Source organism: Pelobates fuscus, chromosome 3, assembly GCF_036172605.1.
Source record: "Pelobates fuscus isolate aPelFus1 chromosome 3, aPelFus1.pri, whole genome shotgun sequence".
In the NCBI taxonomy this organism is placed as follows: domain Eukaryota; kingdom Metazoa; phylum Chordata; class Amphibia; order Anura; family Pelobatidae; genus Pelobates; species Pelobates fuscus.
Window position 1 is genome coordinate 41,348,524 of NC_086319.1, and position 72,089 is coordinate 41,420,612.

Genomic DNA, 72,089 nt, shown 5'->3' on the forward strand with positions numbered 1-72,089 from the left:
CCTTACTCATTGAGAAGGCTCTGAGATGGGCCAACCCACTATGGGAGAACGATAACCCGTTAGTATATAACTATAACGCATTTGTAGCTGCTTTTAGAAGAACGTTTGACCCTCCAGGTAGAAAGGTTAATGCAGCCAGATCACTGTTGCGCCTGAGACAGGAGAACCGAACACTTGTGGATTATGCACTAGAGTTCAGGTCTCTGGCGTCAGAAGTCAAGTGGAATGAGCAGGCGTATATGGATGTGTTTTTGAATGGGCTATCAGATGTAATCCTTGACGAGGTTGCTACTAGAGAACTTCCTGACAAGTTAGAGGATTTAATTTCATTAATTTCTCGTATAGATGAACGTTTAAGAGAGAGACAGAACACTCGAGAGAGGAACCGGAGACCTTCCTTTAGGTTAGCCCCCGCATTTCCAAGCCCTGACTCCACGGTCTCTCTGCTTCCTGAACCTATGCAGATAGGCTATACCCGCCTCTCTGAGGAGGAGAGACAGCACAGGAGAAGGGAGGGGTTATGTATGTATTGTGGAGCCAGAGGTCATTTACTCTCGAACTGTTCTAACCGCCCGGGAAACGCTCGCACCTAAGTTTCTCTAGAGGACAGGCCTTGGGTGTTTCTATTTTGTCCTCTACTCCTAATTATAAAGATCACAGGCTTCTGCTACCAGTTTCCTTAACTTGGGAGAAGGAAGTAGTAAAGGCTATGGCATTGATAGATTCCGGAGCTGCTGAGAATTTTATCGACCAAGCCTTTGCCACTAAACACAATTTCCCATCCCAGTTAAGGGAGACACCCTTGGCCGTTGAGGCCATAGATGGTAGACCACTACTGGACCCTGTTATCTTTCGTGAGACCATACCCATTAACTTAAATGTTGGTATCCTACATGTGGAGAATTTATCTCTTATGCTCATTTCGTCCCCTTCTGTTCCCATAGTTCTGGGGTATCCATGGTTGAAGAGACATAACCCTACTATCGATTGGGAATTAGGGGAGATACTCTCATGGGGTCAGAGCTGCCAGGAGAGGTGTTTACGCAAGGTTTCTCCATTGGCTAATATTAACACACCTGGTAGTCCTACTCAGTCCACAGAAAAACAGATACCGTTCCTGTACCAAGACTTAAAGGCAGTATTCGACAAGAAGAATGCTGATTCTTTACCTCCACACAAGTCATTTGATTGTAAAATTAAGCTTCTACCTGGGACTATGCCCCCGAGGGGTAATGTATATCCTTTTTCTGTTCAGGAGAACTCTGTTCTAGAGGAATATATTCGTGAGAATTTAGAGAAAGGATTCATTAGGAGGTCTTCTTCTCCTGCCGGGGCTGGGTTCTTTTTCGTTAAGAAAAAGGATGGCACGCTGAGACCTTGTATTGATTACCGAGGCTTGAATAAAATAACTATCAGAAATGCTTATCCTATCCCATTGATTACCGAGTTGTTTGATCGTCTTAAGGGCTCCAAAATCTTCACCAAGTTAGATCTCAGAGGGGCATATAATTTGGTGAGAATCCAGCATGGACACGAGTGGATGACGGCGTTCAATACCCGGTATGGCCACTATGAATACACAGTTATGCCGTTTGGACTTTGCAATGCTCCTGCAGTATTTCAAGATTTGATCAATGAGGTACTTAGGGAGTTTCAACATGATTGTGTTATTGTCTACCTGGACGACATACTGATACACTCTAGGGAGATTGAGACTCACCATAGACAAGTCAGAAAGGTATTACACAAACTTCTGCAACATGGCCTATACTGTAAATTGGAGAAATGCAGCTTTGACCAGTCTCAGATAGACTTTCTTGGTTACGTGATTTCTGGGGAAACTTGTTTACTTATCTGAACAGGGCATTTAACAGTGCTTCTTTCATTAGCTCATTGCCCTGTCGTGGTTCTAGCTTGTTCTAGTCACTCAGTGCTCGTGTATTCTAGTTATCCCTCTTGGTTTTGACCCGGCTTGTTTGCTCTACTCTGCTTATCTCTGTTACCCTTGATTCGGCTTGTCTCTCGCTTATCTGTCTTCTGTTACCCTCGACCTCGGCTTGTCTTTGACCATTCTCTACTGTACTACTTACGTTAGTCCGGCCATTCTAAGGTCCGGTATACGTATCTGGCTACTGTTTGTACTCTGCGTGTTGGATCCCTGTCCCGATCCTGACAGACAATGACCCAAAACACACAGCGAAGGCAACAAAGGAGTGGCTGAAGAAGAAGCACATTAAGGTCCTACAGTGGCCTAGCCAGTCTCCAGACCTTAGAAACCCCAGGGAGATAAAGGTGCAAGTTGCCAAACGTCAGCCTCGAAATCTTAATGACTGTGTGACAAAATCCCTTCTGAGATGTGTGCAAACCTGGTGGCCAACTACAAGAAATGTCTAAACTCTGTGATTGCCAACAATGGTTTTGCCACCAAGTACTAAGTCGAAGGGGTCAAATACTTATTTCACTCATTGACATGCAAATCAATTTATAACTTTTTTGACATGTGTTTTTCTGGATTTTGTTTTGTTATTCTGTCTCTCAGTGTTGAAATACACCTACCTTTAAAAAGATAGACTGATCATTTATTTGTCAGTGGACAAACGTTCAAAGTCAGCAGGGGATCAAATACCCAAATTTCCCGGTGGGCCGTCGGCACCTGGGGCCGGGGAGACATGTGGGTGTCCTGCAGAGCTTAGATGGCGTCCGCAGGGGAAGCTCTTCTGGCGGTGAGAGATATAATAATAATATAATATAATAATAAAAATAATAATAATAATACACAGTGATTATAATAATATTATTATATATAGTGTGTGTACTGAGACATATAAACTGGGCTTCCAGGGCGAGCAGAGCGGTGAGAGAGATTATAATAATATAATATAATAATATAATTATAATAATATAATATACACAGTGATTATAATAATATTATTATATATAGTGTGTGTACTGAGACATTCAAACTGGTCTTCCTGGGCGAGCAGAGCGGTGAGAGAGATAATAATAATAATAATAATATAATATAATATAATAATATACACAGTGATTATAATAATATTATTATTATATATAGTGTGTGTACTGAGACATTCAAACTGGTCTTCCTGGGCGAGCAGAGCGGTGAGAGAGATAATAATAATATAATATAATAATATAATAATAATAATATAATAATATAATATACACAGTGATTATAATAATATTATTATATATAGTGTGTGTACTGAGACATTCAAACTGGTCTTCCTGGGCGCTATCAGTCTGCCCACCCACCCACACATGTAGCAACAAGTGTCTGTGTCATACTGTGTGTGTGTGTTTCATGGTGTGTGTGTGTCTGTCTGTCTGTGTCATGGTGTGTGTGTTTTTCTGTCTGTGTCAGGGTGTGTGTCTGTGTCATGGTGTGTGTGTCTGTGTCATGTGTGTGTGTGTGTGTGTGTCTGTGTCACGGTGTGTCTGTATCATGGTGTGTGTGTCTGTCTGTGTCACTGTGTGTGTGTGTGTGTCTGTCATGGTGTGTGTGTCTGTCTGTGTCATGGTCTGTGTCATGGTGTGTCTGTCATGGTGTGTGTGTCTGTCATGGTGTGTGTGTGTGTGTGTGTGTGTCAGTCGTGGTGTCTGTGTGTGTTTTTAAAAATAGTGTTTTACTCACCTTTTTTTTTCCAACGTCGTGCTGGTCTCTGCCTCTATGACTGAGATCATCAAGCTTGATTATCTCAGCCAATCCACACTGACACAGGAAGCGCCTCTAGTGACTGTCTGAGTGTCTGTCACTAGAGGTGTCACTAGGAAGCAATGTAAACACTGCCTTTTCTCTGAAAAGTCAGTGTTTACATTCAAAAGCCTGCAGGGACAGGCTATAGACACCAGAACCACTACATTAAGCTGTGTGTGTGTGCGCACCTGCTAGTGAGTGAGCTTGCTTGCATGTGTGTGTGTGCCTGCTAGTGAGTGAGCTTGTGTTTTTATGTCAATGAGCTTATGTATATTAGTGAAATTGTTTGTCTATGAGGCTGTGTATCAATGAGCTTGTGTGTGTCAGTGAGCTTGTCTGTGTCTGCATGTGAGTATGCTTACTGTATAATTAAATGTTTTACTCTGAAAGGACCAATATTTTATATTCGAAAAAGCAATATATATATATATATATATATATATATATATATATATATATATAAACTCAATCATCTGGGGTGGCAAGACATAGGCTTACATATTACATGTGACAATATATGGCGCAATGACTTATGGGGCTGGCATAGATTTTTTTTTTCCAGGGCTGCTTTGTATCCCCAGTCCGGCCCTGCAAATACCCTCACTGTATATAGCTCGATTATTACATATAATTTCCTGGTATACACATTTAGCTCAGTGTTAATTATCACAGCACTAATTCATACTTTTACATAGATTTTTTACATGTGCTAAAATTGGGCATATTTTACAGGGAAATCTTTGAATCATGTTGTTAACTGTGCATTGTCATACCTTGCGCGGCAGCCATGATGTCCCAGCTATCACATTGTTCAGACGCACCTGGACACCTCCATTTTGGATCACTATGGCAACCTCAAGCTTCATTCAGGAATCCTTAAAGGAACACTATAGTCACCTAAATTACTTTAGCTAAATAAAGCAGTTTTAGTGTATAGTTCATTCTCCTGCAATTTCACTGCTAAATTCACTGTCATTTAGGAGTTAAATCACTTTGTTTCTGTTTATGCAGTCCTAGCCACACCTCCCCTGGCTATGATTGACAGAGCCTGTATGAAAAAAAAAACTGGTTTCACTTTCAAACAGATGTAATTTACCTTAACCCCTTAACGCCGTTACGGCGTTCCATGCCGTCGCGCTTTAAATGGGCTTTAAAGCCGTTGCGGCGGCACGGAACGCCGTAACGGTTTAAGCCCCCAGGAGCCAGCAACTACTCACCTCCGCCGCGATCCTCTTCTGGGGGGCTGCCTGACAGCCCAGGCAGCCCCCCTCCGGCAAATGAGGCCCCCGGGGGCCATGTGATCGCTCTCAAAGAGCGATCACATGGCCCCCTATAGCTGGCTATGGATCTGCCAGCTGGGGGACTGTCTAAAATATTAGACAGTCCCCCTGCTGGTAGGAGGTGTAAAAAAAACTAAAATAAACATATTATAAAATAAATTAAATGCATTTTTATATATATAATATATATACATATTATATATATGCAACATCATGCAAAGTGTATTTTAATACTAATATAAGTATATATATTAGTATTAAAATACACTTAGAATGACGTTACATATATATAATATGTATATATATTATATATATAATAGATCTACATATATATTATATATATATGTATAATTAAAATAATAAATAAATAAAATAATAAAATAAATAAATAAAATATTGAAACAAAATTTAATATAAATTATATATCCATATGTAATTTCATTCTAACTGTATTTTGTTATTAATATATATATATTGGTAACAAAATACACTTAGAATGACATTCTATATATATCTATCTATATATAAAATACAAATAACCGCAAATATATATATATAGATAAATACATATAATTACATAAAAGATTACATTAGTATACACGTAGAATTTAAATACATATATATGTATATATATTAAAATTCTACATGTATATTTAAGTAATCTTTTAACATAATTATGTGATTTGATTAATTAAAATTTGATTGACATGCCTGACAACACAGGGAGAAAGTGCAGAGAATTTAATTCGCAAGCACTATATTTGACCCTGTAACTCTCCAAGACACCATAAAACCTGTACATAGGGGGTACTGTTTTACTCGGGAGACTTCGCTGAACTCAAATATTAGTGTTTCAAACTGGTAAATTGTATTACAACAATGATATTTTAAGTAAAAGTGAAGTTTTTTGCATTTTTTACAAACGAACGGCACTTTTATGTACTATATTATTGTTGTAATATGTTTTACTGTTTTAAAACACTAATATTTGTGTTTAGTGAAGTCTCCCGAGAATAACAGTACCCCCAATGTACAGGTTTTATGGTGTTTTGGAAAGTTAGAGAGTCACATATAAGGCTTGCATTTCATTTTTTTCACATTGAAATTTGCCAGATTAGTTATGTTGCCTTTGAGAGCGTATGGTAGCCCAGGAATGAGAATTACCCCCATGATGGCATACCATTTGCAAAAGTAGACAACCCGAGGTATTGCAAGTGGGGTATGTCCAGTCTTTCTTAGTAGCCACTTAGTCACAAACACTGGCCAAATATTAGTTTTTTGCTTTTTTCACACAAAAACAAATATGAACGCTAATTTTGGCCAGTGTTTGTGACTAAGTGGCTACTAAAAAAGACTAAACATACCCCACTTTCAATACCTTGGCTTGTCTACTTTTTCAAATGGTATGCCATTATGGGGGTAATTCTCTTTCCTGGGCTACCACACCGTCTCAAAGGTAACATTACTAATCTGGCAAATTTCAATTTGAAAATGGAACGTTCTATATTTGTCCCTGTAACTTTCCAAAACACCATAAAACCTGTTAATGGGGGGTACTGTTGTACTCGTGAGACATCGCTGATTACAAATATGTGCATTTTTTTGCAGTAAATCCTAACATTATTATGACATGCACAGCTAAAATGGCAGACGGAAATACAAATTTAAAAAAAAATCTTATTTTCTCACATTTTTTTTATTTTATTCATAATAAGTTATGTTCTATATATGAATAGTTAATGATAGATTAAAGCCCTGTTTCTCCTGAACAAAATGATATATAATAAGTGTGGGTGCATATAGTTTGAAAGAGGGGAACTACGGGTGAACAGTCATATAGCGCAAATTCCAGTTTTTGTTTACGTTTTGTTTTGATCAGAACGTGCACTATTGACTCCGTCCTGAAGGGGTTAAATAATTGTATCTCAATCTCTAAATTGAACTTTAATCACATACAGGAGGCTCTTAATTAAACAGAACCTGCAATAAAGAAAGCCTAAATAGGGCTCTCTTTACAGGAAGTGTTTATGGAAGGCTGTGCAAGTCACATGCAGGGAGGTGTGACTAGGGTTCATAAACAAAGGAATTTAACCCCTAAATGGCAGAGGATTGAGCAGTGAGGCTGCAGGGGCATGTTCTATACACCAAAACTGCTTCATTAAGCTAAAGTTGTTCAGGTGACTAGTGTGTCCCTTTAAGAATTACTAATTAAACCCTGTAGGTTTAGTTTTTTTTACAAAAAAAAGAGTGACAGGTAATCATTGTGGGACACTCCACCTACCTTTCACAGGTTACACTCCTATGTGTGCATTGGTGCAGGATGATGATGAGGTCCAATAATATTTTGGTTGTCCCTATATAGACTCCCATCTTTCTGAGGATCATTGCTCTGTAGTGGTTTATTGCAGCCAGGGAATGCATTCTGAACAGTCGTATTCTCGTTTCTGACCTGGCTCCGTATTAACTATTATATTTCCTTGGCCCCTGCTTGTTATGTCATATTCTAAGTACCTCTGGCATTCTTGACCATGACTTTCAACTGACACGGTACTGTTGCCTATCTAGAGTCCATGTGAAGCCCAGCCACTCCCTCTGTCTGTTTACTTCATTTTGACTACTGTTTTTTCAGATTCCATGTGAAGGGGTTACCCTATCCTTGCTAGATTGGATTCTCTCCAGTTGTCCTGACAGAATCCAAGAGGCGGGTGTTCTCCCTAACAGTTTCAGTGACCACTGTCCAGTGTACTGCATACGCAAAATAAAGCCAACTAAATCCCCTCCCAAGATTATAATCAACAGGTCTTTTAAAAAACTGAATCTTGAATCCTTTTTAAGTGATCTCAAGGAACATACCATGGCACAGATTAGGTCTACCAGATCTAGACTCTGCAATTGCATTTTTTCAGTCCGAGCTCTTGCGTGTTTGGAATTTGCATGCCCCTCTGTGTAAAGTGACACTAAGAGGGACACACCTGCCCTGGGTTACAGCTGACCTCATTCAAATGAACCAGTTTAGAGATTCACTGTGATCAAAGTTCAAGTGTACTGGCTCCATGAACAATCCCTGTTCTTACCGACAATTACGAAATGCATGCACAAAACAAACAAAAATGGCAACGACCCAATACTTCTGTGAAAATTTGAACAACAACCTATCAAACGCAAGAAACTTCCAGAAAATCATAAATAGCATACAAACCCCCACAATCCACTCCCAACTCTCCACTGTCAAAATGGACAACCAAACACTGCAACACCACCTAGATGTTTTAAAGGCCTTTAATAATTATTTTGTTGGATGTGCTACCAATCTGGTTGCTAAGATAACAAATGATACTCATCTTTTTAGATGGCGAATAAAGATCATGCCCAGCCAAATCTTCAAAATCGTCATATAGAGAAATTCAATTTTAGACCTGAGCCTGTTAGTAAACATCTTAAAATTGTAAAAATGAAAAACCAGTGTGGACCAGATCAAATTTAAGCACTGTTGCTGAATCTCAATGCGTCAGCAATTGCTAAACCTGTCACTACCCTTATCAATAAATCCTTGGTGTCAGGATACATACTCAAACTTTGGAAGACTTGCTCTCGTCCAAATCACTCAACTTCCTCTGCCCTCTTAAAAGTTTGCAATGACATTCAAATTGACATGGAACAATGAGACTTAACTGGAGCTATTTTCCTTTGACACAGTGGCCCATGGCATTCTTTTGCAAAAACTCAGGCATTGGTGATCGTCCGCTAACCTGGTTTCAATCGTATGTTTCAGACCGATTGCAATAGGTATCCATTTCTGATAGCGCTTCCCTCCCTCTTCCAATCACATGTGGGGTTCCCCAAGGCTCCATACTCGGCCCCCTGCAATTCACATTATATCACAAATGATCTGCCTAACGTCTGCAAATCCTCAACTGTACACATGTATGCAGACGACACTGTCTATGCTAGTAAACCCAAGCTACCACAATTCACAGAGGAAGAAAAGTGGATAGTGGATAACAAACTCTTCCTAAACACTGACAAAACTGTTATAATGATCTTTGGAACTGTACCTAAATTACTTAAACTACAAAATCAACAACTGTATCAGAACAAATTCAAATAGCACGCAGACAGCAGTTTGCTCTTTTAAATTTTTAGGTATGTTGCTAGACCCCAATCTATCCTTTGGCCTTCACATTGAAAAAAATCTCTTAAAAACTTTACCCAAAAATAGGTGCCCTGTACAGAAACAAATCCTGCCTAAGCCCCACAGTCAGGAAACAGATGCTAATGCCGGTTGACTATGGGGATGTAGTGTATGCACCCGCACCGCAAACCAGCCTTAATAAACTTAATACATTATATAATTCGTTCTTCCACATTGTACTAGACTGTAATTACTTTACCCACCACTGTGACATGTTAAAAGAGCTAAACTGGCTATCGATGGAATCCTGACGCACTCTTCATCTTTCCAACCTTGTGCATAAGAGCATTTCTGGGAAGCTCCCACCCTACCTGAGTAGAATTCTCTCCCCCGTTGTTCCCACCTCCTATAACCTCCGATCCAGTACTACAAAAATAAAGTGTCTCGATCCTCCTTTTCCTACAGAGCACCACAATTATGTTATAACCTCAGGGACACAGTCAAATCTTCATTCAACCTAAAATCTTTCAAGAGATCTATGGCAATATACCTCAGCACAGAATGCACCTGTCATGGTTGAATATATTTATTACTTGTTATGTATTGAATTTATATATGTGTGTGTATATATATATGTCCGTCCCTATAGGCCAACCTAATACTGGAACGGTGGCCCCTGATGCGTTCACACAATTGTGTCTCGGTTTTTCCCACATAGGGACAAACCGCCTATAGGGACAGACATTCCGACAAACCCGTGGCCAAACATTTTTTGGACAAAGGACACCCTCTATCTTCCCTCAAGTTTGTGGGCATAGACCACATTCTCCCCCCCCCCCCCCTAAGAGGGGTGGAAATAGAGGCAAAATGTTGCTTCAGAAAGAAGCATTTTGGATATACCAGTTAGACACGGTGGCCCCTAGGGGTTTGAATGAAAACATCCCTTATTATTCATTTATTTAGCCCTCCTATCTGAGCGGGGACTGAAACGTTGGTCACAGATTTTAACATGATTGAATAAAACTTTTGGATTTTAAACAAGACCGGTGAGCAGCTATTATTTGGCATTCTTTGTATCTTTGGAGTCCAGGCTTTGGCACCCGGCATATGAGGAACAATTAAGTGTGAGTGCTTGGGATCTTTTCTATTTATATATATATATATATATATATATATATATATTATATATTATTTGGCATTCTTTATATATATATATATAGTTTATATATTGTATTTTTGTAATATTGAATCCTATTGTAACAATGCAATGTTTTGTGGACCCAGGACATACTTGAAAAAAGAAATCTCAATCGATCCATCCTGGTAAAATATTTTATAAAGAAATAAATATCCTGACACACAGTCATGGAATACAACACCAGGCCTCCAGTCTATGGCTGTTTAAACTTCACAGAGTAGTTTGCTAAAGTAAGAATTTTTGGGAATTCAAAGTGAATTTCTAATTTCCAATAAATCTTCAAGTAAGCTATGCTTCCAGTTTGGCTACTTTGGACATACATTTGAAATTTATTTTAAATTCGTTCTGAATTCTCATTTTAGTGAATAATCCTGTTAAAGCTTCGTGCATGAATTTGCATAATAGGTCGTACTGGGATAGATGAAACTGAAAAAAAAAGAAAGAAAATGAAATTGCATCACGTCTGATTGCTATTCTTTACATCTAAAAATATAGTTAAACAGGGAAAATAAATCTAACTTTTGGAATATGTGAATGCATCAATGTGTAACAAATAATCAAAAATAACACTGTCTCTTTTTTATTTTGTATTTATTTTTTTTTGTGCCACAGTCGTCAAACTTCTTTTTTTTTGTGCAAGGAAGTCTGGTTACTCTAGAAGAGAGAGGAAAAAATTCTCTGGATAAACAATCCCTGCTGCCTTTTTGGCACATGTGGAGCCCACCCCTTCTGAAAGAAATCAGATCTCCAGACAAACTAGGTACAAGGAAAAATATAGAGAGAAGCAGCTGTTAAAACATTCGGGCTGGCTTCACCGCTGCAAGTAATGTTACGAGCTTATGGTTTAATCCTTTGAATGCCAGAGCATTGAGTAATGCTTTGGAGTTTAATGTTTTTCTCTTGTCTAGCACTCAAAGAGTTGATTTAGACATCAGGAGAGTTCTGATCTTCCAATTCATTGTACAAGTCTTGTCTCTACTATCATTCCTTTCTTCAGCTCATTCTCTGCATTCTTTGTAGAGAGCTTAAGGATTTATTGTATAATTTCTTTAGCAAATGTTGAGTAGGAAGTCACATCATCGGCTCAGTTTCTAAAGCTGAACATTTGTTATGCATAGGTAAGGTCACATGAGTTTTTAATTTTCAGTCTCAGAAATCCATAAAAAGGTAATTTTTAAATTATACTGTAATTGGATTTTTTTTTAGCAGCAATTGTGGAAAATTGAGCTAATTTTTTTGTGTAAATCTTGAAAAAAAAAACAAGGCAGTCAGAGTGGTAAAATCGAATAATACATATGTTTACTGCAAAGTTGGTGGCCTTTTCTTCATGTTACATAACTGAAAAATATTATTCCTGACTATTCATTAATGTGTGAATTTTTGAGAATTCAATTTTTTTTTTATTTTTTTGGGGGGTTGCTTGTAAAGTGTGAAAGATGGCAGCATGATCATGGGCTCCGAGGCCTCAACACAGCACAAGAATGGCACGAAATGAGGCAAATAACCCTCTAGATTGATGGCAAGGACATAGAATAAAAATGCACAAGCAAAACTCAGTACCAATATAACAGGTGATTCAAGAAGGCAGCATTGAACGATATTGGAAGATGGCATACAAGTGGTCATTGGGACCGTTCCATTCACCTTCCCTCTGACTCCACAGCCAGGCGACAGCCAAGCGATCCTGTCTCTGCCTCTGTGGCAGGCAAGCAGGCAGAGGTCAATGTAAGGGTTTTTGGGTTCATAGGCGAAAATGCTTTTTTCCACCAATCCCCCCCCCCCCCCCCAAAATAACATCTTCACCTACCTTTTGTTTTTCTTATCCCCTCTTTTAGATGTCTTACCACCTCTAGTGTATCTTAACTCATATTTTGTCATCATTGTGTGTCTTAAAACTCTCTTGTGTATTTCTTACAACCCCTTTGTATCACTCTTACATCCTCCCACATTTTGTGTCTTACTCCTCCCAGCTCCTTTGTGTGACTCCTTCTCTCCCACAACCCTCTGTGTCTTTTGCTTTTCCCAGCTCCTTTGTGTGTGTCTCTTTAACTCCCAGCCCATCTGTCTCCCCCCCCCAGCTCCTCTGTGTGTCTCTTTTTCCCCTTCTCAAGCCCCACTGTGTGTTTCTTTCACATACAGTCCCTCTCCCCTCCCAGTCCCTTAGTGGTCCCCTCCATTCCCTGTCCCTTAGTATTTCTCTCAGTCAGCACCTCCTGTCAGTCTGTCCGGGACAGGAAACAGAACTACTGTACTGCACTCTGCCACGCTACAGTCAGTGGTGTAGACACTCTGACAGTCACACACACTCAATGACAAAAAACACAGACATCACTGACAGACACAGACTCACTGATCTGGCACACACTCATTCATTGACATACACACACACACCCTGACAGACATACACACTGACAGACACTCATTGACAGTCAAACACAGACTCAATGACAAACATACTCTCACTGATTTGACAGACACGCACAAACACACACTGACAGACACACACACACACTGACAGATACACTCATACTCTGACAGACACACACACTTATACACTCAAATGCACACACACACACACACACTCACATACACACTCACTCACAGACACACACACACACACACTCACTAATTATTAATATTTATATAATTAAAAAAAAATTCACCCTGGCTTGGATCTGTCCCTGGGGTCCAGTGGGGCTGCTGGGAGGCGTGTGGCTGTCTTTGAATCTGAGGCAGCGAGGGAGCTCTGATCTCCCTGATCTTCTTCCTCATGCCTTGCGGGCCGTCTACTGATGCCGGGAGAATGTGACTTCACATTCCGGCTCCCGTGGCATCAGCAAAAGGAGCCCGTAAGCTAGATTGAGCAGGGCCCTCATCTACCTATTGTTCCTATGTCACTGTGTAATTGTCTCATTTACTGTAAATTGACCCTCCTTTCATAATATTGTAAAGCACTGCGGAATTAGTTGGCGCTATATAAATACCAATAATAATAATAAAAATAGTAATAATAACTTACCTTTGGATGTCCAAAGGCAGAAACAAAAACTGTCTGAAGCTGAAGACAGGTCAAAATGGAATATTATTTGCATCAGGGGGAAATTGGAAAATTATTTTAAAGAATTTACAGTGAGTTTCTTGCCACACCTCACAACTGATACCTTTCTAGTGGATCACATTCACTGACTACCCAAAGGGAATATGGCCCACCTGAAAGTACCAAAAGACACCATAACACATGTATACTTTTTTCACCCACAAAACCCAACTACTACAAGCCATACATTCAAGACGGCAAATATTGGGTACATTTGAGGATACCCAGCTACCCTGATACATTTGAGGATATCCAGCTACCCTTATCTATATATATATAGATATATATATACCATGCAACACAGACAAGATTTGATGACAGTTACAGCTGCATTTCAAGAACATAACATTATTTATCGCTAGGTCTTCCCCACCCGCCTTATAGTTTCAACACATGGCACAACCAAAATGTTAAGTAACCTGGAAAAGGGGTAAAGGCATATGAGAACATAAAATAGAACATGAGTAAAAGTGGGGGCCCGGGAATTCTCAACCCCCACCAAACAGCATCAATGCACAAAGTCATATTCCCAACTTGAGAATCTGAGTGCAGATTACTATTACTGTTTTTCCTTTTCTTTGATTAAATTTTTTTTGTTGATTGTTGTGCATTAAGCTAACTAGGGAGCAGAACACTATAGCGTTAGGAATAGATGTTTGTAATCATAATGCTGTAGTATTTCTTGAAACCATAACATTTTCTACAAGCAAAATGAAATATCACCAAATGGGGAGCTTTCAGCTGAAGGATTTTATAGTGTGTAGTGGAGCTTTCTGCATCTAAATCGACACCAAGACAATGTACTGTAATAATATGCATATGTTGGCATTCTTACTGTTGTTTCCTGGTTGTCCATGACATGCCCAGCATTAGTCCAACTTCCACAGTATAAACATGCAATTAAAATCAGTCACTGCATTGCCAAAAACATTTCCAGTTCCAATGATATGGAAATGTCCATCCTCTATGGATGTTACTGGTAGCTTTGTTCCATGTTACCAAGAGTAGTTATCTCTCCACCTCATCACTTATCGAAAACACAGAAAGAACTCTGTGGAGGAACTTGGAGGCTAACCTCATGCCTAGGGACTACAGGCCCCTGTGAGTGAAATACTAACACTCTAACTCAGATTAATTACTATTTTTAGTTCAGAAAATACTGCATATTACTTGCCTGGACCTCAGTATCTGTATGTACTCATAAATATGTTTTTTAGACAAAGTGATATACGTGACTTCATTATAGTCGGAATGTGTTTATTGTAAAAGTTCTCTCAAGACTTGACCTTCAGAGTGTTCTGATTTGTTGGCTTACTAGTCAACCAATCAGAACACTGTTACTCATACTGCAAAGCGTGGGTAATTTAATCTGTCCGCTCCCATTACTTTTTTAAAAGTCTCCCACCCAAGGGTGCAGAATTGGACTATGTTTTCCCCATTATTTCACAAGCCCCATCCACAAAGGCTAGGGCCTTTTCTAGGTAATGGGCCGTATTTAATTAATGATTCTTCATTTGTAGAGAACACATTCCGACTGCATTTGGCTTTATTAAACATAAGAATTGCCAATGTCATCATCTTCAATGGATTATGTCTATCTGCAGGTGTTTGGTGAATAACCCCCTAAGTGTCTATTAGTGTTTGTGAAAAAATGGGGTAAGTGCTTGCTACTTGCTCAGATTAATTCTACTGTTGGGGACAAAGACATCTGGAGTGATTTTGGATATGTACAAAGGGATGAAGAGGGTAACAGGACTGCTTTTGGAACTTAAGTCAAGAACCAATCCTCCTGCTTTTATTACACATGCTGAAATGTCTTTATAAGTATAAAGGTGTTTTAGTTAATAAAAAAAACTTTAGATATTATTTATATTATATATGAGTATAGCCTAGTGAGAGCATCAAGTGACCACATATTGCTTTGTTTCATCTACTGCATGTTATTAGCAGGGGATGTTAAAGTAGTGAGCTCCAAAGAAAAGGTATTGCCAGTATTAATAATGTTAAATATATTATTGTGTCCGTAAAAAATAATATTAGACTGCAGTTGCTGGAAAGGTGATCATCTTGACTATTCAAACTTATGTGCAAGCAATTATGCTTTGACAGATGAAGCTTTTATTAAATTTGTGTTTCTCTCTACAGCTTTATACATTAAATCACAATCTTACTTTTCATATAAAAGAGTGACTACTTCTGAAGGTCATGATTTAGCTTCTTATTATAACTGCAGAGTCTTCCACACTTAAGAAACATCGATCATGTACATTGAATTCTGAGGATTTGATGGCACTACTTTGTCAAGCCCGAGACCAGATATCTTAATGAGGCAATAACTCCAAAGTCAATTTTTAAACCTTAAAAGTAAAAATACTAAAATGATTTGCTGGTGCCCAGGCTGCAAACAAAGGTAACTTAATTTGGAAAGTCTTGGTAAAGCTACCAACCAATTCCTTAACTTTATTTTTCAGTAAAACTATTTTGTGCGATTTTATAATTTTGTATAATTCAAGTCTTCAATATTGAGTATGTAGTATTTGTACCCCAAATTATAACAAAGCTGATTCTAATTGATGGGGACAATTAATCTAAAAATAAAAATTAAATGTATTGCTACACCTCCTAGACTGTAAGAAGTAAACATTTAAGCAGGGTCTTCTTCAACTCATCAACATTATTTTTGACTGTCAGTGTTGAACGTTATACATGTATAATTGTAAAGGAAACTGTTGATGCTGATAATAATAATAATAATAATAATAATAATAATAATAATAATAATAATAATAATAATAATAATAACTGTAACTGTATATGAGATGAAATATGATTCCAGTTTATTAAGAATACACATGCAGTTACTATAATGTCATATTATAATTGTTAATAATAATAATAATAATAATAACAATAATAATAATATCAAAGTATTTAACCAAGAACTTAACTTTAACCAAGGTACATTTAGTTTCCAAGTATGTCCTGAATAAGGCTGAATTGATATCCCAGATGCCTGTAGGTACTGAATTTCAGACACCCCTATGTAAAGTGAATTTAATGCATCATTAATTGGATATTCTAAGCATGAAACTGATTTAGGATTATATCAACAGATGATATGTACATGTATAAATATGTGTTTCATTATGGGAATGAACAAGGCATGTAGATGTTTGTATTTTGTATGGGTGTAGTGTGGGAATGAGTGTTTACGTGAACTTGTCATGATAGACATAAGTCTGCAGTTTTCTAACCATATTTCTTGACTCACTTTACACAATTAAATGTATCTTACCTTAACCCCTTAAGGACACATGGCATGTGGGACATGTCATGATTCCCTTTTATTCCAGAAGTTTGGTCCTTACGGGGTTAAAGGAACACTATAGCGTTAGGAATACAAACCTGACTTCCCAATGCTATAGTGCCCCTGTCCCTAGCTCTTTATAGGGTTCCTCCCCCCCGACCCCCCCTGTTTTTGCTAAAAATGTATTAAAAGGGATTTACTCACCTTTTTCTAGTACCAAGGCTCTCTTGGTGCTGCTTGCATCTGTGAAGCAGCCCTTTAATATAAATGAGTGCTTGAGGTTAGGTGTCTAAGTATAGAGTGGTTTAGGGTTAGAGAAGAATCACAATTGAAGTAAGATTTCATTAAGGAAAAGTGAGTACATAGGGTTAGGGGATTTAGAATTACACAGGGGTTAATGTAAGAGTTCAGTTCAAAAAAGTACCCAGTACATGTAAAAAAAAAATGTGTCTTCAGATCCTTTTCCAATAGGCAAATGATTACTTTGAGTAATGGCAAACCATGAGACCTTAATGTTGGGGTGTAGGTGTTATTAATACCCAATTTGATAATACTCATTTTATCAAGCTTGGGATAATGAAAGGTTGGATTGACCATGCCATAAATGGAAATTGCCATAGAAAATGTAATTCGAGAATATTTTAATATATATGATATAAGAAGTAATAGGAGAAGAAAGTTGGTTTTCTGGCAATGGTAAATTACCAGTAGAAAGTCAAGTGCTCTGCATGTATATGGTGATTCTATGGTATCAAGATAATTAGTTAATAGCTAGTGAAATAGTGGCAGTATTAAAATAGTGGAATAGTATTAATAATATAGATATATTGGAATGTGTTGGAGAGACAGTTTTACATAATAGTTGTATCTTAAAATAGAAAGTGAGAGCGAAGAGGGTTCTGACCCAAAGTTACTGGCCACACACACACGGAGGGCTACAAGGCACAAACAAAGACACACACCTGTAGCACGCAGTGCCTACCATACTATCCCGAATGGGAAGATCCTGGACCTCAACGGATTCCAGGTTCGTGGCAAAAGGGTACCGGCTCTCCCACAACCCCGGGGCTGGAGGGGCATCTCACCTTCACAATGCTATACTTCTCCCTAAAGTGGACTGAGCCCAAATATGAGACATGACCCCCATAGGTGAGTTGGATGATTGTTCGGCCTACTAATTCGGGGGGCCTACATGGTTACTCACACCTCAAGACCACCAAGAACTACACTGGAATCATTTACCAAGCTCTGCGGAAGATGGCGCCAGATCAGGCGGTACACGTACACAGCATGCCTGCTGATCACACCACATTCTGTGTTTTCTACATGTCTATCCCTCCTATAGCAATTTACATGCCTTTAGTACTGAAGTTCCTAGACATCTTATGGTTAAACATCTACTCAGCATCTGTGAAGCCTAATTATCTGTAGTCTATGTTTGCTAGGTCAATGTCTGCATGTATCTGTAAATACCATTCTGTGTGAGAAAGGGAATATGTGACATGCTTCGTAAATAGTGATCAAATGGTAAATCGAGATTTTCCCCACATGCTACACCTCTATAACTCTATAACCTCTATAACTAATGTAAATTTGCATTTACCCACAGATCTACGCTTCACCTAACGATACCTAAGAGTTTCTCTCCTCATGAATACCTCACTAATATTACCTAAAGTTACTTTATCTTAACATAAAATTGTGCAAAGTATCTACATGCCATGCCTATGTACCACTATGTATGACTATATATGTTTGTTGATGCTGTTGTGCCACCACAAACTTACTTGTAACTACCCTCACTGCAAAAAAAAACAAAAAAACTATTTTTAAAAAAATTATACTAGATTAATTAAAATTACACAAATAAAAATAAACTCTCTATAAAATAAAGATGATTCTATTTGATTGGTATGTACTTACACGTATGTGGTTTGCTGTTTGGAAATTGGCAAAAAGTGGCAGCATTCATCAGTTTATTTTTATTATCACACCATGCTACCTGTGTTACTTTTTTTTGGTGGTTTTCTACCATATTTATTACTTTATTTCCCAGACACCTCAGCATTGCACCCTCAATTCTGTTTATACATTGTAGGAATTAGTGAATGATGTCCCTTACCAAAATACACAACTTTCAAATATAGCATACTTTGCTTCTGGCCAAGCATATAAAGTAAATCTGTCTAGATACAGAAGTATCAAAATAATGTACATATAAAGCAGAAAATTATTTCACCCAATGTGATTATTTTATCTCACTGATTATTTGTAATGGATTATCGATTATTTAAACATGTGATAATTTATGTGATTCGCAAGAGTAGAAACAATTGCCATGTTTTGCCTTGTGAGGGAATTCCAAAAAATGTGGAAGCAATTGCTCTTGTAAAAGAATATCCATCATCCACGTGTACAAAGTAATATTCTATGTCCACAACAGGAAATCAACTGGAAAATCTGGAAGAAGTTTTCACAGAAACAAAAGTACAAATTTTCAGAATCAATTCCAGAATTCCAGTTTTCAATAATACCTTTTGCAACAGTCATATATAAACTAGAGGTATTGTGCTAAATAAAACTGATGGCTTTGAATAGAATTGTATGTGCAATTTTATTTCATTTTATATCTTTAAAAATATAGAAACGTTTTATCTTAAATTTAAAATAGAAAAATAAATTCACTAGGTTGGCAATCAGATATAGCATCATCCATATTAATGCATCTCTCTTAATATTAATTTCGGTAAATGTAACAATACTACTATTACAATACTTGTATTCACAAAGTAGCGTACAGGTAATTGTTGATTAGTGGATCGAATGTATAGGCAAACATAGCCTGACATATAGGAAACTAAAATGCCACCAATTAAAATGTTGAACTTGAAGGGGGGGTGGAGCCTGGCAAGCGAGCTGGCAAGACGTGTCTTGCATGAGCTCCTGCTGTTGGAACTCACTCTAAGGAGCCCTATACACTGGGGACTCCTGCACGCAACTTTTGATACCTGACCTGAAGCCTTGGGACGCCGGGAGCCGTGGCAGCAGGTCGCGGCCTACAAGAGATGGTGTGGAGGAAAGGCAGTCGCTTTCCTCCCGCTGCTCCAAGACACGTACAAACACAACTCACCCAGCCCCGCCTTTGGACCAGTTGGGAATATCCCGGACCCTGTTGATCTGCGCTGCCACAGCTTTGAGTCTCTCCCAGGCTGGATGGGAGAAGAGGTCACCAAGATGGTGGACACATCAGGCCCTGCTACACGTGGCCTAAACACGGATCCGGCAGACTCACCAGGCTCTCACCACAAAGCCATGAACACTCTTGAAGCTGTCTTCAAAAAGTTTTGGTCAAGACTGCTGGAACGCACAAGGCCAGCAATGGCTGAACGTTTCTCGCCTAATGGAGAGCAAAAACGCTGCAAGGGGAGGCCTGGGAAGCCTCTCAAGAGCTAAAAGTGGTCTCAAGTGTCTGCAACCTACATACGCTGCCCACCTGGGGTGAGAGCTAAAAGGACTCCATCCCGACAGTACCAGCCACACAAACGGAGTGCAACAAGACGCAAATGAAAAAAAACGCACATGCAGTGCCAACCGTGCTATCCCAACTGGGAAGACGCTGAACTGCAAAGGTTTCCAGGTTCATGGCAAGAGGGTACCGGCTCTCACACAGCTCCGGGGCTGGAGATGCACCTCGCCCCCACATAGCTGCACCGCTCCCCAAATTGGCCAGGGCCCAAAGCTTGGACATGACCCCCATAGGGGTGTTGGATGAATGTGCAGTTTCAAGCCTAGATCGGCCTGCTTAGTAACCTGCACCCTAAGCCCCTCAACAACTACACCAGACTCATCTACCAAGTCCTGCAGATTGGCGCCAGATTGGGCAGTAGAGCCGCAAAGTTTGATCACTGATCTTTACACATAGTGTTTTACCTTAGTGTCTCCCCCTTCTTAACACCATTATACCTGTAAATATTGAGTTATGCATTTATATTGTTTTTTGAATTTACCCCCCTCCACTTTAGTTCTTGTCCAACACTGTAGGAGGTTTCAAACTCCCACTCACCCCTTCCATTTCTTCTCTCCCTCATTTTTATTTTGTTTTTCACAAACTGTGTTTGTTTACTAGCCACCTCCTCCTCAGAGGCATAACAAACTTAATCTAGAGCATGGGGAGAGAGAATTCATGTGCCATCTGAAGGTGCCAACATAACTGAACTCTAGTCTGCCAGTAAGAATATTGTCACCAGCTTTGGGGTTAAAGTTCAATGGTCAACTGTTGCCTTTTTTTAGCATGACTTATGCAGTATTTACAAATATCTATCTTTTTGTTTTTTTGTTAAGATGGTTACCATATTTTTCTATAACCAGCTTAACTTCTTAAAGTTAAGTGGGTTATGAAAAATATATGTTACTAAAGTTGTGACCAAAGCCATTCCAGATTTTTGAATTGAAGTCATGTATTTATCAGGATTAGGATTAGGATTTGGGAAAGGTGTCAAGTATTTAACTTGGCATGATAGGCAGTCAAGTAAATAACTCTGAAAATTTACAAATGTAAACTATACATGTAAACTATACAAATGTAAACAGAAACAGATTGAAAAGAAATTACCTAATAATTAATCCAGTAAAGTTTATACATATCAAATTAAAATGACGTGTCCTGTTTTTGTTTCTTTGTTACAATTAATATTTTAGCTATGCCTTTTTGTTCTTTCATTAAGAAATGGGATAATTATATTACTGGCCCTTCAGTTTAACAACAATTGCATGGAAGTTATGCAAATAAGGAAAAAGTATACACAGGCTTAAAAATACTGTCTGGGTTATTTACTAAACTGAAATTTTAAACTGGAAAAAATTATCTGTCAGCTATGCTTTCAGTTCTCCAAATCAGGCCTTACATTTAAATGTAATTTGAATTATCACTTTAGTATATAAACCTCTAATTTTTCACTAAACACCGGCTTTTGTCTGTATGGACAAAGTCCGGTGAAAATAACTGAGTTCCGTTCGGAATGGCAATTCTTGTATTTGCTAAAAAACAGTTTTGGTCAGAAATCTGTTGGACCAAGCAAATATGCAACAATCGCATTCAGTGACTAGGTTAAGATCAGTGCATTGAAAACCAAATCTAGTCTTCCCACTCCAGCCCCTCCCATTAGCGTCCCGAGTGGAGCTATAAGTGATTATACCCTCCCCAATTAGTAGCAAGATCCACCTCCCGTATGTCCCCTCCCTGCCAGGTGGCTACAGGTCCCCAATTCTCTAGTCACTCACTTCAAAATAAATTAGCCCTATCTACCTCCCTCACTCTAACAATAGCGAGGAGGGGCATTAAAACTAATATCTGTGATAACAAAAATTGTACTTACAATCAGAAGTATTCTTTATTCTAAATATTTTTATCTTTAACACCCCCACCTCCCCACTATTTCACAGGTGGCAATTTACAATGACTGCCAAGTCATTCGTTTTGAATATTTATTAAATATGCCCCCAACTGCAATAAAGTATCATGACGGTCTTATTGGCCCCTATAAGATTATTTATTTTTGCTATAATGCAGTGACTGGCCAGCAAGCGTTGGACAGCATCCACATAAACAATGCTTGCATTGCTAAGGGTTTTTAACTATTAGGCAAATAATTCAGATTTCAAACATTTGGGTCTGAATTTCAGCCATTTGGCAGCATTCGGGTTGGCTGAAATTTGGACATAATTCATGCATGTTTGAAGAACAATGCCCATATTTTGCAGTCCAAATTGCCCTATATGGATGGTTTTGCCCCATTTATCAAAATTCTCAAAATTTTCCAAATCAGCTATTGTCTCTTGGCTCTTTTAACCTATATGTTGCAACTTTGTTTTTAATTCATTGCAATTAAGTATTTTGTGAATAAAATCATATGTTAAAATCATTTTTCTGTTAGTAAATGTTTCTTTTAATTATATTGTAGCTGATGTTTTTTGTAAACATAAAGTACAATATGAACACATATATCTAATTATACAATTAGAAATGCAAATTGAGCTTATTTAAGCTTTGTTAAGTTAACGTCACTTGGTTCAAATATACAAAAGTAATCAATTAGTCAAAAGTTTTAAAACCTTATTTTTAAAGTGGATAGATAGTGATCCAAAGGAAAGTTTGAAAGATATCATAATCCAGGGTTGGGTCTTGGACAGGAGAAACAGGAAGATGCCTGAAGGTGTTCTAGCACAGAACATCTGTTGGCAGGTACTAACATGCATGTATCAGACAGTCATATATGCTCTGCAGGAACAAATTTCTGAGGTGTTAGGATATGATGTCATATCTTGGTGCCCTCTGTCACATTGCATATATAAAGTCCCAAACTGCAAAAAAGCACCAAGTAATATTATTATTAGCATTTGTCTAACACCAACGTGTTCTGCAGTGCTTTGCAATTACATAGTGAGGATATACCACAGCAAGTACTTGACAGACAAAATGATGTTGACGGATGCCAGAAGTGAAGAAGGCCGTGCCTTATGAGTTTACATTCTGGGAGATAAACATATTGTGTATGTATATGTGTCAAGTCATGACACGACATGTAAATGGTCTCCCAAACAGCCAGAAGAGAGGCTCTGTCATACAGTTTAAAGAGGACATGTGAAAAAAGCCAGGATGACATAGGTATGAATTGGTATGGCTACAAGGAAGTATGTAATCTGAGCATAACCCATACTTTCAGTGTGGGCGGGATTATGGGAATCCAGGGATCCTCAGCCAGTGTTAAATTTCTCTAAAATGATTTAACACTGAATGTAGGGCTGTTTCCAGAGGACTCCAGGCACTAGGATCAATTCAATGAGCTGAAAGGGTTATAATGCCTAATGTGTCCCTTCAAGTCTTTGGGGGAACATTTGGGGGAAGTTAGTATTGTCTATGTCTGTCTTTGTATTCATTTGCCCATTGGATTTCAGTGAATTTGGTATAAAAGTTGTATCACTTCATCTTTTCACCTCAAACAACCAAATAAATTGTTTCATTTTAACCAATTGAAGACAATCACGGACCTGTGCCATTAAACAATTTCATTGTGGATGGGGAATGTTCCACTTACCTAGTGACAGTAGGACAACTGATGATAAATATGTGTGGCATTCCATTTTGTCACAGCATCTTCTTTAAAGGACCACTATAGGCACCCAGATCACTTCAGCTCAATGAAGTGGTCTGGATACCAGGTGCCCCTGGTTTTAACCTTGCAGCTGACAACATAACAGTTTCAGAGAAACTGCTATGTTTTCATTGAGGGTTAATACAGCCTCTAGTGGCTGTCTACCTGACAGCCACTAGAGGCCACTTCCGTGGTTCTCAGTGTGAAAATCACACACTGACGCTGACGTCCATAGGAAAGCATTGAGTAATGCTTTCCTATGGGCGGTTTGAATGCGCATTCAGAGCTAACGTCGGCAGGGGGAGGAGAGGTCACCAGTTCTGAGGGAGCCCAGCGCTGGATTAAGATATGTGGCCTGAAGGGGTTTTAAGCCCTTCAGCCCAGTGGGAGGAGGGTCCTGAGGGAGGGGGGGGGAACCTAATAACCCGTTAGTGGCAGGAAAACAAGTTTGTTTTCCTGGCACAATAGGACTCCTTTAAAGGAACATTATAGTGTATTCCTGACACTATTTTCCTGAAGTGGCTGTTTAGGTTACTGCCCCCAGCCGGTAGCAGTAAAAGGGTAGTTTTACTCACCTTTTCTCCTTTGCTGCACAATTCGCACTGCAGCTGACTCTGCCTCCATGGCTGAGATCATCAATCTTGATGATCTCAGCCAATCTAATGCACCAAGCAGCCTTTTCTCATAGAAAATCAATGTATCTCTATGAGGAACTTTCTGCATTTTGATGCAGATTGTGGAGATGCTGAACGTAGGTCCTGCGCACTGTGCAGCACTGACTGAGGATGCACCTCTAGAGGCCAGCTGAGTGACTGCCACTAGGGGTGTTACCTGGCAGCAATATAAACACTGGCAGCAAGCTATAGACACCATATTCCCTACATTAAGCTGTAGTGGTTCTGTTGACCATAGTGTCCTTTAACTAGATGTGATCAAGTCAAAGCATATCAGTGGTTCTTTGGGGGTTAAAAGACCTTAATTTATGATACAATTTATGCTTTTGAAACTATTAATAAATATAAATGTTTTCACATTAGAGATACTTTGCTGAGTAGATTGAAAATAAGTGGTTGTTTATACCAGTGCATTCTTGCTTTTTAATTAACATGTTTTAATAACCCGGGAATGTTCCTCAGCAAGCTAAAATTAATTTGTCGATATAATTAGATTATTTCCCTATGATCATTTACTATTCAACTGCAGATAACATTTCTAAAATTGAATTTCCTTAGAATGCACACATAAATGTCGCTTTGTAATTCTGCTAAGGATCATTTGGGAATTAACACAATTGCAGAAGATAAGACGTCACTTGAAATTGACCTCACAGAATTTATGGTAATTATTTCCATAAGCATTATGTTATTCATTTTACTTAAGAAATGCACTCTCCATACAGAACTATCTAAATGGAGAAATGCAGAATATTTGATCCAGCTGTAAATAACTATTTTTTATATGTATTTTGTCTGTGGAGCATTGCCTAGACCAGGCACAGGCGACCTTCGGCACTCCAGATGTTTTGGACTATACCTCCCATGATGCTTTGCCAGCATTATGGGTGTAAGAGCATTATGGGGGATATAGTCCACAACATCTGGAGTGCCGAAGGTTGCCTATCCCTAGCCTAGACTAAATTTTGACCTCTAAAAATTGGCAGTGTACATATTCTATAACAAGGGTAGACATATCTGTCTCTCCACATGTATGAAGTTTGCTGTATGTTTTTGACACATTTGTGTGTCAGAAGGCACAACCTATATCAGGAGTCCTCAAACTGTGGCCCTACAGATGTTGCTGAACTACAACTTCCATGATTCTTTGAATTAAATATATAGCCAGAGAATCATGGGAGTTGTAGTTCAGCAACATATGGAGGGCACAGCTTGAGGACCCCTGACTTATATGATTGTGGGCATGTTTGTGCTGTCCCTCTGAACACTTGTCATTTGCCTCTTATTCACTTCTTTAACCCCATTAAAAAATTATAAAGTGCTGCAGAAAATGCTCTATATAAATATTAGTGATAATAATTATAATAATAAGTGGCTAGACTCACTATCAACATTACATTAAATTAAAGAGACATAATAGGATTCCCTCTTAAATGGATACTATAGGCATCAAATCAACCTTAGCTTAATGTAACAGTTTCTCTGCTCAATTCTCTACCATTTAGGATTTAAATCACTTTGGTTTCTGTTTATGCAGCCCCAGCCAAGTCCCCATGCTTTAATTTTCAATCAGAAGTTAACTTGCTTTAGAAGTTTCCATCTCCTTGCTCCTGCATTGCCTATGCATATATTAGCAGGAGATAAGAAATTGTGGATTAAACAGACTGTGCAATACAGGAACCTAGAATATCTGTGTTCATTTTTTTAGGAAGTGTTTAGGAAGGCTTTGCAAGTCACATTCAGGGAGATGTGACGAGGACTGTATAAGCAAAGTGATTTAATTCTTAAATGATAGAGAATTGAGTAGTGAGACTACAGAGGGGCACAAGCTATACACCAAAACTCCTCTATTAAACTAAAGTTGTTTTGGTGCATATAGTGTCCCTTTAAGGAACTACATTAAGTACCATAACATCTACTGCCCAGTGTGTTGGTTATATTTCAAAGAGGCAATGTGTGTATTTGTTTTTTTTTTAAATGTTTGAAGATGGTTTGGCAAAACCTTTGGCTTTTCTTGGTATCCACAGCCTTCCCACACTTAGGCTGCATTGATAATACAAAATTTATATTTCCACACTACCCCAGAAAAATCTGTCCAACCTGGACACTGATGATTGACTCAATCAAGAGAGATGGTAAGTAACTTGTTTAGAGGAGGTTCTATAGTTTGCGAGACGTTAGGCCAAACCCAAATAATAAGCATTGTCTGATGCACTCACAGTAATAGCAAGGCTCTACTCTTGAAGGGACATGAGGCGAAATCTAAGCAAGTCTGAGGCATTTGGCGGTCACCTAATTGGCCACTTCTGAGCTCAATCATTGTTCTTATAGAAACATAGAATGTGACGGCAGATAAGAACCATTCGGCCCATCTAGTCTGCCCAATTTTCTAAATACTTTCATTAGTCTCTGGCCTTATCTTAAGTCTAGGATAGCCTTATGCCTATCCCACGCATGCTTCAACTCCCTCACTGTGTTAACCTCTACCACTTCAGCTGGAAGGCTATTCCATGCATCCACTATCATCTCAGTAAAGTAATACTTCCTGATATTATTTTTAAAACCTTTGCCCCTCTAATTAAATTTTTTTTTACCCATCCTCTTACATGTGAAAAATTTTTTAACCTATGCAGGCCCCATTGGATTATAAGTCCAATACCTTAATCACTCGGCCATCACAGCTCTTCTCACTTTCATGGATGGGGATGTAGGGCCCACCACAGTTGTATTTACTTCAATTACAAATAAAACCAGTCAGACGTTACATTTTGAGGACAGTTTCCTGACACAGTACAGAAATCTGATACGTTGGATGGACTATAAATATTATTGATTAGTTCACAATTTATTGCACTTATTATGGAATTTTCTCACACGGATCACATGACAAAATGTACTAACTAGTGTTTTTATTTATAGTAGTTATGGTCCTTTCCTGAAAACGTTACCAAAGTGGATAAGATAATGGTAGGCCACATCTTGATAGCAGCCACTACGGTAGTCTGATGTAGCTCCTGCTATTAAAGAGGGAGGTATTATCATCGGCCGTAAAGAATAATTGTTACGAGTTGCACTTCAGATCGCCATCAAACACAGCAGAATAATTAATTTACCACTGGAACATATGGGAGGATAATGTCAAATTAAAATACTCTTCATGATGACATTTTTGCTGGATTGTAGTTTATGTGCCTCTCCTTTTACTCTTGATCTGTTCGTATGCGCGATGTCTACTATTTATCGCCGGTGCATTTTAAGTGCTTTTACACTTTATTTGACACTATGTAGTGCTTTCCATAATGCATATATTATCAATGTTACAATGCATGGATGTTTTTTTCCCCCCTGTTTCTTTTTGTTTGATGTATTTGTATTCTTATTTTCGATTCTATATATTTTATGTTTTTACGATTATTATTATTATTATTGATAAAAATGTAAATCTTTCAGTATAAACCATTTGACAAACATTTGGAACCTCTTATGTCCTTTCAGTTTATTCTGCTATATCTAAAAAATAAGTGACAAATCTGAGCATTCCGTGAGATTTAGCAATGTCCACTTACTTACGTGGAAGTAGGAACTATCAGTAATTGCTTTCATTGTTTGGGATATAGTATTCCCCATTTCTTTTAATTGTATTTTGTTTACTCGTGGTGGTAGAGGCACACTGAAAGCAACAGTGTTTTTATCTTTTTTATTTGCTTTGCTGTTTGATTACTTCTAGTAAAGGATCACAATACGTGTTGTTATGTAGATTGACAGAGGTAACGTTAACAAAGGTTGATGCCACATGTTGCTCACTGCTCTCCTGTGTAAAGAATTTAACTTTATCTATTCTCCTTTTTGGCAGTGAAAGGCTTTAAGTGAATTGTGCACAGTAGGGGTGAGTAAGGCTCTCCAACTAAACAACACTACCTAGGCTTTGAAAGATTTTTTTCAACACTTTTCATTCAAATGCATGACCTTGCCGGGTCACGCAGCTTAGTGCATACCAGTGTGTGAGCTTGAATGCAGCCCATTGTAACAAATTAGCATAGCTATGTACATGCAATCTGTTCGCTGTTGTTGCCTTATCATTTTGACCCCTTTGTAAAGCCAGTACATGACCTATGTGAGTCCCATAGCTCCAATATGTTCTGCACTAGATAAACCCAATAAGTTCTCTACTGACACATTTGTCGGACTTGAACAGGGTGCAGTGAAAGGACCAAATCTCCACAATCAGAGAGGTCACTAAATGGCTATAGCTAGAACCAATAAAAACATAATCTAACATATTCATGATAACAAGGTACATCTGCAAGTTTGCTGCTGATTGTTGACAATAAAATACTTATGAAACATACAATAACAATTGCACTGTCATACTGAGAACAAGGGATATATCATTTTTTCAAAGCAATACCTTCTTTTAGGGATAAGACAAAAATATATATATAAAAAAAAATCCTAAAATCACACCAAAGTAAATGCGAACTTTATAATAAATCACTTACTCTTGTTTCTGTAACTCTCACAGTGTTTGGAATCTCACCTCCATGGAAATCCAGGATAATTGTAAGGCTTTGAGGAGTAATTGCTTTTGTTTACCTTTTGTTTTTAACTCAGTTGCTCTTTGACCTATTGCCCAAGTCACATGCAACATGTGGAATACTAATTATATGTGCTAGCATAGCAAAAGTTTACATTTGTCATGGAAATTGAAATTATTTATATATATATATATATATATATATATATATATATATATAAATATATATACATACATATATATATATATCATCGTCATCCTCAATTTATTTGAATATATAGAATATATAATGACTAAGGAGTACAGAAGTGAATTCCTGATTCATTGTATCTTTCTATCATCCTCTGTTAGAAACCGTGCTCCATTTTCAATGGGTTTTTAATAATATAGTCCAAATATTTGTCATAAACTGCGTACCAAGGGTACAAGGGCTTTTAATTGCCAAATCCAAGGAAGACAATAGAAGCAGATATTTATTTTGCCTTTCTAATGACTACTCATGGGCTTATTCACTAAATGGCACAAATTATAAAGAATTGACAACAGGGTTGCAAATTTTAACTGAGCTGCAAACGTTGTTGAGTTCCAGAACTTTTCGTGAGCATCCAAAGGAAAGACGAATCTCTACTTCCATTAGTTATAAAAGATCTTTAGTTAGAACATTAGTATTTAGGTACTAACTCTTAAAGCTAATCACCCCCCCGCCAGTGCTATATAATACTCAGTTAGAGATACATTTGTGTTCTCTCAGGAGAAACTACTTGTTCTTTTATAACATTAATTCCATGCTGAGAAGGGAGGAGGCTTGATGGATGGAGAAAATTTAAATCTCTCTCAATTCTTAATACTTTCAAACGTACAAATCCAATTTTTTAATATACCGTACCTTGAAATCTAAAAGCTTATTACATTCAGCTGATTCCAACGTAAAGAAAATATTTTTTTGTCTCATTGTACATATGTCACGTTATTTTATTATCAGTTAGATTTTAAGCTGGTGTGACAGGATCATCTTTATGTTTAGTTCCTGTTTGTACAAACTTGCTTTGTTAATAAATGCATGTACAGTGTGATATGCATCGCTGCAGAACATTTTCCTGCTTAACTTATAAGGGTAAGTTAACATAAGTTTAAATGGAAAACATTGAAAAAAAAAATCCTTGTTACAAATGTCATAGTTAAATGTCGCCTTTATTATTTGTAAACATTATTCACTCAGGCAACATTGTTATAGCAACAACATGTTTCTCCGGCAGATAAAATAAATATACACTGCAATTCTTGAAAATATGCAGAATTTTTAGCCATCCAGTGACGGATCTGACTAGCACTGGCTGACTAAATAATACTATACAGCAAGGTCCCATCAATGGATGGGTAAATAATCTCTATATTGCATGGTCCAATCACTGGATGGATAAATAATCTTTATATTGCATGGTCTACCAATGGATGGATAGATAATCTCTATATTGCATGGTGTATCACTGGATGGCTAAATAATCTGTATATTGCATAGTCCCATCACTGGCTGGCCATATAATTTGTATATTGCATAGTCCCATTACTGGATGGATGAATAATCTGTATATTGCATAGTCTATCACTGGATGGACAAATAATCTGTATATTGCATGGCCTATCACTGGCTAGATAAATAATCTATGTATTGTATGGTCCCATCACTGGATGGATAAATAATCTGCATATTACATGGTCCATCACTGGATGGATAAACAATCTATGTATTGCATGGTCACATCAATGGCTGGCTAAATAATCTGTATATTGCATGGTCTATCACTGGATGGATAAATAATCTGCATATTACATGGTCCCATCACTGGATGGATAAATAATCTTTATATGCATGGTCAATTTTTGGCTAGATTTAAAAAATCTGTGTATTGCATGGTATATCACTAGCTGGATAAATAATCTGTAAATTGCATGGCATATCACTGGCTGGAAAAATAATCTGCATTTTGCATGGTCTATCACTGGATGGATAAATAATTCTGTATATTGCATGGTCCCATCACTGGCTGGCCAAATCATTTGTACATTGCATGGTCCCATTACTTGCTGGCTAAATAATGTGTACATTGCATGGTCCCATTAATTGCTGGCTAAATAATGTGTACATTGCAATGTCTACTACTGGATGGATAAATAATTGTTTATACAGTTGGGATCCATGGAAGATTAAGTAACTCTGCAAACTGGTGGGTCTATCGCTGGATGACCACATTGACAGCATATTCACATTCAGGAGTTGTGGAGTAAATTAATTTTCTCTTCGAATTGAGGTCTTTTTGTTGAACGTCTCAACACACAATATTGGGCGAGTGTGCAATGGTTTGTGTTTTTGTTTGCTAACGTTTTCCATCACACGGGACAGTGTTTATACAGAGGATTTTACCTAAAGGTTGAAATTACATAATGCCACGAGTGCACCATTACTGCCATTTGATAACGAAAAACGTAGCAGACTTTATTTTCTTTATTTGTGTGGATTGTGGTGAAATGACAGCCAAATTGCAAAAACAAGATCATCTCAGACAAACTGGAAAGATAGTTTTTCAATAATTTGAAACATTAATAACCATTCTATACTCTCTACTTTCCCTTATCTTAAATTTGAGCTTGTATATACCCATCTCACAATCCTTCTCAATTCCAGCTCTATTCTCGACCTTTTAACTGTTCATAATGTCAGTTTATAGATATGATTAGACTTGTTGATTTGCTTTGGGATCAATTGCAACTCATCCAAATTTGGGCCATTTGGGTGATTTCCAAACTTTGAGATGAAAGTTACTTGAATCACAAACTAAACGATATGTACAGCAGCCAAGCATGTTTGTTTTGATTGGGAATTTGAAATTCTATTTGTGGCGACAAAAAAAGGAGATGATTGTTGGTAAAAAAAATTATTGATTACGATGAGACAGTCACTAAATGTTTAATATATGAATAGAATGTGAGCAACTATTTCTCACTTGATCTCTGAACCAAATGGGGCAAAATGCTCCTATCAGTGTACTACAATATATACACATGATATTATATATATGCTTCAGTGCAATGACTGGCCATTTTTGCACCTTTTTGGTTTCTCTGATTCAGTTTCTGAATTGTTTTTTCTGTACAGAGATTTTGCCGAGCCAAATTGACAAATGGCTGAAATTCAGATGTCCTGAAAAATATTCCATCTTCAGGAAAAATGGTTCGGCCGAGTTGAATTTTCTCATTGTGCACAGGTCTAGAGAAAAGTTCAAATGCATATAATTTCGTTATCAGGAATTTTCATCTTCAAGTGATGCAGCTAAGTACCCACCAGTTATTTAATACTTTTAACTCTAGCTATCTCTCTATATAATGACTTCCAACGTTTACATTCTAATACATCAATACTGTTAATGTTGTCTATCCAGAAAATACATTTACATATTAATACAAGCACAGTAATGTGGCATATTGCAATCCTTGTGCTGTGTGTGTAAAGGTGCTGTTAGTGTGTGTGTGGAGGGGGGGGGGTGCTGTGTGTGTAAGGGTGCTGTTAGTGTGTGCTGTGTGTGTGTGTGTGTGTAAGGGTGCTGTGTGTGTAAGGGTGCTGTTAGTGTGTGTGTGTGTGTGGGTGCTGTGTGTGTAAGGGTGATGTATGTGTTTGTGTGCTGTTTGTGTGTAATGTGTGGGGGCCATTTAGTTAATATCCCCCCTCCCTTCTTACCTTATGTAGAGAGGGGGGACCGTGCTGCTGCCATCCCTGGTGGTCCAGCGGAGAGTGAACTTTAGCCCCACAGGGGGCTAGAGTTCACTCTCGCGAGATCTGAGCATTGCCGCGGTAACCGATCTCCCTCACCGGCCCACGGAGGGAGGTACACCCCGTGTGCACGCCTATGTTAATAGAACACTTAATACTAACATTCTCAGCAAGGTAGAACTTTCACTGGTTGAGCAGTTTCTGTTTTCTTAAATACTAAGGTTTTAAATAAAATTATGAAAACAGCAGAAATCCATTTATTTGCAAAGTTTATTATATTGAGCATGCCTCAGGAAAAGACTCATCATGCCTCATCTATACCCCTCCATTATTTGTGGTGGTACATATAGGATTCCAGATCCACCGTGTTTTCCTTGGCAAGTCGTGTCTTTGTGCTGATGACCATGCTCTGCCATATGCAAGTTTAATATAATGAAAAAGAGAAAGGATGGGTCCCACATGGAACTGCTTTGATGAGTTAATTAGTTTAACTCCTGGATCCTAATAATGCTGCACGCTACAGAGCAAATGTTTTAACATGGATCCCATCAACGTGAAGAACTGAACTAGAAGCGGACAATATTTAACCTCAACAGTAAAATGGAAAAATATGTTTAGTTACCCATAGTTTAAGACTGGAGGATGGGGTTGGTAAGTGGTAGTGTCCTCTAAAATCTGCAGGATTAATTAATTATGTTATGAAAATGTTCATTATTCTGCTTTTATTTATTCAAGTCTATGAAGATGAAAACAAACCTGGCAATATGTTCAACGGTTATTAATTTACATTTCCTGTCTACATAAGTTATTGATACATTTTTAGAATAGAATATCTGAAGCTTTCTAATTTCTTTGTAGCACTGATCACATTATTACGCTGTTTGCTAAAGAGTCGGTGGTGATGAGTGGATAGAATGACCTGGATAATCAGTGTTGGAAGGAAACTGGCTTGAGATTTTGCTTTCTTTTCAAATAGTTTTTATTGATATATATATATATATATATATATATATATATATATATATATTATAAAACATAACAATGTCATTTTAAAACAAGCAAATAATGAGCATAGTATATTAATGAAGAATAAAAAAGAAAGGTAAAATAAAGGTAAAATAAAGGTAAAAAGAGGAAAACGGTCACTATTCAGGTCTACATTTTTGATGACTTCAGTTAAAAATATATATATATATAAAACTAATAATAAATAGTAACCACTAAAATAAAAAAATAAATAAAAACCCACCTAACTTAAAGAATGCATCCATAATTAAAAAATAAAAATGATATATCATATATGGTATGCGTTATATGATGTATTTTGATATATTTATAACTCCATTGAAGAGAAGTTAGACTTCTCGAAATGTTTAGTGTCTATCAGAAGTATACCATTTTGTTTTGTTTACATCTTTCTACAACTTTTAGCACTCTGTAATGACTACCTGCGGGTGTCTATTTAATCCTCACTCTTTGTCCACACTCGAATAGAATTGCAAGAAAGGAAATAGTCACACAAACACACACACAAAAAAACAGCTCCTCTCCTTTCACAAACTTTGTCATTCCACTGCAGCTGCTAGAAGGAGAGAAAAGAAAACTTAATTTCACAGGCAACACCTGTGAAAACAGAACACCAACAGGATTGAGATTTTTATCCCCATGACAAGCACTCAACAATCCTTTGTTTGGCTGCCCTCCGACACAGCCTTTGTTGTTGCTGTCCTCTTCAGTCACCTCAACTGTGACAGCTTGAAATTAGACCATTATCTGCTATTGAAGCAAGGTGCAAAGAACAAACAACGAAAAAGAGAAATGGGGGGAAGGGAAGTTCAGAGAGGGAAGGTGCCTTCCAGGGGGGTAGTGAATGCTTTGGCCATGTATTTTAAATATCTCCCTAGGCGTTCCTAAACTCTTCTGCTAAGGAGAGTGTATAGAAAGCCTGATTGTCTTCATGGAACCCATTGATTATCCAAATGTGTCACTTGATGAGGTATTTAATTTGAATGAACCTGGTGTGTTGCAATCTCTGCTTTTCATTATCTGCTAATTAACAAGTGAATAAGTTGTATGAAAGGTTGATACTATGTCAGTGAACCTACAATGACCCAGCAGTGCTACAAAGACCTAAAGCTGGGTTTCTACCACTTAGGGCTATTTGACGGATTAAATTCACTATCTTTTATCTGACCACTAGCAACCAGATAGACCCGTATATTTGTCATTTCTCTATATCACACATGCCAAATAATAGTTTTAGGGCAAAACGACAACAATTTAGTAAAGCGCTGCGGAATTAGTTGGGGCTATATAAATACCAATAATAATAACGACAACACAAACCCTATATTGTATCAGCTATGACAATCAGAATACAATACAAATAGTCATAACTAAAACAGCTGAAAAAATAGAATTCCAGTAGTCTATAATCTCCTTGGTCACCATTCCTATATTATTATATGCCAAAAGTGAAGGATAAATTCCTCATGTTAAGAACACTGGGACAAATTTGCAATGGGTTGAAGTTGGGTTCCAAGTTATTGCACTTAGTAATAAGTCAATAAAATGAGGTAACGAGGTGTCCTGGTCAAGGGAATATATGTATATATATATTTTTAACACAGCTTTTTAGGATGAAACTTTAATAATCCACATATTTCAGCCTAGTATGCTTTATATTTTGTGGACAAATAATAATTTTACTTTACTGGATTTCCAAATTCTAATAATCAGGTATTAATTATTTTTTCTTTTTCCAAATTGTATAGTTTGCTATATCCTCCTGAGAACCGAGGAAAATAATTGTATTCCAATTTCTTTTTTGTCTGATTTCCTACCTATTTAGTACCCAGCATCCCAACCTATCACATGACATATTACTGAAAAGCCCATTATGTCCTCTTTACAATAGAACAGTGATTGGTAGCTCAAAAGGATAAAAGGAGATGCATGTGAATGATATGTCCAGTACAGAGGACACAAGTCAATGGGCTGGGTCTCAGGAGGAAATGTGTGTTTCATGGAATAAGCTCTATTTATATCTCTGATTCTAGAATTCAGCTCTTTACTATAATATAACTAAACCAGGAATTGTTGAGACTTGACAATGAAAGTACAAAATGAGAGGTTAAACCATTCTAAGATTATTTGACTACTTACAAGGGGAACTCCTAGCACGGAAACCACTGCAGCACACTCTAATGGTTATGGTGCTTAAAGCGCTTGTTTAATTGCGTTCTCTCTATGTTATAAAAGATATAATAGAATTAGGTTTATTCAGTAAATTGTAGTGAATTAGAAATGTCATAATTAATATATATATATATATATATATATATATATATATATATATATATATATCCAGAAAATGATGAATAAACCTTAAAAGACAATTTCCGTAAATCACATTATTAATTATCTAATAATTCCCATCAGCAATATAATTTGATAAAGCACACTTTATTTACAATATATCAACAATGTAAAGCTTCTAATTTTGTTGTTGAAATTAATGACTGCAATAAATTATTTATAATTTCAAGCAACGCTGATAAAAGCAATACCTTTCAGCTTCTCCACACTGCCATCAAGTGGACAATTTAATTATGATTATATTTTTATTGGGCTAGTCATTTCAAATGTAACAGTGCTATTTACTGAAATTAGAATTTAAGGTGTATTCAAAATGAATTTCAAATTAAGGCCAGAGTAGCTAAATGGAAAGCATGGTTGACTTATTTACCTTAAATTCGCACTTTGGTGAATAACCATGTAAGTGCTTTTTTTAAAGGTAAAAAAAAAAGATAAAATTGGCTTCTTTATGGTTAATATGAAAACTCTTGATGTTACCTTGTGTAGAATTCAATCATTACCAAGTTGTCAAAAAACACATTCACTAAAACTGGGAAATCGAAAATCCCATCCAATATTCCCATCCAACTTGAACATCAAATATTACAAATAATAATAATAAAAAAATATGCTTCCTAAATTCATAAAAAATATTAAACATTAAAGACACACTTTTCAGAATTCAGAGAGATATTTCTGGTTTAGGGCTATAATCTCTCCATCCCAGGTTTGCTGTTCAATGCTCCCTTAAACGCACAGCAGTGAACTCAAGCAATTCAGCTAATTATACAAGCACTTTGATAGCACTTCTGCAGCAGTGACTGGGACTGGCCAGTACAGCTCCTTGTCAGTTTGGTGTGCATGCGCGTCAGACTGAGAAGCCCCCTTTTCAGGTGGAACCACTCCTTTTCTGATTGGGTCTGCCTTAATACACTCCAAGCCAAATCCCCTTGCAGTCTGTCATAGAACAAACCGGAATTTATATAGTTACATAGTTACATAGCTGAAAAGAGACTTGCGTCCATCAAGTTCAGCCTTCCTCACATATGTTGTTGCTGTTAAACCAAAAGAAGGCAAAAAACCTAGTCTGAAGCGCTTCCAATTTTGCCACAAACTAGGAAAAAATTCCTTCTTGACCCCAAAATAGCAGTCAGATGTCTCCTTGGATCAAGCAGCTATTACCCCACTAATTAGAAATTATATCCCTGTATGTTATGTTTTTGTAAGTATTTATCCAATTGCAGTTTAAACATCTGTAGTGACTCTGACAAAACCACCTCTTCAGGCAGAAAATTCCAAATCCTTATTGCTCTTACTGTAAAAAAAAACTTTTCTTTGCCTTAGATGAAATCTCATTTCTTCCAACCTAAATGAGTGACCTCGTGTCCTATGTATAGCCCTGTTTATGAATAGATTTCCAGATAATGGTTTGTACTGGCCCCGAATATATTTGTATAAATTTATCATGTCCCCTCTCAGGCGCCGTTTTTCAAAACTAAACTGATTTAATTTTTTAACCTTTCTTCATAACTAAAATTCTCCATTCCTTTTATAAATTTTGTAGCTCAGCTCTGGACTTTTTCTAGTGCCATGATATCCTTCTTTAGAACAGGCGCCCAAAATTGCACAGAATATTCAAGGTGTGGTCTTACCAGCGATTTATAAAGAGGCAGAATTATATTTTCATCCCGAGAATTTATGCCCCTATTTATACATGAAATATCTGGAGAAAGGAACTTCAATCCTGGCATTCCACCGCCTCCTCCAACAGATACACTGTTTATGATTTATTGACTTTGAAAATGTTAATGTGACAATGTCGAGATAAATATATTAAGCATCATGATAGCAACTGTCTAATGACACCGCGTTCATAACATTACGTTTAGGTGCATTACAGTCCTTTTTATAATGGGGCTGACATTAAACTTTCTGCCTTATTGGACTATGCAGTAATGATGCCGCACTGTTCTTATGACTGAAGATCCACTACAGAGCTTGACAATGCTTGACACTATTTTGACAGTGATATTTTTTAATGGATACAACTGTGATTATATTTTCCACTGGGGAAAATAAAGATGCATAATCAAATGATTATTCAGAATAAAACCAGGTAGATTATGGCATGAACACACCAATTAAACTAAAACGTGCCAGGATGCGTAATAGCAGATGGGATTGATCAAAAACGCCATTCAGAATCTGACAAATAATTTCTATGCATTCTGAATATGCCGAATGATCCAAGAAAGACTAAAATCTAGCATGGCATTTACACCTTGGGATGTTATAACACATTTTGATTTTTATATTTTTTTTTCTTGTGGTTTCGTATATATTCTAATATTCTTATATAGCTCAGCTCTGTCATTTACGTTTTGGGTAAAAGATTACCCTGATTTCTCTAAAGTTGCAGGAGTAAATGCTGAAAAGAATAACGTTATTGGCACAGATGCATGCTTACTTGTTATATTTTACCTTAACCATTTGTCTACTACTATTTTATTATTCAGCACTTTCATGTTCCGAAAGCAGGAAACCAGAAACATCCCAATACAGGGACATTTTTTTGTCAATTTGATGTTTGCTTTTTAACAGACTGCAGCATTTAGCAGAATTCCAGATCATTTAGTGCAAGTCCCAGAACTTCCCTCTGAAACGCATTTAGAAAATTCCAGCACTGAAGAGCAGTGGCAACTCAAGGAGAAATACACGGGGATAGCACAAAAGATACCACAATAAAAACTGGGAGGCACTAATAATTTGGGGAGGTGACTAATCTAATCTAATCTAGTAATGGTCGCAGAAGGCAATAGAAGCTGTAGTGAGTGTAGGGGAGGGTTAGGGTTAGGGGCTGTAGTGGGTGCACCCTCTAAAGCCCCTGTCGCTACCTTGACACCCACTACATACCTTATCCCTCCCCTGTACTCACTAGAGTCTCTATGTTCCTTATGTCCAGAATGGTGTTAAAAGGGATTAAATATTTTATTATAAGTACAAATATTAAAATACACTAACGCATTTCACTACCTGCGGTTATAAGCTTTTTCAAAGTACTTACAGACCTCTGGACCACATCTGTTTATATAGCAGTAAAAAAAAATGGTTTCATGATGTCACAGTCATATGACCATAAAACTAATTAACAGTTAGATAGATCAAAATTACATAAATACACAAAAAAAAACCATATAAAACATCACATGCTTGGTTTTATAAGAACAGATTTAATCTCTGTTAACATCATTCTGGACCCTACTGGAGTTGTTTTAAGAATATTTTATCAAGAGCAAAACTCTATCTTTGGTGGGGATTATATCACCTATGCGATTGAGATGGAGTAATAAAACACTTTTTTGTTCCCTTTTTGTGAGTACCTCTTATTTTATTTATGTTTAAGTTTGTTTCTATGCCAGTGAGCACTATTTGCTGTTTAATTTTTTCCATATATATCTACAATGGAGACTCGCTGCTTTCAAATTTGGAGATGCACACAATTTCTATTGCAATGAGATCAAGGTACAACATCTGCCAAGGCCCTACAGGACCATCACATCCATATTCGGGGATTGTACCGCGCATGTACTACGATCTGCAGCTAAACTATTAGACATGTGCATTTGTTTTCGTATGCAAACGAAAGCCTTACAAACGAAAAATAAACTATCCGAACTATATGAATTAACCCCCACAGCACGGATAAATAAATAGCATGCCGCGAGTAGGGGCATGTCACCTAAACAAATTTTAAAGTACTAGTGACTGGGAGAAGAATGAGAGACCCAAGGGGAGGTTGTAAGAGACATACAAGGGAGTGTAAGATACACTAGAGATTGGATAAAATTCACTGAAGGGTAATACATTTAAAAGAGGGGAAATGAAACACTAAAGGAGGTAAAAAAAAATCAAAAGGGGAGGTTACGAGACACAGCTGAAGATTCATTTATTTGGCATGCTGGGAGGGGCAGCAAAATGAATCTTTGCCTGTGTAGCCAACAGTCCTTGCACCAGCTGTGAGGGGGCATAGAGGATGTAGTGGATGCAGGGAAATAAAAATAAATAAATCTATATTTCTATATTTGTATAATATTTATATCACTGCTTCTTCTCTTTTACCCTTTATTTTTCTTGCTTGATCTATGTACCAAATGGTCAGGAAAATGTGTACTGTAAAATATATATATATATATATATATATATATATATATATATATATATATTATAATATATATATATATATATATATATATATATATATATATATATATATATATATATATATATATATTATTAAATTAAATTATGTATGTATTCTGCAGTGCATAAATTGGCCTATTTTTTCACCTTTGGGTTAATTTGATTTGTTTTCTCTGACCTGAGAAATCCAAAAAAACTCTGGCCAAGCCAAATCTCCACATGGCCCGAAATTCAACCATACAAATGTTTTATTTTCTGCAGAAGTGATATAGTCTATTGGGAATGTGACTTTTACCCTTACTGATTTGATGTATTCTGGAAAGTGGGATTGTGATACACTTTGTCGTACTATACAGACCTAGGACACTAGAATCATCCTGGGAAATCTAAATATGCAGGAATTCCAATGGAGCTTGATGTGTCTGGGTGTATATGTTATTTGCCCTTAAATTGGGTTATATCCCTCATTCTTTTTTTTTGTTGTTGTTTATTTTAGGTGCACTTTATATTATGAGTTGTAGCATCAGATATCCTATGGTCCAAATCCATTGAATGGATCTGTATTTCTTTCTAATTTTACTATTTCAATAGTTTTTTTTTTTGCACTAGTTTTACATATTATTCCCCATGTCATATAGTGTGATTTTATTTGAGTACATGGTTTATTTGTATAAATTCTTGTGTACAGAAGAAAATAACACTTGGAACGAAGTCACCTGGTGACTGATATAGCGGCTGCATAAAGCGATAATAATATAAAACCATATCACTACAGGAGCTAACACATAGCTCACAACCCAGTCTAGAGCAGGCCACACTGCAGCATATATAAAAGCAAACACTAAATGAAATGCTAGTCATATTTGGATATAGGCTCTTGAAAGCAGGATTGATTATCACATTTTCTTTGCTGCCACCATCACCCTGGAAATCAAGTAAAGCCCGAATTGGCTGACAACATGCAGAGAACTACAAATTTCAGTTGTTTATGACAAGGAGCGGGTGTGGGATTAGTTATTAAGAATTGCTTTTTTGTCTCTCTTGTCTCTGTAATATATTTCATCTGTGCAAACCTTCAAAGTCTAATGATTCAATGCAGTATGTAGCGGAAAGCCAAATGTTGCTTACAGACAGAAATCACGTAAAATACAATCTATTATACTTTAAAAGTAAACTATATATCTGTGCTCTGTGTTTTTATGTGTATAAGGTATACTGGTAGTTATAAAGGAGGTAAACTTTAAACATACCATTTGCAGCCGTTTAGAATTTTTTAGAACTGTTTTTAACCCCTTAAGGACACATGACATGTGTGACATGTCATGATTCCATTTTATTCCAGAAGATTGGTCCTTAAGGGGTTAAAGGGACACTATAGTAACCAAAACAACTTCAGTTTAATGAAGCAGTTTTGGTGTATGGATCATGCCACTGCAATCTCACTGCTCAGTTATCTGCCATTTAGGAGTTAAATCACTTTGTTTATACAGCCCTAGTCATACCTTCTTGCATGTGACTTACACAGCCTTCCTAAACACTTCCTGTAAAGAGACATCTTTATTGGAAAGTCTGTATAATGGAGAAGGACATATCCCCTGCACTGTTTATAGCTTGCAAGGCATTACAGGAGCCTCCTATATGTGAATAAAGTTGAATTTACAGAGCAGGAGTTTAAAACTTTTAAAGTAAGTTACATCTGGTTGAACATGAAACCATTTTTGTTTTTATGCAGGCTGTGTAAGTCATAGCCAGGGGAGAAGTGGCTGCATAAACGAAAAACAAAAGTGATTTAAGTCCTAAATGGCAGAGAATTGAGCAGTGAGACTTAAGAGGAATGATCTACATCCAAAAGCTAAAGTTGTTTTAGCGACTATATTGTTCCTTTAAGTTACAGTGGATTTTTAAAATATAATTACATTGGGAACTTTGCTGATCAGACATAAGGAAATGTGTAAATGGCATCAAGTGACAACTTTGGTTTCATCAGCCAGATGTATTGATGCTTTTATAAATTTCGTACACTGCAATTACAAAAAAAAAAAAAAAAAACTGAATATCACTGAAATTTACCCATGACACAGTATGTTAAGAGACTGTCAGGTTTAGTCACTAAACACAGAATTCTGGAGAATTAAAGTAGATACCTCGGCAAGTGAGAGCAAGGTCTTCACTGGCTACATTTCCAAATACCAAGCAGTAACTAACAATATTTTTTCTTAGTTCATTTGATTTAACATTTGTATTAATTTTTTCTTTATTGAGCAGGTTGTGGTAAAATGATTCCATGAACGTGTCAGCGTGCATTAACATGTGACCTGAGCAGAGGTCGTAAGTAGCATTCAACAGAACAACATTTTTCTCAAACAAGTGACAAATCATTAACCATGTTATAGTTAGGAGTAATCAGCATCATGGCACCATGTAGCCATAGCGGAACATAACAAATGACCTGCGCAGAGGTCATGGGTAGCATATATAACGGAATAAACATTTTCCCTCGAAGGGAATGAAGTATATCTTTCCCTGTCTTTCAGTATTGTGACCTTTAGGTCTTTCTGGGTTTCTGCGGGATAGACCGGGCATTGTGTGTGATTTCTTCTCTTGCAAGTGCATGTAAGAACGTGTGTTGCTGTTCTGGGAGGAGTTCTGCAAGTGGGCGGATGGCGAATGGTGTCTGGAGGACGTTTGCCATGCGGAGTGTTGGTATGTGTGGAGAAGGGTCCGGGTAGTTGGGTGTCTCGGGGTCTGTGTAGTTATGTGCCAGAGTTAACTCCCAGAGCTAAACTGTGTCCCTGTCTCTGGGTTCCGCTATGTCCTATCCCTGTTGGGGGTTAGTCGTCTAACTCTAGTCTTCCAGTGAAGATTCCAGTGACTCCCGGTATACGGTGCGTGCCCGGTGTGGTTTGCAGGTAGGTGACTGTGGGTGTGCTCCTTGTCCTCCGGTGGGGCGAAGTGTTGGTGCAACTTCTATTTGACTTGTGTTGGTGTGTGTTCACTGCACTTCTCCGCAGCAGTGTGGGTAAGTGCATACTGCAGTGCATGTAGGGTCCAGAGTGGAAGGGGGTGCCCTGGTATGGGGGTCACCACACCCGGCTGGGTTCTTAGCTCGATGCAGTGGGAGATGGCTCATGCATGTAGTTATGGGCAGTGTGTCTATGTATCTAGTGAGGTCTCCTCAGGTTTTCGGTCTTGGTACTCTCCAGTGTGCGTTTCGTGCAGGTGCAGGTGTAGGCTGGGGGTCATAACAACCCTTGTGGGGTGTTCAGAGGGGGTTCCTTTTGGGATCTGAGACCTGCTTCTCTCCTAAATATGCGGTTAGGTCTCCTCTCGACTCCTCTCTGTACTGAGAGGGGGTCTTTCCCTTTGTTGTCCACATGTGATATTCCGCCAGATTATGGGGCAGTGTGGGGGTTGGCATCCAAGAGGCGTTTATTATAAGCATATGTCCATGCTGTCTGTACCCTGTACCCGGGTGTTTATTGAGGCAGGGGATGACGAAGGGGGTGTAATATTGTGCCTTGGTGTGTTCCTTTCCCGCCATGGCGGCCCTTCATTAGTCACATTTTGGTACCTCTCCATCCTCCCGCACCCTACCACCCCCTGCCCCGTGTGTATGAACCAAATTTGAAAACAAGACATTTCGGTTACTGTAAGAATAGTGGTTGTTACTGCAATTATATGTAGAAAGCCATTATGACCATGAAGGTGACTTATAAGCTTTATTTCTCCCTCATCCCCCCACCCAGATTTGGAGACTGAGACTTCAAAGCATGACAGTTCAGTTGAGATATGGGTAGTGGTTGTGACCATAAGTATGCATAAGTAGTTATCATGGCATTTAAAGTGACATTGTATCTAGAGTTTTCACTCCCCCTCCCCCCAGCATTTTTAGACCAGACTTTAAAGCATCCTCGTGCGGTTGTGATAAGTATTATGGTTGTGAGCATAGTCATGCATACTTTGCAATTGTCCCAATGAGGTGACATTGGGGCCTAACTTGTCCCGTTGGACTTAAGTCCACCCATCAGCTGATTCCCAGCCACCCCCCACCCCCAGTTGTTAAATGTGGTTCCCTCTCCCCCACCCCACCAACCTTCTGCAAGGTGGGTAGTAATCACTAACTTGGTAGCCTCTGGTCAAAAACAACAACTGCAAAAACCCGTTAGTCCCGGCTTTGGTGGGCAGCTGCCCTAATCGAAAGGTGATGGTGTAGTCAGTAGCAGCGTGAAGGGTAAGCCGGTGTGACCAGTGTTACTAGGGATTTACAGCTGAGACCCCAGTCCTGTGTTGCTTGATCCCCAAGTGTAGCCAATAACCCCCTTCCCAAACAGGGGTGGTGTCCAGTCCCCCCTGCACGATATATGTGCGACTTAAGTCACCATTGTCCCCCTGTGTGAGTACTCACGTAGTTTGGTTCGTTGGGGCCAGTGAACGGATCCTCTCCTTCTCATGGGCATTGAGCACTGCAGTGTGTGTGAGGCCTGGCTTGCCTTGCTGGGTAGCATTGCGGTTGGGGCCTACATTAGCACGGGTCCCTTCCGGGTGGTTGTTGGGGACCGTACGGCTGTTGGAGGAATGAGCTGGCTAGCCAGGTAGTTACCGGAGCCGGTAGGAGTCCCAGGGAGCGCATGAATTCAGGGACATCTTCTGGCTTTCGTACCATCAGGGTCTCTTGACCTCAGCATGCATGCAAGGAGAAGGGGTACCCCCAGCGGTACTGATTACCTGACAATTGTAGAGTGGTCGTTACTGGATGCAGGGCCCTCCTGGCTTGCAGGGTGTAACGAGACAGGTCCTGATAGATAGTAAAGGCTTGGCCATCCATGCGAAGTGGGCCCATGCAGCGGCTGTGCGCAGAACATCCTCCTTTAGCTGAAAATTGTCCAGGCAGCACATTATGTTTCTTGGTTGCTCGTCAGGCGCTGGAGGTGCACGGTGGGCTCTCACTAGGCCCACATGGGGTAGTTGTTGGCCACCCAGTACTTGGCTGAAGATGGTGCTGAGTAGTTCAGCAATATTTTCTGTTGGGCCTCCCTGTCTCATTCCCAGGACGTGGAGATTCAGCCTGCAGCCGCGGTTGTCGAGGTCGTCCACCCCGGTACTTAGATGGGCTATGTCCCCCACACACACTGTTAACGCTGTTGTGGTTAATTCAAGGTCTGTGCGGAGGGACTTGGACTCAACTTCTGTCACAGATACTCTGGCATCGATGTTGGCCAGGTCTGCGCCCAACTGGGTGACCTCTTCTCTCACCACGTGACCCAGACGGTCTGACAGGGCCTCAAAGTCTGCCTTGGTATGCAGGTTGGGAATTATGGCGCGTAGCTCCCCCCCTTAGCATTCCTGGTGTCTCCGATGTGAGAGAGGGTGTCTGTAAGAACCTCACTGGTGTGGATAGGAGGGAGTCGGGTGTAGGGCTTGCGGCCTCCGTCTCTCATTACGTTACCAGGTCGCGTGGTGCTGGCTGTTCTCGGGTTGACGTGAGGAAGTTGAGGATGGAGGACCCCCCACCAGACCCCGATGGTTTTGGGGTACCTGCATCTGTCGGTGTCTATGCCCGGCCGATTTGTATTGAAGTGTTTGGAGAGGTGCGCAGTGTTTTAGCTTTATTTTCGCGGGTGCCAAGCGGTGCAGTAGGATTATGCGGCCATCTTCTTCAACGGCTAGACACGCCACCCCCCTTGATTTCACATTTGTAATATTTTAAAGGTAATTTAAATGGACACTAACCTAAGGAGCAGATGACACTGATTGAAAAATATAACACTGATTGAAAAACTGATAATTGCGAAACGCGTCTCAGAAGATTGGAGCATATTTTTTTACTTTCTGTTTATTTTGTCTCACCTTTTTTGAGCATATTTGGATAAAGATAGAAGAGGGTCTTGCAGCTATTGCAGCAAGGCTCAAACCAGCTTACAAATAAGTATCAGTATGGCAAGAAACAATTGATACATAATATTTGAAGAAGTATATGCAGTATAACTTGAATAGATGCAAAATATAGATGCATCATAAAATGTCCAGCTAGAACAGGAATATTCCATATACATAAAGGATATCAAAAGAAAGCACAGATCTGTGCTTTAAAAAAATTATATGACAAGTGTGGGTGGACTTAATGAGAAAGAGGAAGATTATTCCTGACAAATGTAGCACAAGTACTAAATTTTATTTTGGTTGGACAAATTGGGCAATATTTGTAAGGATTTACTTAGATGCCTGTGAATTTGCTATACCTCTATTATTTGTTTGTGACAAATAAAATAGATATATTTAATTCTGGATCCCGAAGATGTATAACTAATGCTGCAATCTCAAAAACTAAACATGATTTGTAGTGTCATTTACCTGTGCATCTGTAAAACTATAAACATTTCAAATTGTATTCATTTACAGTTCGTATATGCTGTTTTTATTCAGAGCTTAAAGAAAAGAAAAGAAAAGAAAGGTATGTACTGTATTTTGACTAAGAATGTCTAAATGGGCTTTACACGTAAGAGCAAACTAGTACACATTTGCACTTTTTATTCTCACATTGAGAACTTTTTTATATTTTCACTTTTGTGACTTCTTATGCTCAAAATTGTGACTTTAGCTTTTGTATTTGCTCCTTTTTTATGGTGCTCATAACGCCAAGTATGCTGAATAACTGCAGTTCGATGAAGTAGAGTAAAAAAATAGTGCACTTTTATGCTTGTAACACAGGGAAGCTAGGTTGCGTCTACCAAGGTATATGCAAAAAATATAGTCTTATATACAGATATGATGCTTGAAAAGTCCAAGTCTTTGTCCATGTATTTACCTTTCAATACTCCACAAGTGGATCATAATAGAAAAAATTAAAGAATGCAATATGTCTAAACATGGGACAGGTAATAGAGTAAAAAATGACCACTCACATTTGTTGGAGCTTCTTACAATCTCTAGTACGGACAGCGTATGGCAGTCTAATTCCTGCCATGGATATATATAAGATAAGTGTCCTTAGTGTGTCAACATAGAGAGTATGGAATGAAAATAAGCAGACACAAACAGAACACTGATAGTGTAGTAGTTCATGCAATAATATAACAATATAAAAAAAGAAAGACAGAAAGAAACATGCTCACAAATGTAGAGCTTTTAACAAGCTCTAGGCATCTGGCTTGTAAAGGTATAATCCACATCGAGGGATATGATGTGAGTAAGGTTATGTACAAATACAGTACATATAGCATATGGTGGTTTAGTCCTCACTATAGATGAGTAGTGTATAGAAGACCTCATGGACAATATGAAACAAAAACATGGGTAGACAAACCCAATACTAGGATTAGTGTTTTTATCATTTTATAGGCTGAGTTATGTAATTTTTATGACGAGCTCCAGCCATGTGTGACTGTCTCAGTCAGCTATCAGTCCCCAAGTCCTGCATATCCAGTTTTTTGTATATATATATATATATATATATATATATATATATTCTGCATCAAATTTTTTTTTTTTAATAATAATTAGGTCACTTTCCTATTTCCTTTTGCAGTCTTTTTTATACCCACACACTTACACTAACTGTGCCATAATTACAAGGCTTTTCTCACAGTAACACTTTTATACATGCTCTCTAAGTCTTGATACAGTAGTAGAGATTATTTCACAATGGAGGATTTCTGAGGCAGAGCAGTTGCTAACAGCTAGACTTGTGAATCGGTAATCTTAGATGACTTAATAATGATGAATGCTCCTCCTGACGACAAAACAGCAGAAATGGTCCGAGTCTCATATTAGAATTGATGATAAATAATTCAGTATACAATACTTTTAAAATGCCTCTTGACTTTGACTGACAACAAAAAGAATTGGTGATAATAGCAAAAGTCAGTAAAATTGTGAACCACTACCATACTTTTAATGGATGACAACAAGAATTGAAGATAATATAAATAAATTAGTACTATATTAGTTAAATTCCACTTTATGTTGATGGACGAACAGAAAAAAGTATGATGATCTTAGCAATGGAGTCCATTTTATTACTATTAAAGCACTTAACTTCAACTGATGACTTCTTAGCTGCCTGTATAATTTAAAAACTAGTAATTAATTTAATATAGTGACACTAGCCAATGGGAATTACTTCGATTTATATCACTTTCCAAGTTTATGGTGTTAAGTTTATTTATGTATGTATTTATTTGTTAATAACCTATTCATGTTTTAATATTTATTTTTATAGACAGAGGTGGAAGGCCACACCTCTATAGGAATTCCCTGTTGCAATTTTTTTTAAAGAATTAATAGTGAGGCTAGCTATTAAGAAGGTATTTGGGAACTTTTGCACTTTTGAATTTACTTCCATTAAACTAGAACCCTGAAGATGGTAATAATGGAGGACATGTGCCAGGTCCCCAAAGTTTGAAGTAGGCTCAAGGGATCCGACTCACTTTTATTATTCCACTCACTGGTGCAAATGTGTGGGATCATTGAGACTCCTGAGACTTTTTACATGAGAGCATCATGTGCACCTGGTGTGAATAAACATTTCAACCTGAATTCAACCTGAATTTCAGTCCATGTTGGATTTTTGTAGATAGGTGACTGTCTATGATTGTGACTTTCCCTTAACTTCTTAGGGATTATGAGTTTTCTTCCAACAGATGGCTTTGCAGTGCTGTCTTCGTTGTTTTAAGTTGGCTATATTGCCCAACAATTTGGTACTGTGACAGTTTCATATCAGATATTAGTGAACAAAACAAATAGATGAACAAAACTTTCAGGTGTGTCCAAAGTCTTGAATTTAGAGACACATTCTGACAGTAGCCAATAAACTTACCTTAAAACAATAATAATGCTTTGCATAGGTTGTTTCTTAGTGAAAACAAAACTTAAAGCGGCACTGTCATGCCGAACTTACCTTTCCTCAATCTCTTCCTCTTCTCCCCCTCTCTCAGGATCTGTTCTCCTTTTCTTCCTGTCTGCTTTAGTTTTCTTTAAAATCATAAGACAAAGTAGGGACTCTTTGCCTTATGGAGGTTTCCTCCGCTTGACCAGCTCTGACCAGTGGAGGAGCAAAGTGTGCTTCATTTCCGCTGGTCAAAGCAATTTTTCCATAATTCTTACCTTTCCTCCCTGTTCCCACGATGCTTCCTGCCATTTTAGCCAAAACTGCCGAATTGCGTTCTAACTGAATGAGAACAGTATGTTCGTTTGTTTTAGAACGCAAGTCGGCACTTTGTTCGTGTAGGAATTTCATTTGAATGAATGAAACTCCGATCCTATTCATGCTGTTGCTGCATCTTGCAGCCGCTAAGTAGATAACTCCCTAATTCCAACGGTATTAGGGAGCTATCTACTAAAAGGCTGAAAGACCTAAATTGGTCTTTCAGCCACATTTACTAATACTAAGTAAAGATTACTTAGTATTAGTAAATTATGCCCCTACTCGCTATACCGCGAGTAGGGGCATGTCTATTAAACAGTGAGCAGTCTATGGCTGCTCACTGTAAAAATAAATAAAACCTTTTGCCCCCCCCCCCTAAACGATGGGTGGGGGCACTAAAGTAAAATAAGGGGGGAGACCTATTGTCCCCCCGGCCCCCACCCTGCGCGGTGGGTGGGGGTCATGAATTACAATGGGGGGACCTACTGTCCTCCCCCCCGGCCCCTACCCCCTCCGGTCCCCACCCCTGGGGGGCGGGTGGGGGCCATAATGATAATGAGGGGGGGAGACCTACTGTCTTCTCCCCACCCGGCCCCCACCCCTGGGCGGCGGGTGGGGGCCATAATCATAATGAGGGGTGGACCTACTGTCCTCCCCCTCTCCGGCCCCCACCCCTGGGCGGCGGGTGGGGGCCATAATGATAATGAGGGGGGGGATCTACTGTCCTCTCCATCTCCGGCTTCCACCCCTGGGCGGTGGGTGGGGGCCATAATCATAATGAGGGAGGGGGAACCTACTGTCCTCCCCCCAACCCGGCCCCCGACCCTGGGCGGTGGGTGGGGGCCATAATGATAATGGGGGGGACTTACTGTCCTCCCCCTCTCCGGCCCCCACCCCTGGGCAGCGGGAGGGGGCCATAATGATAATGAGGGGGGACACACGAACTGTCCTCCCCCCCCCGGCTCCCACCCCTGGGCGGCGGGTGGGGGACCTAAGTCAAATTCCCCCCCATCAAAGGTAACTAGGGGTCCCCAAGCCTCTAGTCACCCACCCCCCCACCTCCTACCTACCCCGCTCACCCTAAAAAATAGTGAGGGGTGAATAAAATTACTACCCTGTAAAGTAAAATTAAACTTACCATTCGACATCTTCTTTTTTCTAAAATCTTAATTTTTATATGATATCACCAGTGGTGTACTAAGGGGGGGTGGGGGGGGGTGGTCCGCTCCGGGTGCCACTTACTAGAGGGGTGCCCGGGGCAGACTGCAATGCCCCTCCTGCCGTGATCGCCGAGACCGGCGGTCTGCAGCTCCGCAATGTGCAGAGCTGCAGACCATGGATCTCACGTGCACTGCCCAATCAGAGCTTTGCCGCGGGTTACCTCTGCGGAGCTGCAGACCGGAAATGAGGGCCACCGAACCACCAGGGACCGCATCAGACCACCAGGCAGCCCCCACTGGACCACCAGGGATTTAAGGTAATTTTTTTAGTCACCCCTCCTCTCCTCATCACCCCCCTCCCTCTCACAATCACCCCCCTCTCCTCATCACCCCCTCCCTCTCACAATCACCCCCTCTCCTCATCAGCCCCTCCCTCTTACAATCACCCCCGTCTCACAATCACCCCTCCTCTCCTCATCACCCTCCTCCCTCTCACAATCACCTCCCCTCTCCTCATCACCCCCTCCCTCTTACAATCACCCCCCTCTCCTCATCACCCCCCTCTCCTCATCACCCCCCTCCCTCTCACAATCACCCCCCTCTCACAATCATCCCCCCTCTCACAATCACTCCTCCTCCTCATTACCCCCCTTCCTCTCACAATCACCCCCTCTCCTCATCACCCCCTCCCTCTCACAATCACCCCCCCTCACAATCACCCCCCCTCTCCTCATCACCCCCCTTCCTCTCACAATCACCCCCCCTCTCCTCATCACCCCCTCCCTCTCACAATCACCCCCCTCTCCTCATCACCCCCTCCCTCTCACAATCACTCCCCCTCTCCTCATCTTGACTTTTTTTTATTTATTATCCGTGCCACATTTTTTATAAAGGTTAGTACCAATCACAACACGTTTCATTTAACATATTGATATATCACAGTAATGATGTATTTTATTGTCTCTCATGTAATTTACAAACTTGAAAATGGGAGGTGAAAGGGCCTCATAAGTGGAATAGCCTAGGGCCTCTTTTCATCTAAATCCGGCCCTTATTATACCCGTCGAACTTAAAATAAAATAAAAAACCCGTGCGCAAAAAAAAAACAGACGAAAAAGAAAAAAAAATGAAAAAAAATAATCCATCTTCACCCATGGAGGGCTCTGCGCAGACTGAGCTCCGCAATTAGGCTAAGAACACTGATTGGTGGGTTTAAGCCAATCAGAGTGCTCTTTGTCATTTTACACAGCGTGGGAAAATTCCAAAGAACTTTCCCACGCTGTGTAAAATGACACAGAGCACTGTGATTAGATGGTTTGAAATCCATCCAATCACAGTGCTCTGTGTCATTTTACACAGCGTGGGAAAATTCCAAAGAACTTCCTCACGCTGTGTAAAATGACACAGAGCACTGTGATTGGATGGCTTCAAATCCATCCGATCACAGTGCTCTGTGTCATTTTACATTATCTTTATTCGGGAGATTTTAATCTCCCTTATGCTATTATGGGGGTCATAGAGTGAGGGATGACATGGGGGGGGGGGGCTTATGAAGTGGCGGGGAGCACTCCCTGTCGCTTCTATCTTTACATATTACTAGGAGTGAGCTGCGTGCCGGTAGCTCCCTCCTTGTAATAAACCGAACGAACAAACGAACACTGATACTCAGTGTTAGTTTGTTCGTCTGATTTTTCTATTCATTCATTCATCTGTCTGACGAATGAATGAATAGATTAAATTCCCGTTCGTATGTCCAGGTGTTTCACTGGGCATGTGCGGGAATCTCACAGTCTGTCTAGTGTGGGCAGATGACGTGTCCCACAGGGACTTCACCTACCCACACAAAGATGGCGGCGCCCTGAATAAAGATCGGGGTAGAAAATAAAGATTAATAAATAGGTAATATGGGGGGCTTAGGGGCATTTGGGGGTGACTAAGGGGTCAATTGGATGTAGTGGAGGCGGGAGGGGGGTTAAAAAAAAAAAACGGGATTCGGCATGACAGTGCCGCTTTAATCAAGTTCACATGCAGACTTTTTATTTTATTAGTCCAACAGTTAATGGTATAAAAAGATATAAAATAGAAATAATGATGTTGCATTCCTTCTCATGCAAGTCTTCTAAAGTGTTTTGAATAATTTATGTAAAAGAACTAGCAAACATCTAAATTTTATCAATGACTAATTTAAAATAATAATAAATAATTAGCAAGCTATATGTTTGCTGTTCTATCTAAAATGTACAGATTAATACATGCAATTAAGTAATCCTTTGAACTTGCTCTAACATATTTAGAAGGTTTAAAATCTGGGGTTCTTCAACATACAAACATCTTTCATTTGGAAGTGATTTTGGGTTGAATCCTATTTACTTAAGGATAAATCTGTTTAATTAGGTTATACATACCATTATATACTTAGATGCTCAAACTATAACCTTGAGAATTGCAGAAAAGTAAATAATATCTTATGTTTAATTGCATTGAACATGAAACGGTGTTCATTTATAAACACATTTATTTCCAAAAATAGTTATAAAATATACTATAAATCCTTTACGTACAGAAATAGTTTACAACCAACTGTCTTTGTTAGAAGTAATACAATTTTGCTATCATTTCTCACAACCTTGAGAAAGTCACTAACTCCCTGTGCCTCCAGCACAAAATATCAGATTGGATATAATAAACACGTCTATAAATTTTCCGTAGTGTTTTTGACCAACAAGCTAGGGATGAAAAGAATATAAATGTTATTTAAAAATAATTAAGTTTTGGGTTCCATAAAACACAAAGGTTTAACAAGGTCAAGCATAACTGCTGAGATCAGAGAGAATGATTTAGAAAAAAAAAAATGGAAAAAAAAGGAGTTTCTAACAATTTTGAAAGACCAGAAATTTTCTACTTTGATCTCTTAAGTGAAACACCTCCTCCTTCCAATGTGCAGTTTTGTTTTTTTAATGTAACCTAGTGGTTGGGCTTTGTAAGCTGGTACTTGCCCCATACTGAGTATGGAGGTTTAATTGGGAAAGTATCACATAACACACAGTAAAACAGCAAATTCTATTTTGGAATTCATTACATCTAGTAATACTATCCAATTGACTTTGTTATGTTCATAAATAAACAACTAGGAACATCTGATTACTGAAAAGAACCAAAGTAAAAGATTATTTCAACAGGTCAAATTTGAAGTGTAAAACATATTTTAATTTTAAATAGACACTGCAGATTGTAGCTGACCCCTTTTTTGTTAAATTATATTTATATTTATTTACATATATAAATTCACACATTACGCACACATTACGCGCCCCGGTGCCTGAACTCCAGTCACAGTAGTATAATATCCAAGGAAAGGTGCACTGGAAGATTTTTGAAATCTTCAGTCTTCAAACTGAGACTTTTTTTTTTCTTCAAAGTGTGCCTCTCCTTAAATAAGAGAGTCGCACAATGCACTCTCGGACCTGTAAAAATTAGTCTTAGCTTTTATTCAGCTTTAAAAAAAAAAAAAATTCAAATATATTTATTACACATTTCGTTTAAAGCTATATATATATACATACAGTATTTCACAAAAGTGAGTACACCCCTCACATTTTTGTAAATATTTTATTATATCTTTTCATGTGACAACACTGAAGAAATGACACTCTGCTGCAATGTAAAGTAGTAAGTGTACAGCCTGTATAACAGTGTCAATTTGCTGTCCCCTCAAAATAACTCAACTCACAGTCATTAATGTCTAAACCGCAACAAAAGTGAAAAGATATAATAAAATATTTACAAAATTGTAAGGGGTGTACTCACTTTTGTGAGATACAATATATATATATATATATATATATATATATATATATATATATATATTCATCCTTTTTTTGATAATCAGTTTTACTTCACAAGCCCACCCTTTCTGGCCATCCTTTATCAATAAGAATGCTGTACTATCTCTCTATCTCTCTCTCTCTCTCTCTCTCTCTCTCTCTCTCTCTATATATATATATATATATATATATATATATAAAGGATGAATGAAACTGGTTATAACTAAAAACTGCTAATAAAAAAATGATTCACCATAATCCCACCTTGTCACATAGGCTATGTATTGCACTTAATATAATGGATATAATGAGAGTACACATGAGCATGATTAGACAATGCTGGATTTAATATGTTTTAAAAAATAAATAAATAGCAAGTTTTTGGAATGCATTCTGCCATGTCAGCATATATTTAACAGGAATTAAATATGTGGGGCTTTTTTCTATTGGAGTATTCAAGGGGCCATGTGGGATGTTCTGATGATATTTTATTGGGGATGGATGGGCATTACATTGTATCAGAGGGACTGAGAATGTCTCTAGTGCTCTAATTGAGAGATTTTGAAGGTACATTAATAGACAAGTGGACTAAATAACTAAGCCATTCAGTTATTTAAAAGCTTAAAAATTCACAATGAGCTAAATTCATGTGACTATCTGGCTGTTGAACAGACCTTATCCGATTTTGTGTCAAGTAACTGTTAACTAAAAGTCCTTTAAAATATTGTACCTCAGTGGTTAGACCCACTTTGTGTTGGGTATTGAAGGTGGCCTCTTAAATAACTGTTCATCAGTCTTAAAAAATGGGGATAACTATGCTCTTTATATGAGAAAACAAAGAGAGATATCTTCCCATGGATGTGGCTGTAAATCGAGCATTGCCATAGACAGGTGTTCCTGAGGGTCATATAAAACTAAAGAGAACATTTCAGCATCACAGAAATACAATGCACACCACCATGGGATACTCCGATTAAGCCTAGCAATAAAACTATCAGTATCTCATTCTTTCATCTCCACATGAATGATAAACTCATAAATAACCCTTGATCTCTTAGTATCAACGACATGTTTTTGCAAAGAATCTGTTCAACTAACTAAGCTCAAAAATGATGGCAAATCTTAATTCATCAAAACAAACATTTATTTACATAATCAATATAGTCCTCCATACTCGATTTGCTGTATATGGCTCAAATGCTAACTATAATAATACTGGCAGTTACTGGCAAATATTAATCTCAAACTGGGACAAATATAATATAGGTAAAAATATTTACAATTTTGTAAATTTAAATATGTCTTTTTACTGTATTAAAGTTAACATACATGCTAAAAAGGCAGTTAATCTTTTTCAAATGATATTCAATATTTCATATAGCTCTGCATCCTACTACATGGATAGTAAATTTGCTAGCATGTCCATAGTTTTATTATTTATAATATATTTCTTATAAAGCGCTTTTGTCTAGATTAAAATAAAATAATTAAAATATAGTGAAATTCAAAATAATTAACAATGAAGCAATTGAGATCAACTGAGATCAACATCTCATGACATGCATAGTCACCATCTTCAGCATATTCAGTTTAACCTTAAATACCAAATCCCCATTAAAACGCAGAATACAAATGTAACATTGGAAAATATTTGTCCACAGCTTTATTAATACATATAATAAATATAAGGTCATTGCCCACACCTAACACACATTACTTAAATTCCCCTCACCCACCAAATGTAACTAACCCTGGCAATGACCCACATATATATATATATATATATATATATAAACCACAATGTAACAATAAATATATAACACATAACACACCAGTCAAGTGGCACAATAACCAATATAAAAAATGGTAGGGGTATACCGTGACACCCCTACAACCCCAGGTTCAGAGCCACCGACGAGCTCGAACCTACCAAACAACTGTAACCCCTGTGAGTATTTTCCCATTCAACCTAACCCTGCTTTATTAACTCACTCTACCCCGCCAAACCCTAATCCCGCCTCTGTGACCAAGCTTGAAACACAAGGGAGGGAGGGACAACTACAGGTAAGTGTAAGCTATTCAAAATGGCCACTACCTAAGATGGCCACCATATATACCCACCCCTAAGCCCACCCCAATTAACCCAGTAGCCAATTAACTACTTGCTTCCTATGCCTGCCTCCTAGCTCTGTAAAAGCCCATTCCACTATCTATGCTGCTCCATGGGCTCCATTCTTCTGGTAATAATATTTGTACCATAATGACATAATAATGAAACACTGCCATCATCAGCCAGACCAGCTTGGGACCATACAGCACTAATCATTTTTTTACCTTCCTGGTGAAGCCACAAGGAGACCTTAATGAATTTCACACTGCTGGACTGCAAGTTTTTTTAGAAATGCAATGACACGTATATCGAGAACACTGGATTGCAATTAAATATTAAAATAGAGCTCAGATTAACATGTTTTAGTTATTTATAGTTAAGCAAAAATTTGGAAAATCAGAACTTATTGTAAACTATTTATAAATGTATAATTTTTTTTGCATATCAAATTCAAGGGTTTGTGATTGCGATCCCAGCACTGTGAGATCTTTTCTGACGCTCAGTCTTTCTGTTTACACAAGTGTAGTGTAGCTATCACATGTATATTCCAGTGCCATATATACATATTATCTTAATATATTTAGTGAATGTCCTTATTGGATCATGGACACTAATCTCACTTATTGAGTTTCTGTGGAGTGAACATGCAAGAGTGAACAAGTTTACACACCGTATATACTCGAGTATAAGCCGAGGCCCCTAATTTTACCCCCAAAAACTGGGAAAAGTTATTGACTCGAGTATAAGACTAGGGTGGGAAAGGCAGCAGCAACTGGTAAATTTCTAAATAAAATTAGATCCTAAAAAAATTATATTAATTGAATATTTATTTACAGTGTGTGTATATAATGAATGCAATGTGTGTGTATGAGTGCAGTGTGTGTATGAGAATGCAGTGTGTGTGTATGAGTGCAGTGTGTTTGTATGAGTGCAGTGTGTGTGTATGAATGCAGTGTGTGTGTATGAATGCAGTGTGTGTGTGTATGAATGCAGTGTGTGTGTGTATGAATGCAGTGTGTGTGTTTGAATGCAGTGTGTGTATATGAATGCAGTGTGTGATGCAGAGTGTGATGCAGAGTGTGATGCAGAGCCTTGGTGGGGGGGTGGGCATTTTTATTATTTTTTAATTATTATTTTAAGATTAATTGTTTTTGGTTTTATTAATATTTTTTTATTATTATTATTTTTTTAAATATTATTTTATTATTATTTATATATTATTATTTTCCGTCCCCCTCCCTGCTTGATACATGGCTCTCACTCCCTGGTGGTCCAGTGGCATTGGCAGTTCAGTGGAGGGGGGCTGGCAGGAAGCTGTTACTTACCTCTCCTGCAGCTCCTGTCAGCTCCCTTCTCCTCCGCGCCGGTCCGGTCAGCTCCTCTGTCAGCTCCCAGTGTAAGTCTCGCGGCCGCGCTCTGACCCCGCGGCTCTCGCGAGACTTACACTGGGACTTGCAGAGGAAGCAGACCGGACCGGCGTGGAGGAGAAGGGAGCTGACAGGAGCTGCAGGAGAGGTAAGTTACAGCTATCTTCCAGCCCCCCTCCTACACAGCCCGATTGTCTGTATTATGGCAATGTAAATTGCCATAATACAGACATTGACTCGAGTATAAGTCGAGTTGGGGTTTTTCAGCACAAAAAATGTGCTGAAAAACTCGACTTATACTCGAGTATATACGGTACTTATTTGTTGGTTCATGTAATACATATAAAAAAACGCGTAAAAGCAAACATTGTTTGAGATATCACATGTAATTAAGTTTAAGATGCTTGGTTTTATCTGATTTAGAAAAAAATAATTAAAAAAAGGATAACAGTATATGCAAAATGGAAAAATGGAATCCTGTCTGTGAAAATGAAAAACCAGAGTACCTAAAGGACAACTAACGTTACTCAGACTACTCCATCTCAATAAAGTGGTCTGGGTGCAGTGGTCCGGTCATTTTGACCCTTCCATGTAAAACATTGCCATTTATTTGGAAGGGTTAAACGTACCTCTAGTGGCTGACTTCCCAAAATCCCTGCTAATTCAATAGAACACACCTGGAGGTTTCTTATGAATGGAGGCTGTATTTACCATGCAGCAGTAAAGACAATGTTCTCGGCCCTAAAATGAGCCTTTGCCATGTCTAAAATTGAAGTGTAACACATCCATATATATACCAACCCTATTATCAATTAACAATCAATTACAAATCACAGATTAAACAAATAATAAATTAACTCCTAAATTGCCCTACACTTAAAAAAAAAAGCCTGCATTCATAAGAAAGCTTCAGATGTGCCCAGATATTGTTGTTTCTTCAGAGAGCACTTGTCTGGCGCAGTGTCGAATTTTGACATGCATGTGCCCTAACTTCTTAATGCTTCCCTATGGAGAAATACTGGATAGGCTGTGATCATTAATCTTGATGAACCCAGCCAAGGAGGTGAAGTGACTACAGTGAGACCAGTGCAATGAGCGAGTAAAGGTAAGTAAAACTACCTTTCAAACCCTTACAATAAGGGTGGGGTGGGCCGCCCACCAGGTTCGCTCCTGCCAGAGAGCTGTCTGGGTCCCAGCGGGTGCGTCTCTACGCGGCGGCATTCCCACATCACAAGGGGAATGCCGCAGAATACTTACCTTGTTGTCGTTCTTAGTTAACTCTTTGAGTGCCTAACTACTGTGAGCAGGGGCGTATTAGCCGCGAGGCAAACAAGGCATTTGCCTTGGGCGGCATTTTCCAGGGGGCGGCAAAAAAGCCGCCCCCAAATGCCCAAGGCAAATGTCTTGTTAGCCTTGCGGCTAACAGACATGCTGGCTGGCTGCTTGGCTGCGCGGGTGGCATTGGTGGGCGGCCGGCGAGGGAGCACTTCCTCTGAGCTGTCTGCTCAGCTCCCTCGCGCGCCGCAGAGTGAGGCTTGGAGCCGGAATATGACGTCATATTCCGGCTCCGCCTCCCAGCCTCACTCTGCGACGCGCGAGGGAGCTGAGCAGACAGCTCAGGGGAAGTGCTCCCTCGCCAACCTGACGCCCACCAATGCCGCCCGCCCAGCAGCCACTGGACCACCAGGGAGGAAGAGAACCCCCCCCAGCATTTCCAAAGGTAAGGAGGCTGGGGGGGGGATACATTAAAAAAATATGTGTTAAAAATGTGAGTGTGTGTGTATGTCTGTTAGTGTGTGTGTGTATGTCTGTTAGTGTGTGTGTGTGTCTGCTAGTGTGTATGTATGTCTGTTAGTGTGTGTGTGTCTGCTAGTGTGTATGTATGTCTGTTAGTGTGTGTGTCTGTTAGTGTGCGTGTCTGTTAGTGTGTGTGTGTGTGTTAGTGTGTGTGTGTCTGTAAGTGTGTGTGTCTGTTAGTGTGTGTGTGTGTCTGTTAGTGTGTGTGTGTCTGTTAGTGTGTGTGTGTGTCTGTTAGTGTGTGTGTCTGTTAGTGTGTGTGTTTCTTCTAACTAGTGTATGCGTATCTGTCAGCGAATGTGTGTGTGTGTATTTAGAAGGCGGGGGAAGGGTTGGGTGGGGGTGGCGGGGGAAGGGTTGGGTGGGGTTGGCGTGGGCGGGAGGGGGCGCCTGAATTTTGTCCTGCCTAGGGCAGCACAAAACCAGGATACACCACTGACTGTGAGCGTGTGTGTGACATCACACACACACGTTCACTGTCACATGCTCCCCTGCAGCCAATCAAGGAGCACCGTAGGCTATTTAAACCTTTTTTCTTCTTCATTTCTCTATGCCCTGTCGTGGTTTCCATTTTGGCTATCCGAGAGTGCGTTTCTGATATTGTTTCTTGTGTATTTTGACCTTGTCTTTTTTACTGACTATTCTGATCTCTGTATCCCTTGAACTTTGGCTTGGCTCCTGACTATTCTGACTTCTATATTCTTTGACCTTTGGCTTACATAACGTTTACATATTCTCTGTTTTCCTGACCTCAGCCTGTCTTGTACTTTTCTTTTTATATGTTAAATCTAAGGCCTAGTAATATGTCTTAGGGTTTTCTTTATTTTTACTTAAGTTCTGCTTGTTGGGCATATTTGTGTATCCTGACAGGTGGCGGGTCATCCACCTATAGGTAGGGGGACACTATACTGGTCAGCATACCGCTATTAAAACCAGATATTTTAAATTGCTAATCAGGGATACTGGCTGCACTTTAATATTATCTTCTATTATAGAAGAAAAAGCTATTCAGTACAGATACACTTTATTAGGAACCACAACAGCAACATTTCGACCCCAAAAGGTCTTTGTCAAGCTTGACAAAGACCTTTTGGGGTCAAAACGTTGCTGTTGTGGTTCCTAATAAAGTGCCTGTATTGAACCAAGGAGTGCCTGGACCTCTATTACTTTACTAATGTTTGATTCCGGCTCACTAAGCACCATGGCTCAGATTTGTGGGAGTGAGTGCAGTTCCACATATACTATTCATTGCTATAAATCTAGGCATACACTCATGCTTAGGAATCAGTAAGCATATAGCAAGTGGCCTACGAATCACAACTCAAAAAAATACATATCTTTAGAAGGAGGACTCAGTTCACCCCAATATATGTTTTGTAGCTAATTTCTGTTTTTATAAAACATGTTTGTGCTTGCACCGCGTAATGTGTTTTGTTTACTACAATTTCCCATTGAAGAGGCAGATTGACACAAAATGATAATATACTAGTGGAAACATACTGATGGCCCACCTTTTCTGAAATAAGTGAAGAGGAGTTTGCATCCTCAAACACAAAACAATAATTTGACTTATTGTTATACACACACACTCTGAATCATTAATATAATGTATTATTGATGAAGTGTAATACCTGTCCGTACCAGCAGAGAGTGCTATACAACTACTTTTTTCCTACTGGAGTCAGTCATTACAGAATAATGAGTAATGTAATCTGCATAACTTCAAGATGCTACATTTAATTTTATCAATATATCTAAAAAGTAAACCTTAAATATATATTTAAATCACTCATATTAACTTAAAAAATAGAGAATATATTGTACATTCCTTGAATGGAAATTCAAAACATCATAACCACTGCAGTTAATGGTTATGGTGCAATAAGCTATGGGGGAAGTCCCTCCGGTTAATGTCAAACAGTTTTAATGCTCACACTTTGCATTGTGTAAAAGACTGTGTCAAAATGGTTAGCAATTATTCTGCTGTTAAAAGAACACTCCAAGCACCAAAACTACATTTTGTTAATAAAGTGATTGTGGTGCCCAGAGACCCCCAATGCCTTCTTACCTTCAAGTGTTATACCTTTTCCAAATATTTTAAAACCGAATTGGAGACCTCAGTTGTTAGTTTGACATTCTCTAAAGCACTGCTCAACAAATGCAGAAGGCTGAATGCGTCACTTGACTTTCTTAGTCTATCATTGGATGTCCACAGCGACACATGCTTCCAAACACTGTGGGTGGCCATACAAGCCAGTGATAGGCTAAAAATGTCAGCTAATGCTCTGAGCCTATCACTGGTGCTTGAGCAAATTCTTCTGTATCCTGCAGTGCAGGAGAGGAAGCCGGACTGGCACCTGAGAGACTCAATACTTTACAGCTGAGAAGCTGCGTGCATGCACAATTGTAGAACTTTGTTAAGGCCCCACTAAAAAGAGTCTTTTCCTGCAGTTAATCGCTCTTGAGGCATTACATTTACCTGCTATCCCCTAGATTACACCATGGGGCGCAAACATAGAAGGCAATTCTACATGGAGAGACCAGCAACACCAAACATCAGGCTTGCATTTGAGAGGCCTGTTCGGCCAAGGGCCCATCTAGATGGCGCTGGAACTCCATAGTGAGCCAGAGGTGTCAGAATACTTCCAAGAGGAGGGGCAATCTCTTACTTTACCGTGACCAGGTGAAGTCCATCACAGGTCTAAATAGGGTGATGATACATCCCTATCCACAAAAGGGGACATCAATCTGCTTTTAGTGGACCTGAGACATGTCTGGAAGACCGGTCTGCTGGAGACCCAAGCAGAATTAGGGGTCCTACAGCAGAATGCGCAAGATGTGGAGAAGATGGAGAATACATGCAACATCCAAGATACATGCAACATCCAACTCCAAGACACCAAATACCAGTTGGAAGGAGTCCCCACACAGGTCTGGCAACTGCATAAAATAGTACCCTTGCTTGAATCCAGACACTGACACCGCAACATACACCTGAGAGGCATACCAGAAAGAGTAGGCGGTGAAGACTTTGTTTGGAGGCTCAATACCTTTAGCCTTAAGTGCGATGCCGACAACCCGCTTATATTATCCACTTTTCACTTGCGCAATATGGCAGCACGTGCACCCAGAGACACCATAATCACTACGAGAGACATAGCGTTGAGAACTGCCATTATGGCTTGCTCCAGGCCATTAGAAACTGTGACCTTTGAGGGATGTGCTGTAGCTATGTATAACAACCTTCTGTTTTCCATTCTAGGAGGCAACTGGCATTGGCAGCCAGAAGGCTGGAAAAACACTCCATTTGATACCGCTGGAAAGCTGAGGGCTCCCTTTTTGGCTCTTGAGGTGTCGACACATTTATCTTTTTTTCTGTAGATGATCCAGATATTTTCCTTCGGAAATTGGGCTAACCACTCATCCCCACAATTCCAGGGACGAGTCAGAAAGACCTGCAGCAAGAAATGAAAATTTCTGAGAGAGACGACTCAAGCAGTGCTGCATTCTAACTGCAGCAAAACCCATCTGCCGTCACCCAAATGACATTCAACCACTGACACTAATGTCTCTAATACTATACAATGCTCCCATTTATAATTTTATGTTTCCTTTTATCTTTAGTTTTCAAATTTTAACGTTTGCTAGACTTGCTAAACTTGCTAAACATTGCCTAACCATTACATCGAGAATATGACAGCTTAGCAATAAAACTGAGCAAATCTTCCTGACAATATAGTGAAATGTAATCTAATGTATTTTCAGTCTTTAACCTTCTACTTAGAGTTATCTTACCTGATGCTTTGTTTGCAGCTTCCTACCCATGTCTGATGTATTGTTTAACTGCTTACTTTCAGAGCTTATATAATGGTGAAGTTGTGCACCATATCTACAAACTAAAATACAAATTAAAAAAAAAACACACTTTAATACTTTGGAAGAAAAAGACCCCAGGGACTCTGGGCACTATAACCACCTAACTGACATAAAGTTGTTATGGTTCCTGGAGTGTTCCATTAAAGGGAAACTCCAGTGCCAGGAAAACAATCCTGGCACTGGAGGTACCCTCTCCCTCCCACCCCCCAATCCCCGGTATCTGAAGGGGTGAAAACCCCTTCAGTCACTTACCTGAGGCAGCGGCGATGTCCCTCGTTGCTGTCTCCTCCTCCGCGCCGCTCCTCCTTCTGATGGGCAGAAGTGGTCTGGGTGCCTGGAGTGTCCCTTTAATTAAAATTAGTCAAACCATAAGTCTCCTATGCCAAATATCATGGATGAATAATGAGTAAACTTGTGTATGGTGAAAAACCTCACCCAGTTCAGCCAAATCGAACCCGCTGAAAAATAATTTTGCTTGATTCCTATCCAGTCAGGTTCTTTATCCTTCATCAGTCTCATTTACTGCTGTCATTCTATTCTGTGTTGTATTCCTTCTCAGAGTCCCATTAATTTGTTTAAGTAAAGTTTTTCCCTAAAGCCATTCACTGGGTCTTTTTATTCATCTACCTTCTTTGAGAGTTATTCACTAAAGTGAAAATTCAGAGTACATTTAAAAGGTCAGAGGTCAAAATTTGAAAAATTCTCAAAATCAGCTGTTTTCATTCAGGCTACTCGGGCCTTTGAATTAATATTGAATTCTTACTTTAGTAAATAACCACATATATGACCTATAATTATAACTTTCCAGTTTTAATGACTTAGAGGTTTTGTAGAGGTCTGAAGAAGGATTTTTATTGCATTATTGAAACGACCAGTCGGCTGCCACCTTGTGCATCTTGTTTCAGACTCTCTGGTTCCCATTTCTTCTGCCTCCTTCTCCTTCAACCTGTCTCTTTCTTATTTCTTTTCCACGCTTTTTTCATTATCTTTCTAAATATTTCTTGCTTTGTATTTCTCTCCGGCAACTTTAAAAAAAAACCTAAAAAAACAAAAACATGATGTCCTTCCTAAGTTCCAGATCAGCAGCTTTCTGTCTCTTTTTTTTGGCAGTCTCTTTTCCCTGTACTTTTTCATTTTTATTCCACCTGTTACTCCTTCTCTTTTCGTAAACAATTCCTACTTATAATCCCCTATGAGGATGTCTCTCCATTAGTTATCAGTGATTAATGATAATAGGAGTTATGTATGAGTGTGTAGGTGGCTGTATATAAGTGATGTTAGTTATGTTTGTGAGATGGTGTAATGGGGGATGTGTGTGTGCGTTTGCTACTGCGATACTTTGACATACATTAATTTGAGCCAGGGCTGGACTGGGAAAACTTTTTTTTTTTTTATCACAGCGGCCCACTAAGGGGGCGGGGCAGTGAGGGTGTGTTTTGTCACCACCAATGACCCTCTCAAAGTGAGCATGTTGGTTCATTGCTCTTCCAGGGCAGACCATGTGAAGAGCATGAGAAAAAGGCCCTGTATTTGTTTTGCACAGTGCAAGCAAATTTAATAACATGTTTCCGCTGTGTTTCCTTGCAACTTGTCTCTGGTGTCTCTGTAAATGTGATACCACGAGACAAAAGGGCCAGGAAAGAGTATTGTGCATGTGTGTAGAGTGAGCTGATTGTGGTATGGTATTCTGTAATAAGGTCAGTTTTAGTTGTGTTGTGTTTGTGGTGTAATGTAATGCATGTGTGGCTAGGGGCTTTAGAGAATGTGTATAGGGGGCATAGTCTGTATAGGGGATGTAGCAATTGTGTGCATACGGGCTATGGTGTGTGTGGGTGTGTATAGGTAGTGTAGTGTTTGTAGGGGTTGTAGAGAGTGTGCATTTAGGGAATGTAGTATGTGTTTGCTTACAAGGAATCTAGTGTGTGTGTATAGGAGATGCAGAGTGTGTATGTCAGGAATGTAGTATGTGTGTGTAGGTGGTGCAGTCTGTGTGTGTGTGTATATAGGGGTCTAGTGTGTGTTTGAAGGAACCAGAATGTGTATAGGAGATCTAGTGAGTGTGTATATAATGCAAATTCAGAGTGTATATAGGGATCTAGTGTGTGTAGACGATCCAGAGTTGGGTAAGGGATCTAGTGTGTGTCTGGAATGTAATGTGTTTAGGGGTGCAGTATGTGTGTGTATATATATAGTATATATATGTTTGGAAGTATTGTGTGTGTGTGAGTGGTGGAGTTGAGCAGTGTGTTATGGGGGTTCAGTGTGTGTGAGTGAAGGGTGCAGTGGGTGTGTGTAATAGGTGCAGTGGGGGTGTGTGAAGGGTGCAATGGGTGTATGTGAGGGGTGTAGTCTGTATTTGAGGGGTGCAGTATGTGTGTTTGTGTGAGGGGTGGAGTATGTGTGTGCGAGGGGTAAAGTATGTGTGTGTTTGTTTGTATGTGGAGGGGTAAAGTGTATGTGTGAGAGGGGTGCAGTATGTGTGATGGATGCTGTGAGTGTGAGGGTTGAAGTGTGAGGGTAATGTGTGTGGTAGTGATGTGTGTGACAGTCCTATGTGTGAGGGTGATGTGATGTGTGTGAGGGTAATGTGTGTGTGTATATGTTAGGAGGAATTGTGTGTTGGGAGGAGGCAGTTTAATGCCTATAAACAAATGTATTTATTTTAAATAAAAAAACAAACAAAAAAAACAGGCATTATAATCCTCCCCTTCATTATTACCTTTAGCCAGGAGGGGGGTACAGGCACAGAGGTGCCTGGGAGGGGGGGGCGGCACTCTCACACCATCCCTGGTCATGCTAGTGGGAGTGAACTCTAGCCTGCGAGACTAGAGTTCACTCTCGTGAGATCGGGGGCGTTGCCATGGCAACGCTGCAGATCTCAAGAGAGGAACCCGGCGGAGCTGCAAGATAGAGTTCCGCCAGTTTCTCTCTTGTCTCCCTTCTCAGCCGGCGGCCGCATATCTGTGCAAGTGGGCTGGTGAGGGAGATCTTTGATCTTCCCAACGACCCATTATGGAATGCAGCAGGGCTGGAGCTAGGATAGTGCGGGCCCTGCATGGACTGGCCAGGGAGGTCCTGTGACCTCACCTGCTGACCTTAGCCCATGGCCATCGCGACCCATCAGGCATTTGCCCGGTGTGCCCAATGGCCAGTCCGGGCCTGATTTGAGCAATAAAATTGCATCGGAAGGATTTGCGGGTGCATACAGTGCTTTGGAAAACTGAGTTTATTCCATCATTTAAAAAGCTACACTATAATTTTATTATTGACATATTTGATTTTAGAATTAAATAGCTTAAGGAGATATATGCGGCATGCTGTTGTAGGAATGAAGATACTGTTTATTTGCAGGAATGCTGATTCAGGGTTGCAAGGATTTCCAGGCTGTAGCTTGGCAATGATTAGAAGATTGTCTAGAACGTCTGCTGCTACATTATATGAATATGTTGATTGCCCCCAAGAGATATCTGTAGAATAAAGGGAGAGTATAATCTGCAGACATGAATAAAGATAAGCTTTATTCATACTCAACATCACTTTACGGTATTTGTGACAAACATTTCTCACTAAACATATGGTTTACAATATGACACATGATTTATTTAGTGATTCTCGCACTGATTACTGTAGTTTGCAATGAATTATTACATTACTAGATAATACAATGTCGTTATATGCATGTTTACTTCTGTGATATTTCAGTTATAATATTTACAACATATATAAACATTTCAACTGTCTATTATATCCTATTCCAACTGGCATGTGTTTTCATTATAGTGGCATTGAGTAATATTGTATGCCATATATATTGTTCGTAAAATAATTTCAGTGAAGACATATCTATACTCACAACTGAACCATTTATGACATGTTTGGTGCTACAAATTCCAGCCAAGGTCAGGCAATCATGTGCACATTCACATTCATTGTTCAACTTTCTAACAGACAAAATACACAAGTGAAAATATCTAGTGACAGACAGTGTCAGTACCTCGCACAGACACAGACACACATTCTGATCTGTTTAAAGAACACTTTCATAAACTTACCGTCACATTTGTACTCACAATAAACTCACAGACATTCTCACAGTGTTAAAGTGCATTCATTAAAGTGCCCTTTTGGACTTAAAGGGACTGTCTGAGCACCAGAACCACTACCATTTAATGGAGTGGTTGTGATGTCAAAGGCCTGACCCTGCAGTCTGACAAGTGTAGACACTAGATATTCTGAAATAAAGCAGTATTTTTGTTACTAAGGCCACTTCTAGTGGCTATGCAATCTTTGTGTAACCGACATGCTTTACACTCCCCATAGACATGTATTGATCTAATGTATCTTTGTGCTTAGCTCGGTGCAGAGCTTTACAACAGCAGGAGAGGTGGCCATGAATGTTAGACAGCTTCCAAGTTAGTTGTCCAATTATTTACAAATGATTTGTCTGGCTACCATGGTTGGGCACCTGGGCAATCCTGGCCCCATAACCACTACAGTTGTTAAGATTGGATTCTATTTGCCTGTTTTGTGGGGGATGTGCTTTATCCTAGGCCTCCCCTCACACTGGTGATTACTGTGGGATTACTGTGGAGAATAGTCACTTTTATGCAAAATTATAATTTTCATTTATTTTCAGTAACTTCAGGGAAGGGGCCTGGCTTGATATCATATTGGAGGTAAAGTAAGGTTTTAGCACGGTTTCTTTGCCTTTCCTTCCTATGTTTGCCTTTCCACTCTCGTTTACCATCCCTACCATCATTGGCAGTCAGTTGACTGTTTTTACCATGGATTAGTGCTTGTGTTGTCTACTAGTCTTTTAGAGAGTATTGGAATGAAGTGCATTAAAAGACTGAAGTGAATCACTGATGGTTAAAAAAAATGCTTGTTTTAGTGTTAAAATGTAAATATCTCTAACTCACATTTATTTTTGCCCTTCTGTGTAATTGTGTTTCCTTGTTGCTCTGGTATATCAAGTAATGCTGTCCTTCAATATTACCCTGCTGCTGGTAATGTAACAATTTAACATTATATTACTGGGTTGTGCAGAATGTATAATATTCAATCCATAAACAACTCCGAAGCAATATTTGCCACAAACCATAAAACAGTAACGTTCAATTTCCCAATAACAATTCTTAGCAATCTGTTCCACAACAAATGACACTTAGAGCTAAAAGCTAAATTACACAGCTATCTACCTCTTATAAGATAAGGTAAATTAACTATTTTTGTTTTTAAATCTGACTGTGGTTTTACTAAACCGTGATTCTTTTACTGTACTATTTCCAAAAAGTTAAGTGTGTCATTTTTTTTTTTTCAATGGATACCTGTTATTACAAATACAAGTTACATTTAAAATGATAGAGAAAAAAAATATCATCTATTCATTGTGGTAGCAGAATTGCTAGCAAATGTCTAAACAAGCAGTGGTGCTGCCGTAAAGATTAAAATAGATTAAAAAAATACAGATTACACCCAATGCATGTAGGACCCACAGATATCGGTGTGCTGTGACAATATGGCCATATGGTGTAACTGAACCCCCTATTTATTTGCTAATATAAGTGGCCTTGTAACATTTAAACTTTATTTTTGTGTGTGTGTGTGCGTGTGTGCTGTTCCCTAATCTCCATTTTTTTGTATATTGTTTGTTTTTTACGACAGCACCACTTTTTTTTTAGAAATGCATGTACTGGGTGTGCCCCAAATTCCCCTTTTATTTTTACAGCTAGTGTAATACTGTTTGAAAACATGATTGACGGTCTCAACAGAGACAGGGGTGATGTAAATAAATTAAAATATGAGCTTTTAACAGTCTTAAGGGAAGAAACACTTAATTGTATACCATGAGTGAAGGTAGAATACTGGATACCTATATCTGACATGACAGGTTCACTTTAAGTCTTTTCTATTATAGTCAGAGATAATTTGGTGATAGCACAAATGATAAATGTATTGTACACAGCATAATTCGGTCTGTATTTTATGGAGTTATGTTGTTTTTTTTGTCCATAATACTTTTTTTAAATTTTTTTTTATCCATAATACAATTTATGTTTCCTTATAGCCTCGAGAGCAAGCTGAACTTTATAAAGAAAAAAAAAGATAAAATTAGGAAGGCTGACCATAACCCCTAAAGCATTATGAAACAACTTTCATGCAGTTTCTATGCCTTATCCTTTTTGTAACATCAAGATGAGAGATCTCTGGAGGAAATTCATGTTTTATTTCCAAACAAAGCTCAGGGTGACTTTGTGCTGTAAGTTATCATTATATTCTAATCACAAAAATCAAATGCTTAAAATCTACTGAAAAGAAAGTATTTACATTGTTACGAGGAATTGATAAGAAAGTTCATAAGTCTATGCCACGGACTCTACAGAATTCTGGAATATGATATATTATGCTCTACATTATAGCATGAAACACTTTAATTATAGATGAATATTTTACAACATTTTTTTAAATTTAGAATGTTCACAAATGATTGACGTAGAAAATCTACAAACTTTTGTTGTAGAATTGAAAATGGGGTCTTAATGTAAACGGAACTGGTAAAATCTCTGAAAAGATTTACCTTGTAATGAGCCCGGCGGTCGGTATTATTTATTCGAGTATAACAAGCACCCTAATTTTAGATTAAAAATCGGTATAAAATTTTATACCGATTTTTAATCGAAAATTAGGGGTGCGCGTTATACACGTGTGCGCGTTATACTCGAATAAATACGGTAGCTTTTTATTATTAATTGCACAAGATTCTAAGAGCAATGCCACACGTTGTTTTCTTAAAATAATAATAATAATAATAATAATAATAATAATAATAATTAAAAAACAAAAAACAAAAAAAATATGTACTGCTTGGTATTCTGAATATTCTCATTACAAATTTATGAAACCCTGGCCAAGATTTTCTTATCCTCTATCCCATATACATCAATGGATAGGAGGAATGCAGCAAATAGGGATTCACGGGACCAAATTAATTAAAAGAAGTACAAATCTAATTTTGGGCAAAAATCATGTAAGTGATATTTGCTCAAAAATTGGTTGTTACATCTTGTAAATATTTCCATGCTGTACTTTTTTACAAAAAAAAAACAAAACAACAACCATGATTTCTTGTGAGCATTACTTTCAAAAATAAACTTTTTTTTACTAAACAAAATTAGCAAACATTGAGTAAATCCCCCACACATAGAAACGGACGATGGCTTGTTGCTTTAACTGCTGTGCGGCAATCCGTTTTTTTTCTTCCTCAACAACTTCAGTGTCTATCTGCTGGTCCAAGTCATTTTTTTCCTGCGGAGCAGTGGTTTGTGACGGCAGCTCCTAATAAGAAAATAGAAACATAGAAACATAGAAACATAGAATGTGACGGCAGAGAAGAACCATTCGGCCCATCTAGTCTGCCCATTTTTCTAAATACTTTTATTAGTCCCTGGCCTTATCTTATAGTTAGGATAGCCTTATGCCTATCCCACGCATGCTTAAACTCCTTTACTGTGTTAACCTCTACCACTTCAGCTGGAAGGCAATTCCATGCGTCCACTACCATACCTGTAAAATAATAGTTCCTGAATTTTTTTTTTAAACCTTTGCCCCTCTAATTTAAGACTATGTCCTCTTGTTGTGGTAGTTTTTCTTTATTTAAATATAGTCTCCTCCTTTACTGTGTTGATTCCTTTTATGTATTTAAATGTTTCTGTCATATCCCCCACACACAATACCCTACATTTCAGATCTATAGTAAAAGATGAGGAGAGAAGGGCTTACAGATGAGCAGAGGCCTCAAATGTGATAATTGTCAGCACACATGTTGGACACTAATGTTGTCACTGTTTTTTTTATCCAATGACATTTTTAACAAAAGAGGAAAGCGTGAATAAATATGAACACGATGCAGTTCTTTAACATAAAGCATATATCCACACCCATAATACAGCCATCTGTCCGCCATTAGCCCCAGCCACACGCCCACACCCAGGGCCGGCCTTAGGGGTGTGCGAGCTGTGCGGCCGCACAGGGCGCCATGGTGCAGGGGGCGCACTGCGGCCGCATAGCTCACACGGCATGTCTGTTAGCCGCAATGCTAACAAGGCATTTGCCTTGGGCGGCATTTTCCAGGGGGCGGCAAAAAAAGCCGCCCCCAAATGCCCAAGGCAAATGTCTTGTTAGCCTTGCGGCTAACAGACATGCCGGGCTGCTGGGCGGTCGGGCGGCGCTGGCGGGCGGCTGGCGAGGGAGCACTTCCTCTGAGCTGTATGCTCAGCTCCCTCGCGCGCCGCAGAGTGAGGCTGGGAGCCAGAATATGACGTCATATTCCGGATCCCAGCCTCACTCTGCAGCGCGCGAGGGAGCTGAGCAAACAGCTCAGAGGAAGTGCTCCCTCGCCAGCC